Source organism: Salarias fasciatus, chromosome 22 (assembly GCF_902148845.1).
Source record: "Salarias fasciatus chromosome 22, fSalaFa1.1, whole genome shotgun sequence".
Lineage (NCBI taxonomy): Eukaryota > Metazoa > Chordata > Actinopteri > Blenniiformes > Blenniidae > Salarias > Salarias fasciatus.
Genome location: NC_043765.1, coordinates 1,245 through 62,192, shown reverse-complemented (window position 1 = coordinate 62,192; position 60,948 = coordinate 1,245). Strand labels below are relative to the sequence as shown.

The following is a 60,948-nucleotide window of genomic DNA, read 5'->3' as shown; positions in this document are numbered from 1 at the left end:
CCTCCCCCTCCTCCAGCTGTTCCCCCCCCCCTCCAGCTGTTCCTCCCCCTCCTCCAGCTGTTCCTCCTCTCCTCCAGTTGTTCCTCCCCCCTCCAGCTGTTCCTCCTCTCCTCCAGCTGTTCCTCCCCCTGTCCAACTGTTCCTCCTCTCCTCCAGCTGTTCCTCCTCTCCTCCAGCTGTTCCTCCTCTCCTCCAGCTGTTCCTCCCCCTCCTCCAGCTGTTCCTCCCCCTCCTCCAGCTGTTCCTCCTCTCCTCCAGCTGTTCCTCCTCTCCTCCAGCTGTTCCTTCCCCTCCTCCAGCTGTTCCTCCTCTCCTCCAGCTGTTCCTCCCCCCGTCCAGCTGTTCCTCCCCTCCTCCAGCTGTTCCTCCTCTCCTCCAGCTGTTCCTCCCCCCCTCCAGCTGTTCCCCCCAGCTGTTCCTTCCCCCTCCAGCTGTTCCTCCTCCTCCTACAGCTGTTCCTCCCTCCTCCAGCTGTTCCTCCCCCTCCTCCAGCTGTTCCTCCCCCCCTCCAGCTGTTCCTCCCCCTCCTCCAGCTGTTCCTCCTCTCCTCCAGTTGTTCCTCCCCCCTCCAGCTGTTCTTCCTCTCCTCCAGCTGTTCCTCCCCCTGTCCAACTGTTCCTCCTCTCCTCCAGCTGTTCCTCCTCTCCTCCAGCTGTTCCTCCTCTCCTCCAGCTGTTCCTCCTCTCCTCCAGCTGTTCCTCCCCCTCCTCCAGCTGTTCCTCCCCTCCTCAGCTGTTCCTCCCCCCGTCCAGCTGTTCCTCCTCTCCTCCAGCTGTTCCTCCCCCCCTCCAGCTGTTCCTCCTCTCCTCCAGTTGTTCCTCCCCCCCTCCAGCTGTTCCTCCTCTCCTCCAGCTGTTCCTCCTCTCCTCCAGCTGTTCCTCCTCCTCTTCCAGCTGTTCCTCCTCTCCTCCAGCTGTTCCTCCCCCCTCCAGCTGTTCCTCCCCCTCCTCCAGCTGTTCCTCCTCTCCTCCAGCTGTTCCTCCTCTCCTCCAGCTGTTCCTCCTCTCCTCCAGCTGTTCCTCCCCCCGTCCAGCTGTTCCTCCTCTCCTCCAGCTGTTCCTCCCCCCTCCAGCTGTTCCTCCTCTCCTCCAGTTGTTCCTCCCCCCCCTCCAGCTGTTCCTCCTCTCCTCCAGCTGTTCCTCCCCCCCTCCAGCTGTTCCTCCTCTCCTCCAGCTGTTCCTCCTCTCCTCCAGCTGTTCCTCCCCCCCTCCAGCTGTTCCTCCTCTCCTCCAGCTGTTCCTCCCCCCCTCCAGCTGTTCCTCCTCTCCTCCAGCTGTTCCTCCCCCCTCCAGCTGTTCCTCCTCTCCTCCAGCTGTTCCTCCCCCCTCCAGCTGTTCCTCCTCTCCTCCAGCTGTTCCTCCTCTCCTCCAGCTGTTCCTCCCCCCTCCAGCTGTTCCTCCTCTCCTCCAGCTGTTCCTCCTCTCCTCCAGCTGTTCCTCCCCCCTCCAGCTGTTCCTCCTCTCCTCCAGCTGTTCCTCCCTCCTCCAGCTGTTCCTCCTCTCCTCCAGCTGTTCCTCCCCCCGTCCAGCAGGGGGCTCCACGGCTCCTCCACGGCTCCTGCGGACCGGAAGTCGGAGTGTTTACGTCTCCGTCCCGGGCTGCAGAGAGCGGAGAAGCCGCAGAATGTGCGCCGTGCAGCTGCTGCGGGCGTCGGTCCATGAGCGGATGGGCGCCGCCGCCGCAGACCTCCTGCTGCGGCTGGAGGAAGGAGGAGAAGCGGCGGAGCTCCCGGCGCTGAGAGCGCTGCTCCCCGAGCGGCTGGCGGCGGCTGCGGAGGAGATCGTCGCTCTGCTGGAGGAGACCGTGGCGGAGTACGAGGAGCGGCTGGAGCGCTCCGAGCGGGAGCTGCGGGGCCAGAGGAGGCTGCTGGACGCCGTGCTCCAGCCCCGAGTGCTGCTGAGCAGAGCAGGTCAGTCCCCGCCCGCTCAGCTCGGCGCAGCCGGGACGCGCCGGTCAGCGGCGAGCGCTCGCCGTCATGTCGGTGCGTTTGTGTGCGGACCGGCTCCTGCCGGAGTGCGGAGCAGTGTTGCCAACTCCCCAGTGAGAAAACTCGCTATTGGCTGTCCTAAAAGTCGCTAGAAGTCGCTATATGACGTCATCGCCTAATTTGCATAATTTGGCAATTTGCATGTAATTGTAATGGACGCTGTAGGAGAGAGGAACAACGTCGTGGGAGAAGCAAAAATGAGCTAAAAACAGCCTAAATATGTTTAGAACTGCAAATTAACTGACAAAAATGTGACAGTGGAGAAACATTTACATGTCCATCCGGCTCTGTGGCCCAGGACGGGAGCAGCGGCGGATCTGCGCACGCTCGATTCATTTGAAGCGTGGAGGCGGAGCGGGGGGGGGGGGCTCCGACTGCAGCAGGGAGCGCGTGACACTGACCGCTTGTGAGTGCTTTGAGACGGGGGAAGGGCTCACGCAGCACCCGCTGCTCAGCAACGACACGTCCTGTCACGTCTCCAGAGCGCCAGAAAAAGTCGCTAAATTTGTCGCTAGTCGCTTTTTAAAAAAAAAGTCGCTGGAGGAGTCTGAAAAGTCGCTAAATATAGCGACAAAGTCGCTAAGTTGGCAACACTGGTGCGGAGTTAAGCCTGACAGTGAATCCTCCCTTCTCTGAAGAAACTGATGAATCCTCAGAACATTCTTCCTTCCTGGCATTTCTCTGGTCCAGTCCGGGATGATGGTCGGGTTTCTGTCAGGATCCTGACGTGAGGAGCCGGGTCGGGTCGGGTCGGGTCGGGGCGGGGCGGGGCGGGTCGGGTCGGGGCGGGTCGGGGCGGGGCGGGGCGGGTCGGGTCGGGGCGGGGCGGGTTCTGGTATCCAGACTCAGCAGATCGCACCATCATTAATGTCATTCTTTAATTTGCACTGCAGTCAGTGGAAGAACCTCCTTCAGTCTGGTCTTTATTAGTTTTGGCGCCGCTGAGGCCCAGTGGGAAGACCTTTCACACAACAGGATCTTCTCGTTTTGAAGAAATACTGCCGCACTCAGAAAGGAGGATCACAGAAAGCAGCTCGCAAGCGAGACCTGAACAATCCCACAATGCAACAGCGTGACGACAGCTGCAAAAAGAAACGGACTTCCCCGCACACACCAGCAGCTGCTTCCAGCCTCGAGCTTCTTCTGGAGAGATTCTCATTGGTGGGGACACCTGTCACTCAAACATGGCCGACCAGCGGAGAAGCTCCGCCCACTGCGGGACGTTTGCGTCAAAACGATTCAATCAAAAAACAGGCTTCAAAACTTTTTTCACTTTGATCGGAAAAAAAGGTGTTTGAATGTCAAAACAAAGTCGAAACACTCCGAACATCTTTTTTTTTGCTTTGATTGAAAACATTTTTTTTGATTGAAGTTACATCTTAATAATAAAGAAACAAATGTCCTACTAGGGGTGAGCCCAATACTCGTTTTAAACGAGTACTCGTTACGGATAATGCATTTTTTCCGAATCCGAGTATAACCCGAGCTTTGTCCGTCATGATTCGTCCTCGTGCTGATGGGAGATCCTCATTGGTCCTTCATTCTGCTCCTGCTCCACTGAGACTGAGAGAGAACCAATCAGTGCTGCTAAATTAAAAATTACGCATTTTATTTCTTTGTAGCTGCATTGTGCCAGAAGAAAACCTTTTAAGGTCGAAACGTCGCGCGATTGTGCACGCTCGGTTTTTTTTTCCCGGGGAGGGGGTTAAGTTTCGTTTTCCCTCGCGGTTTTGTTTCTCCTTTTTTTTCTCTTCTTTTTCATAATAATGTGGGCTGGTGCTCCAGCGGGAGGCTGATCTGTGGGAGACAGATGATAACTGGACCAGGTCCACTACGATCGGGCTGCAGCCGGACAGGACCAGGAAGCTCAGCAGGGGGGATCACAGATTTTCCGGGACACCGGGGAGATTCCGGTGGGGACCGTGGGGGGAGGCAGTCCCAAACCAGGAAGACCTGTTCCTTTCCTTGGACTCCAGCTGGAGTCCAGACAGCATTTCTAGAGAAGCTGTTATGTAAATTCATTCATACAACTAAAAATATTCATGTTCTGACTCAATAAAATACTTGTTCTGTAAATAGTTCCTTCACTATTGTGACCAAAAATATTCAAATCTTTATTCTGAGGCTGTTGTGTGAATAAATAATCATTTATATAACTTTAAAAATGTTCATGTTCTGACTAAAATAAAAAAAACAACTTGTAAATTGTATCATTGAGACAGTTCTGTAAATAGCTTTCAAATGAACAATAAATACAGCAACTTCTGAGCAATCCATATCAATTTCAGACTTAAGAGTGTGCCAATTTCTGCCCCACCCCATTTCCGGTTAAACCACGCCCACTTCCGGTTCAGACCACGCCCCCTCCGAGTACAGATACGAATACAGATAGTTTGGATGGGTGAACAGATAGTGGTGTACTCGCTCGTCCCTATGTCCTACCCATAATATGGCTCAAATCCAAAAATAGGACTTCAATCAAAAAATGTATTTTCAACCAAAAAGAAAATTTCTAAGAAAAAACGTGTTTATATGCCGTTTTTTGGGGTATCCAATTCTTTTTTGGGGTTTGAACAAGTTTTTTCTTTGATTGGAAACGGGTTTTTTTAATTTTTTTTATTGAAGTGAAGTTTTTTCTGATTGAAAACTTGTTTTGCGATTGGAGAACTTTTTTTTGATTGAAAAATAAAGACACAAATTCCCTCCATACCCGTCTCCCCCTGTCTGCATGTCAAAGTGTCCTTGAGCAGGACACTGAAAGCTGCACTGTCCTCAGTCTGGTACGTTGCTTCGGACAAAAGCTCTGCTGAACTGAAGGCCTCCACACACCACAGGATGATCGGCCGAGTTTTGCCCCGATCTTCTCCTCCCGATCGAAGCCGACAGGGTCCGATCGTCGGGAGTATGCTAATGAGTTCGGTCCGATCCTCCTCCGGTGTGCGGGGGTTCCCAGAGATGTTTCCGGTCGGAGCCTCTCGGGAGGCGTCGGAAGGGGAGATGGTAGATCATGAACATGTTTAATATTTCCGGTCGCAGATCCTGTGGTGTGTGGAGCTCCGAGAGGCGCCGATCAGCTCCGAGTAGAGCTGTCCACACCTCCAAATAAAGCTCTCTGATTGGCTGAACAGCTCCGTCTCACCAAGGTGCTGCTGCTTAAAAAAATCCCCTCTCAGCTGTCAGAGCTGGATGAATGTATGTCTGTGAAATATATTCACTATATGTCAGTGAAACAGAAGAGCCGGAGCTCTGAACTCAGCTGTACAGGAAGTGAAGGTTCATCCTGTCGCTGCTGGATGAACCGTTTCCTCCATTCAGACCCAAACTCCGATCTAATATCTGCATCTCCGCCAGTCCTGCAACAATCCCAATGTTTTGATTAGGGATGTGCGATACCACTTTTTTTCAGACCGATACCGAGTACTTCATCTTCAGTACTCACCGATACCGATACTCGCAAACCGATCCTTTATATACATAAAATTTAAAATAATGCAATGACAGATTATTTTTGAAAATGAATGTTATTTCTAATAAAAGGCAGCCCAGCCACGATGTTTAAGTCCAAAATAATAGTCTGAAAAATAAAACAAACAGCTCTGAGTTCACACTTATTTAAATGAAATTAAGTGCAAGATAAAACAGTTTCTCTGAATTTTAAGTTTTTTTTAAATGAACTGAATTACAAGACGTAAACTAACAACTCTAAGTTCTACACTTTTTAAAATGAACTTATTTTAACGGTTTTCAAATGAAATTAAGTGCAAGATAAAACAGTTTTCCACTTTACATAAACTAAGGTTTTTAAATGTACTAATTTTAATGATTTTTTTATGAACTAAAGTCAAAGATAGAAGTTTAAAGAGCTGCTGCTGTTCTCTGTGCTGCTCTCGGATCTCTGCTCTTCAGTTTCTCGGTCTTCTGCAGAGTTTGCCGTCGAGTTGCTGCAGGAGTTTTCTTTTTTCCAGCTCAACAGCGTCAGACTCTCCACAAGCTTCCCTGAGGTGTTTCAACAAATTACTAGTGGGAAATGAACAACATCGCGCTCCTCCTTTAGCAATTTTAGCATAGCAGAGTTAGCATTCTGCAAAGCTCGGCTCGTTTTCACTGATATAACAGAATTTCCACACCGGCGGTTCTGGTGAGACGAGCAGCCGTTCTGGATTCATCCTGTTGTCTCTGCTCTGGATGAGACTCATGGAGAGTCAACCCGCTCAGTGTAGCCCTGCGCCTGTCAGCGACTCCCAGAGAGGAGCTTCTTCCTCTGTCATGTTTGTCGGCAGCTTGCATCCCATTCGGCTGCACTACCGCCACCTGCTGGTGAGGAGGGCTCACTACGTGTGGGGGTTTCTTGCCGTGAGTATCGGCGGCTGGTATCGGGAGCCTTCACGAGTACCCGATACTTTGAAATAAGGCCAGTATCGGCCCGATACCGATACCTGGTATCGGTACTCGCACATCCCTAGTTTTAATTCATCTCCGTTATTAAACATCACGGAAGAATGGGGAAGAAAAAATAATAATAAAAGAAAAAAAACCTTTGGGCTGACTCCTGCCTTCAGAGAGCGGACTGTCATGAAACTGACCTCATCAGAGCTCAACGAGTTTTTATTCTGGTGTGAACTATCCAGTCTGTGGACATAAAGAATGATTACAGATATTTGGTGATTTAAAAAAGTAGCTTTTATTTGACCCGGTCTGCTGATAACTTTATTCTACTGCTGCACTCGGGACTCAAAAGTAAAAAAAAAACAAACAAAAAACACACAAACAGATTAATAAGCTGAATTATTGAATGTGGAGGGTAAATTATAAGAAAATGATCTGAAACGGTTTCCCTCTTCTGTACGGCAACATTTACATTTTCTGACAAGGTGCTGACAGTCCGTGGTGGTGGTGGGGGTGGGGGGGTGGGGGGTGGGGGGGGGGGTGGGGGGGTGGGGGGGGGGCACTGAAGGAGCGATACCGATGTGAATGAATGAACTGAGGGAATGAATGAATGTTATTGAAAGTGGAGATGAATGTAAAAACAGCAATGAAGGGAAACAGCACACAGTCACGTTGGAGTGAAGAGCCGATTCTCAGCTGAAGGGTCTTCTGGTGTGTGTTCTGCTCCAGAGCGACACACACACTGGAGGACGGGGTGCGATCTGTCCTCTGGTGTCTCGCAGTGTGTGGTGTCTGAATCGGGGAAGATTGAAAAAGTCCTGTAGTGCGTGGCGGGCTTAAAGCGTAGAATCCTGGTCTGGTCTCCCAGAACCATCAGGACTCTGTTTTACCAGGACTGAACATCCGCTCGATGGCGCCCCCTGCTGGTCCTGGGGATTTGTTGCGCCTGTTCTCTTGTCTCAGTTCTCTGAGTGGTCTCCGGTTTGGAGACGTTCTTTCTCTTAATTCAAAAAGAAAATACTTCTCCTTCTTCCTCTGTGGTGTTTAAAGGACCTATGTCATGCAGATATAGAAGACAACATACGGTAAACATAAGCACTGAATGAAAACAGAGGAAATAAACGACCTTATTAAACACCACCTGAGTCCTCGCTCTGTGCCGCTGCTGTAGCTCATGCAGGCCAGAGATGGAGGACAGTCTGCAGGCCAGACTGTGTGTAATGCGCTGTCTGATGAAGCAGGGCCACAGCGTGGTTGAAAAACCCTCTTCCTGCTGCACAGCTACAGGAAAACGCCATCAGACGTCCACTGTCAACAGCAAGCGTCATCTGTACAGAAATGGAGAAGAATGATGAACAAGACGTCATGGAGATACGTCACTGTCAGTGGTCAGAGATGGTAACAGCTGATGGCAAGGGGCTCTGTAGTGCACCACCACCACCCTTTTTTTCCAAAATAACTAACTTTTACAATATATTTTCACAGACAGACACGACTTTATTCAGTACAACAGAAACACACCACACACAGCTGGTTTGGTTGAGTGGGGATGCTCTCCTCTGGCCACAGGTCTGTTATAGAAACAGATAACAGCAGTAGAGACTTATAACCTGTGGAATGAAGTGAAATGAAATGACAAAGAGAGCGGAGTCGAGGCTGCTGTATAAGATAAGGCTGGGACGGACGCCGTCAGCAGAGAGCTGCAGCAGCAGGAACTTCTGCTCTCTGTGGTCAAACCTCTGGTTTGAGGCTCCTAGCTGTTCCTCTACGACCGGCAGCACCTTGCCCTCACTGTCAGCTGACTTTTTAATGCATCTGATACTATGATGATGATAAGACACGCACTAAAACACGTTAGCTGAGAGCTAACGCTGTTAGCTGTTGGGCTAATCAATGACAGCATCCGTCTAATATCATATCTGAAAGACGTTCACTGAAACAGCCAGAAAGAGAACAGACGGTTGTCGTCATGCTGCAAATGAAACTTAAATGTTCGGATACGGTTATCAGGATCTACACATGAAAGAGTCTGTCTCAGTACAGTCGCTAGGGTTCAGTAGCACTTAGGCTAACATGCTAACTCTCTACTTACCTTCGTGTTTTTCTATGAAGTTTTCGTGGAAAAACCTGTATCCTTTCTTCATCTTTGACTTTTTGTCACTGACTTCTCTTCCACCATCCTCTCCACATCAGCGAAGGAAATGCTGGAGAAATGTTGGAGAAATGGACTGAAAACAGGATCCATCTCGGAGAAAGTGAATGGACTTGGCGGTGGACCGGAAGAAAAGTTGCTCACTGATTGCGTATTTCCGGTTTTTGTGAAAAAGGTCTATAAAAAGGTCTAATCACATTTTCCACTGAGGAGACCCCCCCCCCCCCCCCCCCCCCATCCCCCCCCCCCCCCCCCCCTCCCCCCCCCCGACCGCAGGCCCTCTGCTATCAGCGTTGCTGGTTTTTTGTATCTTACGGATTATGGAGATAAACTTTGACCATCGTCTGAAAGCAACAATCAAGCAAGAGCAAGAGTCTGGAGGGTCTGGAGGGTCTGAAGAGTCTGGAGGGTCTGGAGGGTCTGGAGGGTCTGAAGAGTCTGGAGGGTCTGGAGGGTCTGAAGAGTCTGGAGGGTCTGGAGGGTCTGGAGGGTCTGAAGAGTCTGGAGGGTCTGGAGGGTCTGGAGGGTCTGAAGAGTCTGGAGGGTCTGGAGGGTCTGAAGGGTCTGAAAAGTCTGGAGGGTCTGGAGGGTCTGAAGAGTCTGGAGGGTTTGGAGGGTCTGGAGGGTCTGAAGAGTCTGGAGGGTCTGAAGGGTCTGGAGGGTCTGGAGGGTCTGAAGGGTCTGAAGGGTCTGGAGGGTCTGGAGGGTCTGAAGGGTCTGGAGGGTCTGGAGGGTCTGGAGGGTCTGAAGAGTCTGGAGGGTCTGAAGGGTCTGGAGGGTCTGGAGGGTCTGAAGAGTCTGGAGGGTCTGGAGGGTCTGAAGAGTCTGGAGGGTCTGGAGGGTCTGAAGAGTCTGGAGGGTCTGGAGGGTCTGGAGGGTCTGAAGAGTCTGGAGGGTCTGGAGGGTCTGAAGGGTCTGAAGAGTCTGGAGGGTCTGGAGGGTCTGAAGGGTCTGAAAAGTCTGGAGGGTCTGGAGGGTCTGAAGAGTCTGGAGGGTCTGAAGGGTCTGGAGGGTCTGGAGGGTCTGAAGGGTCTGGAGGGTCTGGAGGGTCTGGAGGGTCTGAAGGGTCTGGAGGGTCTGGAGGGTCTGGAGGGTCTGAAGAGTCTGGAGGGTCTGAAGGGTCTGGAGGGTCTGGAGGGTCTGAAGGGTCAGGAGGGTCTGGAGGGTCTGGAGGGTCTGGAGGGTCTGCGCTTGGTGAGTTTCTAACAGGAAAAGACGTTTTCATGTGTATTTGCGTGTAGAGAAGCTAAAGCTAAAGAGCTAAAGCTAACCCTTGGAGACGCTAACGAAGCTCTGATTGGTTGAAGTAGCTGTCAGTCAAAGTCCACAGGGGGAGAGGCGGGATTTTCAGTGAAACTGAGCGTTTTCTCTTCCAGGTTTCAGAATTAACCTCAGAAAATCCTTTGTTTAACACAAAATGACTTTTTCTTACCGCCAAAGATAAACTATTACCATGTTAGAGCCATTTCTAGGGTTTGGACGAGCTAAAAATGCAGGATACAGGTCCTTTAAGGGCAGCTTGCGCCCCATTCAGGGTTTCCCCCAGAAAACTTGCGAGGCCTGGTGGTTGGACTGCTCCAGAAGCCCACTGTGTTTTTTTAAAGCTCGTGTCCGGAGTTTTGACAGAGAGAGGTTTTTTTAATCCAACGTTCTGGAGGCTCCGCCCTCCCTCTGCTTTCATGAGCGACCAAGCCACGCCCCTTTAATTGTGCACGCTATTATCTGTGGGGTGAAAATGAGAGCCTCCAGTCCTGCAGCATCCTCCATGTTGAGCTGTTTCCGGTGGATGTTCAGCAGACGGTGGATATATCTGCTGCAGAGCTAACTCTCCCCTGCTGGGCGAGCGACGTGCTCTCTGGCTGCTCCACACGCTGACTGACAGCAGGACAAGGCGGAAGCTCGAAGCCTATTGGCTGAAGCTGACCGGCGCTTTTTTGGATGACATGGGGGTCTATGAGACGAAGGCGGGGCTCATAAATACATCTTTATATTGCTTTATGCTGATATTATAGTAAGGTATGGAACCAGACTGACACGTTGAAGCTCTGTTTCCCCCCACAGGGATTCTGAAAAACAGTTATTGAGGTAAAGATGTTGCATAGTTCTGCTTTAAATACAGAGTCTTACAAAAAAGGCACAATCTTAAAATAAATTAACAAAAGATACAATTAAAATAAATAATATCAATTGTTTTCTCTCAAAGCTGGTGTCCGGAGTTTCCGTTCGTTTCCAACGTATGAATCATTTTTTAACAGAGCTTCAACGTGTCAGTCTGGTTCATACCTTACTATAACATCAGCATAAAGCAGTAAAAAGACGTATTTATGAGCCCCGCCTTCGTCTCAGAGACCCCCATGTTATCCGAAAAAGCGCCGGTCAGCTTCAGCCAATAGGCATCCTGTCCACTGGGTCCTGTCCACTAGCTCCTGTCCACTAGCTCCTGTCCACTAGCTCCTGTCCACTGGGTCCTGTCCACTAGCTCCTGTCCACTAGCTCCTGTCCACTAGCTCCTGTCCACTAGCTCCTGTCCACTGGGTCCTGTCCACTGGGTCCTGTCCACTAGCTCCTGTCCACTAGCTCCTGTCCACTAGCTCCTGTCCACTAGCTCCTGTCCACTAGCTCCTGTCCACTGGGTCCTGTCCACTAGCTCCTGTCCACTGCTCTGTCTTTTTCCTGGTGGTGCTCTGTTTTCGTGACACATGGAGCGGATTACTGGTCGGCGTTGGCGACCCAGATCAGTCAGATCTGGAATGTGATCCACTCAGTGAAGCGGATCCTCTCAGTGTTCATATGAACCATTTTCGATCCGCTTCAGCCTGAAATCCGCTGATCAGGAGGTTTTTCGCTCAGCACCATGGACAGCGACGTGGACTCTCCTGAACCGGGTCAGAGAAAGGCTGGAACGTGGAGCAGACTGAACCAGCAGGTCAGGGACATTCAGCCATGATGGACTCACAGTCTGAAGAATGATGAAGATGATGATGATGATGAGCCGGACGGGACGCTCAAGGCCGGATTAACCATTAGGGCAACTGGGCAACTGCCCAGGGGCCCTCCGGGGGCCCTCCGGGGGCCCTCCAGGGGCCCTCCAGGGGCCCTCCAGGGGCCCTCCGGGGGCCCAGGGCAGGAGCATGACCAGAGCAGAGGCGGAGCTACGGGGGGGGGGTTATGAAAACCCTCGGCCCTCTTCTGGTGAAATCCACTGCTGATTTTGGTTTATTTGTTTGTTAGTTTGTTTGTTTAAATCGGAGGCGGAGTGAGCAGCAGCTGCTTCTCTCCAGCCAGAGGTGCCCCGAGCTGAAGGGGGCCCCGAGGGACGGCTGACATCAGACCATTTCAATGACAAATTAAAGGCGCTACGCTAGACGCCGCAACGACAGCGTGTGGAAAACCCCCCTCATGGGGCCCTTTCCGAGTTGCTGGTAGGAGGGCCCGACAGACGGCGGGTATCAGCGACACAGCTTGAAATCCCCGGATAATTTACGACACGTCTGGAACCTACCTAAAGGGGCCCCACGACTACCGGCCTGCATCAACGTGACGCTTTACATGCAGTCAATATTCGGCGTTCAATAGCACGACGCCATGACTGCATTTACACTTCATGCCACGAGGGGCGCTGTTTGCATGTTCAACCTTATTTTACACAGACACCACAGAAGAAGAAGGGCTGCAGGCTCTCTGCATGTTGTGAGAAAAAGCAGCAGGACGTGATGACGTGTTCAGTGAGGCGATGCAGCGTTTTTTCAGTAAAGAGAAGAAGTGAACCTGTTCCTCCTGGACCCGGGCTGAACCCAGAAAAACTGCTTATAAACAATAACGGTCCACATGTCACGGGCTGTATGTCTGCACTTATGAGTGTTTCCCATACATCTGTTAACTCGTGATTAGATTATTATCATTATTATTATTATCATTATTATTATTATTGTTGTTGTTATTATTTACTGCAAAACTGCACTTAAGAAACACGGACATGTAAAAATAATTGTCTCTCTTAGAATTCTGAACTCGTCCTTTTTCTTGCTGTGAGACTTTATGTTGGTCATGAAGACACTTTGAGCATTTTCAGGCAAACTGCTGATTATTTCAGATTTTATCTTTTCTTTTTGTCCATGAACTGTGACTGCAATGAAATAAAGTAAAGTAAAAGTTTTGACCTGCTTTCAGTATCACTGTCCCTGTTATTCAGCCTCCTTTATATGTTTGTTTACCCAAATTCAAGATTTTCACAGGTACAGTATTTGAAGTGTTCAGAGTGGCTGCTTTGTTTGAGTCAAACAGTGTGTTGCTTTCTGTGCAGCCGGAGGCTCATGGACCAGCTGAGACCAGGGGACTTGCTCCTGCTCTGACACTAAATGTGTGTTTTGGGGGCAATAAGTGCTTTAGGATGTTGTAGGCGTCAGAGTTTTATCTTAGAGGGGGACTTTGAGAGAACTTGCCCAGGGGCACGGCGGGGTCTGAATCTGGCTCTGGGGACGCTGCACAAGCAGGCCGGACCGCCGGCGTCCAGGACCAGCTCAGCCTGTCCTGTGATGTCATCGTGACAGTGGTATCATCACGACGGTGATGTCATAATTACAGTGATGTCATCATGACTGTCCAGACAGGAAGAACGTGGACTGTAGGAGGGCTGGATGCCCCCCGACAGAGGAAGCTCATTTCAGGGACCTGGTCCTTTGGTTCTGGTCTCGTCTCAGTCAGATGTTCTTCAATCTGCTTTACTTTCAGAGGAGAAGATGTGATCAAGATGTGATCCAAACCCCAGGTGGCCGATGAGCGTTACTACACTGCCTCAAGCGCCATAATACTATAATATTATCTTATATACGAGGGGCAGAGGTGGGAGGTTGGAGCCTGACCACGGCATCTCCAGGCCATGTGTTTGCTCTGACCATGTCTCACTGTAACAGGGTCAGTTATGCAGCTGTACATGTGTATGTATTTAGAATATGTATATTTGTTTTTATTAATAATTACACAAAATCTGGATCTGGTTCTTGTTTGTTTGTTTGGTTGTTTTTGTTTTAGTGAATGCCTGACTGTTTATCCCGCTTCGTCAGCAAGTGGAACTTTTGTTTGGGCGCCATAATACGTGCAACACAGCCCTTTATAAGAAGCGTTCTGGCGCCAATTCTCTCCGTTCCGTCTGATTTCTGTGGGAGAGGGAGGCATCTTTTGAGTCCAGAGAAATTTCTGTTGTAAACTTACTTTGAGACATTCATTTTGTCATTAATTGATCTGTTTAGGGGCAGGTATTGTGGCGACTGCTGACAGGAGGATTTTTTTTGTTTCTGCTGTGTGTCAGAAATAAATGGAGACTGCCTCCAAAAAGATAAACGCCTGATTCGTCATGACAACAACGCAGAGACAGATCCACAGCGGTCACATCACACCAGGTGGATCTAATCAGCCCTGCTCCTCAGCTTGTCTGTGGTACATGGTCAGAGCAAAAACATGGCATGGAGATGACTTGATCAGGCTCCAACCTCCCACCTCCGACGAGGGGGGACCCCAAAGTCCCCGGACTGTGGTTGAAAAAAAAAACCAAGACTGATTTCAGACTTGTGGCCGTTATATGTGGCTATAGCATAGCCGTAAGCATCACTGTGAAAAATGTCACCTCCCAAAGACACACAGGCAGCTCACAGCCAGTGTTTGTTACTACAGCCCCCCCCCCTTCCAAAAATCCCAGAATGCTCCGGCGCCTCTGAACCAGGAGCAGAACCAGGCTGGGTGGACATGTCCAGGAGCTGAAAGGCAGCTGGAGGACGATGGAGGCTGTCTGGAAGATCCTCCCTGCTGCGGCGCTGCGGGAGGCGGTCAGGCTGAAGCGGCGGCGCTGTGGGAGGGGGGGGCTGTTTTACCCACAGGGCTCTGCGGTAAAACAGCTCCTGGTGAGAAACGGCATGGCCCTGCTGCTCCGTCCGCCGTGTCCTCTCCATTCAGCCCCGTCAGACTTCTGTCTCTTCCCAAGAATGAACAGGACCTGAAGGGGCGGAGCTTTGATGACGTGGAAGAGGTGCAAAAAAAATGGAAGAAGCTCCTGAAGGGACCGTTCGGCAGCAGCATGCTGACTGTTCTGAGCAGTGGAAACCCGGCTGCAGCGCCGGATTCCAGCCGAAGGAGAGGACTGGGAAGGCGACAGTTTGGATTAAATGTGAAAATAAAAAAATAAAAAGTTAGAACCACAGTCCGGCTTCTTTTGGGCCCCCCCTCGTATTATAATATATTGTTTACTGAGATGCTGTTTTAAGACTGTATATTTCAGGAATATGTACTGTATGCACTGAAGGCAATACAGGACAGATATACATTAGTTATATAACTTGTCTGATGTGTGAGTTGGATGTTTGTAAAGGCTTTGTCAGTTTTTTATTTTTTTAATGGATGTGGGACTTCATTTGTCTCATACTGAAATGTGAAGACGTGGACTTGATCAGTTGTTGGGACTTCTAGATGCTCCTTTTGAGCAGTTTAAATATGATCTGATGAGTGGACGACTGCTGCTGCTGCTCAAATAAAGACATTAAAGACAGACTGACTCTCTGCTCTGCTCCCAGACCTGCAGCTGCCGGGGGAGGACAGGAGCCGTCCGGACCAGAACCCGGAGCAGGACCAGAACCCGGAGCAGGACCAGAACCCGGAGCAGGACCAGAACCCGGATCAGGACCAGAACCTGGAGCAGGACCAGTCTGCACCTCCTCTCATCAAGGAGGAGCCCCAGGAGGCCCAGATCAGCGCCTCCTCCTTCAGTCCTGCTGAAGTGAAGACTGAAGAGCCTCAGCTTCCTGACTCAGCAGGGGGAGGGGGCGGGGCTTCGGCAGGGGGAGGGGCCTCAGGTCTGGAGCGGGACTGGGACGGGCGCGGCGACCCGGAGCAGCAGGGAGTGGGCTGCTCCTTCTGCGGGAAGCGTCTGGGCGGCGGCGGAGAGCTGACCCGCCACATGTGGCTGCACACCGGCGAGCGGCTGCTGCGCTGCGTGGTGTGTCACCGCCGCTTCCCCGGCGAGCGCCGGCTGCTGGATCACAGCTGCCTCCGCCCCGCCTCGCCGCCGCGCCCCGCCTCCGGCCGCCTCCGCCCGGCCTCGCCGCCGCGCCCCGCCTTCGGCTGCCCGCTGTGCCGCCGCGGCTTCGGCAGCCGGGAGGAGCTGAGCGCGCACAGCCGCGGCCCACGTCTCGTGCTCGGTGTGCGACGCCGCCTTCGCCGACGCCGACGCGCTGATGCTGCACATGAGGAGTCACGGCGCGCAGACGCGCTTCAGCTGCTCCGTCTGCGGGAAAGACTTCGCCTGGAGGCGGCTCCTCGCCCGGCACATGGAGGTCCACGGCGGGGACCGGGTCCAGCGGGCCCGCCCCGCACGGCGCCGCACAGTCCTCCGCCGGAACAACGCCGACTGGCCTGCAGGACCGGGACCAGGACCGGGACCGGGACCGGGACCGTACTGCCAGCCGGACAGTGAGGACAGTGGGGACAGTGAGGACAGCGACTTCTGGAAGGACCGGCGGACGCCTCCGGGCTCTCCGGGCGGCGCCGGAGCAGCAGAGGAGCCGCTGGAGGCCCCGGGGGGACGGCCCGTCCTCGGCCCCGTCCGTCTGACGGGGGACCGCCGTGGACCGGAGGCGGGACCGTTGGACTCCTCGGAGACGGACGTCAGTGATGAGGACTGGACTCGGCCGGCGGGCTGGAACCAGGTGGACGGCGCGGACGGCGGGGACGGCGGGGACAGTTGGGACAGTGTGGACAGTGACTTCTGGAGGGACAGGTCTTCGTGGGGCGCTCCACAGCGAGTCTCTCCAGAAGCCTACCGGTCCTGTTTACCGTCTTAAACCGTTTCCTGAGAGAACTTCACACGACCGAGGCTCTGTGACCTCTGACCTCTGACCTCTGACCTCATCCTGGTTTCACTTTGAAAAATGTTAATGATTGAATTAAAGCTTCGGAAACAGAGTCTCCGTCTTCATGACCCTCAGTCCGCCAGACCTGCTCGGTCCGGTCCGGTCCAGTACCGTCCTGCAGACCAAACCGTCCCACCGAGTCCAGGCTAAGCTTCGGTTCTGGCTGTAAATCTGTGGTCCTGTGGCACCCTGGGGACCTGGGTCAGGGAGGACCCGGGTCTTCGTCTGTTACAGTGGTGTGTTTTCTGGTACCTGTTTCCCAGCGGCCAAAAAACCCATTAAAACCCGCTGGTACCGGCTCCTGGTACCGGCTCCTGGTACCGGCTCCTGGTACCGGCTCCTGGTACCGGCTCCTCAGGGCAGCGGGACAGGGTCTACCTGGCAGTCCCACCTGGGTTCTAATCCGCTCGCCTCTGCTGGGCTTCAGTGTGAAAACCAGACCCGGGTGACCCGTCGACGCCGTGATTTACTGATGACGTCTCCGGAGCACGGCTTCGTTAGCACGCTAGCTGTTTCTGCTCCATTGCTCTGATGATGTCATCAACGTGGGACACGACATCCGACTGAGGTCCGATTAAGCACTGCGGCATGCGGGGTGGGGATCTCGGTGGGGACCTCGGGGTGGGGATCTCGGGGTGAGGATCTCGGTGTGAGGATCTCGGTGGGGATCGCGGTGGGGATCTCGGTGGGGATCTCGGTGGGGATCTCGGTGGGGATCTCGGTGGGGACCTCGGGGTGAGGATCTCGGGGTGAGGATCTCGGTGGGGACCTCGGGGTGAGGATCTCGGGGTGAGGATCTCGGTGGGGATCTCGGTGGGGATCTCGGTGGGGATCTCGGTGGGGATCTCGGGGTGAGGATCTCGGTGAGGATCTCGGTGGGGATCTCGGGGTGAGGATCTCGGGGTGAGGATCTCGGTGGGGATCTCGGGGTGAGGATCTCGGGGTGAGGATCTCGGGGTGAGGATCTCGGTGTGAGGATCTCGGTGGGGATCTCGGTGGGGATCTCGGTGGGGATCTCGGGGTGAGGATCTCGGGGTGAGGATCTCGGGGTGGGGATCTCGGGGTGAGGATCTCGGTGTGAGGATCTCGGTGGGGATCTCGGTGGGGATCTCGGGGTGAGGATCTCGGTGAGGATCTCGGTGGGGATCTCGGGGTGAGGATCTCGGTGTGAGGATCTCGGTGGGGATCTCGGGGTGAGGATCTCGGGGTGGGGATCTCGGGGTGAGGATCTCGGGGTGGGGATCTCGGTGGGGATCTCGGGGTGAGGATCTCGGGGTGGGGATCTGAGGATCTCGGTGGGGATCTCGGTGGGGATCTTGGGGTGAGGATCTCGGGGTGGGGATCTCGGGGTGGGGATCTCGGTGAGGATCTCGGGGTGAGGATCTCGGGGTGGGGATCTCGGGGTGGGGATCTCGGGGTGAGGATCTCGGGGTGGGGATCTCGGGGTGGGGATCTCGGGGTGAGGATCTCGGGGTGGGGATCTCGGGGTGGGGATCGCGGTGAGGATCTCGGGGTGAGGATCTCGGGGTGAGGATCTCGGTGGGGATCTCGGTGGGGATCTCGGGGTGAGGATCTCGGGGTGGGGATCTCGGGGTGGGGATCTCGGTGAGGATCTCGGGGTGAGGATCTCAGTGGGGATCTCGGTGGGGATCTCGGGGTGAGGATCTCGGTGGGGATCTCGGGGTGGGGATCTCGGGGTGGGGATCTCGGTGAGGATCTCGGGGTGAGGATCTCGGGGTGGGGATCTCGGGGTGAGGATCTCGGGGTGGGGATCTCGGGGTGAGGATCTCGGGGTGGGGATCTCGGTGGGGATCTCGGGGTGAGGATCTCGGGGTGGGGATCTGAGGATCTCGGTGGGGATCTCGGTGGGGATCTTGGGGTGAGGATCTCGGGGTGAGGATCTCGGGGTGGGGATCTCGGGGTGGGGATCTCGGGGTGAGGATCTCGGGGTGGGGATCTCGGGGTGGGGATCTCGGGGTGAGGATCTCGGGGTGGGGATCTCGGGGTGGGGATCTCGGTGAGGATCTCGGGGTGAGGATCTCGGGGTGAGGATCTCGGTGGGGATCTCGGTGGGGATCTCGGGGTGAGGATCTCGGGGTGGGGATCTCGGGGTGGGGATCTCGGTGGGGATCTCGGGGTGGGGATCTCGGGGTGGGGATCTCGGGGTGAGGATCTCGGGGTGGGGATCTCGGGGTGGGGATCTCAGTGAGGATCTCGGGGTGAGGATCTCAGTGGGGATCTCGGTGGGGATCTCGGGGTGAGGATCTCGGTGGGGATCTCGGGGTGGGGATCTCGGGGTGGGGATCTCGGTGAGGATCTCGGGGTGAGGATCTCGGGGTGGGGATCTCGGGGTGAGGATCTCGGGGTGGGGATCTCGGTGGGGATCTCGGGGTGAGGATCTCGGGGTGAGGATCTCGGGGTGGGGATCTGAGGATCTCGGTGGGGATCGCGGTGGGGATCTTGGGGTGAGGATCTCGGGGTGGGGATCTCGGGGTGGGGATCTCGGGGTGAGGATCTCGGGGTGGGGATCTCGGGGTGGGGATCTCGGTGAGGATCTCGGGGTGAGGATCTCGGGGTGAGGATCTCGGGGTGGGGATCTCAATGCTCCAGAGCCTCCGCCCGTCATGCCGAAGCGGCCGGCAGCAGGACGAAGCAGGAAGTCCTCAGTCCAGGCAGAACCCGGGCTTCGTTCAGTAGAACCTGGATTGTGATGCACCTGAAGCTCTGAGCAGCAGGAAGAGGAGGCGGAGGAGAGTCTGGTTCTGTACGAAAGAAAATCCGGTTCTGAACCCGGTTCAGCAAAGGTGAGTCTTTCCTCCAGAGGGGGCGCCGCTTTACGGCCCGGTGGAGGAGGTCACTGCCGCTGACCAACATCCAGCCCCCGCAGACCCTTCTGGAGCAGGTCCTACGTCTGTCACCCAAACAGGACCAGGACCCATAAGGACCGGACCCGGGTCTACAGAGACTCCAGGCCTTCAGGCACCAGGAGCTGAATGATCTCAGGAAACTCTGGAAAAGGGAAAGGAGACCGATGGGGAGCGGTTTCCTGGACTCTCTTTTCCCTTCAGTTCATCTTTTCCTCTCTGAAGAGCTGGAAGAGACGTCTGAGGCGAGGCGAAATGTTCCGAGGGATTTCTTTTCTATGAAATATCGGAAATGTTCGGGGCAGTGGAGACGATAAAGACATGGTCGGTGTTTTCACCTCTGCTGCCAGAAGAACGGACTCGGACTGGACAGCAGACGAAGGCCCCTCCCCTCCTACAGGTGAGACCCCCCCCCCCCCCCCCCCAGGCCCTCTGACAGGGAGGCTGAAGCAAAATCCTCCCGTACAAAAAGATGAGGAAGGAGAAACTGGGAGAATTGCAAAACAAATTAGAGGAAAAAAAACCTAAGAAAAACGATTAACAGGATTTATTGGAGGAAATCACAAAAAACCAGAAATGAAATAATTATTTTGACTATGCATGAAACCAAGAAAAATCAGGTTCTGAAACAGATTCTCCGAAGGAGGATCTCAATATATCAAAGTTCTGGAAACTTAAAAAGAAAACCAAGTGAAGGATCCAGAGACGAGAACAATCAGAGTAACGTTGGTGAAGCGTTTCCAGAGGCCCTTTACTCTCAAAAGATCTTTTTCAGGTGCAGTCCAGCCGAATAGAGTAGATCAGGGATGGACAACTGGCGGCCCGCACCCTCACTCCGTACGGCCCTTGAATTAATTTTTTAAATGATAAAATGTGTCTTTTGCTGCACGGATTCAGTTGTAATGACAGACTTTGGCCACCAGGTGGCAGCCTGCATGGAGACGCCCTTCTCTCCACCAGCGAGGAAGAGACAGACTGCCATGGTGAAGAGCAGAGATGGGATACTTGGACTCGAGACTCGGACTCGACTCGGACTCGAGTCACGATTTTATGACTTTTTGACTCGACTTGATAAAATCAAAAAAAGACTTGGACTTGCTTGGACTCTAAGCTCAGTGACTCTAGACTTGGACTTGACTCGAACCCTTTGACTCGACGAGTCACGTCAAGTCATAATAGTCATTTTAAAAGTGCGATGTATGAATCATTTTTATTTTTTATCGCTTCATTTCATGGGATCGCAGTGGCGAGGTGCGCCTGCGGCGGGAGCGCTTGTTTCGTGTCGCCTGGACCACGTGCAACGGGCGGAGTTCGTTCACTTCCGCATTGACAGGAGCGCTCGTTTTCGACACCCGCGCATTCCAGGCGCATTCCAAACAACACAACAGGTCGGCCACGATTGTTTTTAATAAACTGGTTTCAACACTGCCCGCCTGGAATGCACGCATAGGCGTCAGTTTAGGGGGAGACTTTTGCCAGGGGTGTTTTTTCTCCACCACACACAAATCCTTCACGTGAAGCCATTTTAACCCCGGTTATTTTCAGTAGTATATAATGGAGGTGGAGTGTTTCTGCGCGTGCGAGGAGAGAGCGGGCGCGCAAGGGGAAGGGAGTGGCGCATGCGCAGTGCAATACCGGCGGCGGCTGTACAAACGGTGGCCTAGCGAACCAGGGGATTACGGAGAAAAACGGGAGTCCGGAGAGAGGAGCAGGAGGAGTTGAAGGAGCTGAGCTATCGTCGAGACGAGCGATTTTCTTAACGCTGTTTCTGTTTTGCGAAAGCCACCGGTGATCCTGAAAGAGGGAGTGAACAATCACCTTATGGCAGGATCGGGGGGGACTTGGGGTGAGGATAGTATGGATGAGAGCGATAGTGAGGGTGTTAAATCACAAAGGAAGCGAGTGTTGAGTCAAGGAAGTGACTGAGATGACAGGCAAGGGAGGGAGAGAGTTGTGCGGAGGAGAACGGATCAGGAAGGTCTTAAGGTGCTTATCAAGTTTAAGGAAGGGCATGATATTAGGACTGTAGGGCCAGTGGTGTTAACAAAGTTTTTGCGCGATAAAGTTGGAGAGGTGGTGAGAGCGAGAGTCCACACGGATGGTGACTTGATGATTGTGTGTAAGGATGAGATCCAGCAAGGAAAAGCATTAAGGCTGAGCAGTGTGTGTAAGAAAGAAGTTTTAGCTGTCAGTAAAAGAATGAGAGTAGGAGAAGTCTGTAAGGGGGTGATTTATGGAATCCCTTTGAATGAGGATTTGGAAAAGATGAAGGGGAACATGCGTGGTGGACGGGTGATTGGATTGAAACGTCTTAAAACTTGGAGACAAGGGGAAAAGGTGGATAGTTTATCAGTATTGGTAGAATTTCAAGAAGAGGTGCTCCCTAAGTTTGTCACTGTGGGTTATTTAAACTATAGTGTGAGACTGTATGTGCCGCCACCTTTACGCTGCTTTAAATGCCAGAAGTATGGACACATTGCTGCCTACTGTAAAGGAAATCTAACGTGTGGGCGCTGTGGAGGAGAACATGACTACGGCACATGTGGAACAGGAGTGCGGGAGCAGTGTGTGAATTGTGGAGGTGCACACAGTGTGGGCCACAGAGATTGTGAGGCTAGAAAGAGGGCAGCTGAAATTCAGCAGATCAGAGCAGAAGGGAAGTTATCTTATGCTGAGGCAGCAAAGCAAGTGAGAGTTGAGCCTAAGCTGAATCATGGACCAGGAGTTGTGCAGAGTCTGGCAATAGATGGAGACTCACTGATTGTCAAGAAAAAGGATTTTTTATACTTCATGGTTGAAATTATTAACTGTACTTTCCAAGCAAAGCATAGATCAGAGAAAACTGCCATTGTTGTTAAGAGTGCTGCAAGATACCTGGGAATTAGAGATATTACATGGGAGACAGTGTATGAGGAACTTCAGCTCAGAGAAATGACAGAGAAATCGTCAGCACAGTCGGCACAGTCATCACAGTCATCGCAGCGATCGGCGTCATCTTCTAAAGCAAGGACCTAAATCATTTATTTCTTACAGTGGAATGCGAGGAGCCTGTTGGCTAATGGCCAGGAGTTTAAAAGATTTGTTTTTGAAAGAGAAGTTAAACCGGATATTATATGTATAGTTGAGACTTGGTTGCTACCACATTTAAACTTTGTTCTAAATGGTTATGTTTGTGAAAGAAGAGATAGACCTGGTGGGAGTGGTGGTGGGTGTGCAACATTCATTAAAGAAGGAATTCCCTATAGAGTTTTGGGGAAGGGTGATGAACTGGAATATGTTGTTATTGAAGTATGGGGTGTTAATGGTAGTTTAGTTGTTGTAAATTTTTACAACCCTTGTCATAGGCTGGAGACGGCTGCGTTAGAAAGGATAGAAGGACAAGATGATAGGAAAATAATCTGGTTGGGTGATTTTAATGCACACAGTTTTCTTTGGGGAGGAAGTAAAATTGATCACAATGGAACAGTTGTAGAAGAGTTTATTGATAAAAAAGGATTGGTGTGGTTAAATGATGGGTCACCTACACGTATAGGGGTTACAGGGCAATCGGTGTTGGATTTGACCTTGGTTTCTCAAGCTCTGGCAGATCAAGTGAGTTGGGAAGTTTTAAGTGATACAACAATTGGAAGTGATCATTATCCTATTGTTTGCAGACTTGGTAACAGGAGCTGTGATGCGTCTAGGGTCTTTTATGAACGGTGGAATTTTAATAAAGCAGACTGGACATTGTTTAGATTTTTAAGTGAGAGACAAATGAGCCAGATTGATATCGTAGATGATGTAGATGTGCTTAGTGAAAAGGTTACTGTTGCTATAGCAGAAGCTGCAAAATCCTCTATAGGGCAGAGTAAGACAGGAGGTAAGAAGCGGAAGCTGGTTCCTTGGTGGACAGAAGAATGTTCTCAAGCTGTAAAGTCAAGAAATAAGGCCTTCAAGAAGTTTAGAGAGTGTTTTAATATGTCTGAGTTTATTGCGTATAAAAGAGAACAGGCAAAAGTGAGGAAAGTGGTGAGAAAGACTAAAAAGAGCTATTGGCAAAATTATTGTAACACGATAGGGAGACAAACATGTATAAATGAAGTTTGGGGAGTTGTTAAAAGAATGAGTGGGGTGCAGAAGTCTTGGAGCTACCCAGGTCTTGAGAATGATGGGAATGTTGCAGTGAAAGATGTAGAGAAGGCAACGCTAATGGCTAGGACTTTTGCTAAAGTACACAGTAGTTTTAATCTGACAAATGATGAGAGAACAAAGAGAGAGGAGACGAAGAAACAGTATCAGCATCTCTTGGAAAATGTAGAAGACTCAAATAGTAGCCTGAACATGTTGTTTTCTTTGAGGGAGCTTAAAAAGGCCATAAACAAAGCAAAAATTACAGCCCCAGGGAAAGACAGAATAAGTTACGCAATGTTGAAACATCTTAGCGACGATGCGCTTAATATATTATTGATATTATTTAATAAAGTGTGGGAGTGTGGTAGAGTTCCAAAATGTTGGAAAATGGCTGCGGTTATTCCAGTTAGAAAGCCAGGGAAAGACCCAACGATAGCATCAAATTACAGGCCAATCGCATTAACGTCACACCTTGGTAAGATAATGGAGAGGATGGTTGTGGAAAGAATGAGTTTTTATGTTGAATCACGCAATCTAGTTTCCCCGTTTCAGAGTGGGTTCAGGAAGGGCAGGTCAACAATGGATCCTGTTATAAAATTAGAGAGTGACATAAGAAAGGTACACGGATGTAAGGAAGTAGTTGCAGCGGTTTTTTTCGATGTAGAAAAAGCGTATGATATGCTTTGGAAAGAAGGTGTGCTAATTAAAATTCGAAGGAATGGAATAGATGGAAAGATGTATAAATGGATTAAAAACTTTCTCAGCGATAGAGAGATTCAAATTAGAATTAATAGTAGCTTCTCAGAATGTCTGACAGTAGAAAATGGAGTGCCTCAAGGCAGTGTTATATCTCCTATCCTTTTTTCAATAATGATAAATGACATATTTGAAGGACTGGATTATTCTATTGGAAAATCATTATTTGCAGATGATGGGGCCATCTGGAAAAGAGGAAAGAATGTCTCATCTATTGTGAATGGGTTACAAAAAGCTGTTGATGCTGTTGAGGTGTGGGCGGGTAAATGGGGATTCAGGTTTTCTGTGGAAAAAACTAAAGTTATGTTTTTCTCATTTAGGAAAATTCAGGAAAGTGTCAAATTTCAACTGTATGGTAAAGATCTAGAAAGAGTTAATTGTGTGCGGTTTCTAGGTATGCAATTTGACTCCAAGTTGACTTGGCAAAACCATATTGGGAAGCTGATTAATAAATGCAAGAAGGCTATAAACATCATTAGGTGTTTAAGTAGTAAGGAATGGGGGGCAGATATGATTTCAATGAAAAGGTTATATGCTGGATTAATTAGATCTGTCATTGATTATGGCTGTATAGCTTATGGGTCTGCAGCAAAATCTGAACTACAGAAGCTAGATGTGATTCAAAGTACAGCACTTAGACTTTGTTCGGGAGCACTGAGATCATCTCCAGTGTGTGCGCTTCAGGTGGAAGTTGGGGAAATGCCGTTTGAGTTGAGGCGTCTGCAGCTGACATTGGCATATTATGTGAATTTAAAAGGACATAAGGATGATCATCCAACTAAGAGTGTACTTGTACCAACATGGGAGAACTCGAAAATTAAGAGAGAGACTTTTGGTATAGGGGTGCTAGGAAAAGCAGTAAAAGCTGGTATTGCAAATCTCGAGTTAAGTCCATCGATCATGTGTCAGCCGCACCCACCATGGTTGTTACCAGCTCCAGACGTTGATACTTCATTACACGAGGAAGTTAAGAGTTTTAAGGGAGACAGTGGCCAATTGGCAATGAGATATATAAATAATTATTATGGATATTTACAGATATTCACTGATGGATCAAAAGATCCAGAGTCGGGGGCTGTTGCTGCGGCATGTGTAATACCAGAGTTTGATGTGAGGGTGTCTGCAAGAGTGTCTGACTTTGTCTCTGTATATACGTCTGAGCTGGTAGCAATTATTATGGCACTACAATGGGTGGAGCAGGTTAAACCACTCAGAGCAATAATCTGCACAGATTCGTTGTCAGCATTAGAAAACTTTAAATCAGGTAATGTCAATGAACGAAGTGAACTTGTTGGTGAAATATTGGTTCTTCTCCAGTCTATTCAAAATTTAGGAACTCACGTCAGATTTGTTTGGGTTCCAGCTCATGTGGGCCTGGATGGGAATGAGCTGGCGGATAAGTGTGCAAAGTGGGCTTTAAGAGGAAGTACTGTCTCCATCCATTGTAACTGTCTAAATCGGAGGTCAAGTCGATAATTAAAAAACACATGAGGAATTTGTGGCAGGACAGATGGGATGAAGAGTCCAAAGGGAGGGCTTATTATAATTTGAATCCAAAGGTTGGTTTGGGACGTCAGAGAATAAGGTTGAGGAAAGAAGAAGTAGTATTCACAAGATTGAGAATAGGACACACTGGTCTGAACAAACACTGCAGTTAATGGGGAAACACAACTCTGGAGAATGTGATGAGTGTCATGATGCAGAACCTATGAAAGAGAGAGAAGAGTTTTTAAAAGTAAGGTTGAGGGCGAGAAGGTGATCTTCAGAGTGAAGGAAATTTTAGACAAGTCATCTGACCATGCAGTTGTTAAGTATTTATTTGAATATCTTAGGAGGACGGGGTTAATGAATAGAATCTAGGTTTTATTTATTTATTTATTTATTTATTTATTTCCCCCTGTAGCTTGCATGCTACAGTTTTTTTCACTGTTAGTTTTGTGAGCCATAACTGTGAGAGTTCATTCACTCATTTATCAGGAGGGTGGCGGTAATGCGCTGATATAGCCGCGTCTGCCGTATAACAGCTAAAGAAGAAGAAGAAGAAGAAGTACTATATAACATTCCGATGCTCCTGAACGCACCGTCCGCTAACATCAGAGACGCAAACAGACGTTCAGAGGATTAAAAAAACAAAACAAAAAAGTGCGGCTGTTCTAAATGTGCGTCTGTTCCAGTGGAAGCTCCACACAGAGCAGCTCTGTCTTCTGCAGCTCCTGTGGTGAGTTTGAAAACTTGGTTGCTCGTTTAACCCTGTGATTATCCCAGGTTATAGACTTTATGCAAGAGGCGGTAGTCTCTTTTGAAATGTGGATATGTCCTGAAGAACTTTACTGTCAACATGCTAACAGCAACATTTTGAGGCTGTTTGGCCTCATTCTAGTCTCAGCTAATGTTCATCATCAACATACTTTTCGTCCCCGGGGGACCTGCTGCTTTTGATTAAAAAGAAATGCGAGTTTTATTGAAAGATGTGAATAGGGATGAATTTGGATGAATTTCATATTTTATTTTTGAACTGTAATGAAGAAGAATGCATCAAAGATGCTTTATTTCATTAAGGAAACACAATTTATTTTAAGATAGGTTTCATGTGCACACTTTAGTGCAGACTTTTTTTTTAAATCTGCCCCTTGGTTCACATCTCACTGGACATTTAACACTGAACATAGAAAACAGAGCTGAACAGACTCAGACACTGTCTTTTGTCCCCAACAGAACTGCAGCTGTGAGGACTGGAAGTCCTACAGGTCCAAATTTGTAGGCTAAAAGGTAACATCATCATTTTTAAAAGTGCCCAAAAACATTGTCCTGCCGTTCTGAAGTGCCAGTGAAGACATTACATTTGTCCCTCTTGTCCTCCTCCCAGCTGGTCTCTATGGACATGGCAGACAGTCACACTGCTGAGCCTCTCCTGGGACATCCTGGAGCAGAGCCTCGTTTTCAGATGCCACAGAGAACTGAGGCTGCTCTCCGCTTCACAAGAGAACACTGGACCACCAGCAGAAGCCGGGCCAGGGTCTGACCAGGGTCTCCACTGGGACCTCCAGCACCAGGGTCTGACCAGGGTCTCCACTGGGACCTCCAGCACCAGGGTCTGACCAGGGTCTCCACTGGGACCTCCAGCACCAGGGTCTGACCAGGGTCTCCACTGGGACCTCCAGCAAGAACCAGGGTCTCCTGATCAAATAAGTACACTTTGCACTTCCATTGTAACTAGTAATCTGTAACCTGGGAGATAACCGGACTATTATTTTATTGTTTCTTTCTTTCTTTCTTTCTTTGTGCAGACGTCACCTCTTCAGTCACCAGTTCTGTCAGCTTTGTTCATTTCTGTTGAACTCTGCTCCTGGACAAATAAAATAATGGAAAACACTCCTGAGACTGATGGTTCTCTGTGTCTAACACACCTTGGATGTTCAGTAATGTTTGTTGTTGTGTCGATGGTGCAGTTAGTATTTTAATATATTTCTTTAATGTTGGCAGAGCATCTTTACCAGGGCAGAGACATGTCAGTGTGTGTAGATCTGGTTCATTAGCTTGATCAGTCTAAAGCTATCTGAGGACGTCTGATGGTGATTCTGTGGATTAACAGACCGCCTCCTCTGATGTCGGTTGCTTTTCTTTTTGAAATGTTGAAATGTTGATTTGTGATTAGGTCTTTCCTCAGATTTTATAAATGAAAGAAGGAAACAGAATGACTGGCCGTACGCAGGTTGTAAAGGAGGCAGTGAACGCAGCACAGCAGAATTAAAACTTCCATGAAACAGCAGAGAGCAGGAGAGGAAGAGGTCATACCATAACCTGGAATATCCACTCATGGCAGAGTTTTGCTCCAATAATTAAAGCTAATAATAATAATAATAATGATGATAATAAATGTTTCCAGCCTCCCAGCAACAAAGGTCAGACAATAAGGCTTCATGTTGTTCTTCCTCTGCTGATTCACCAGGTTTTGTGACAAAGTTGACAGAGTCATCAGACAGACTGATCATTGGTGTTTCTGTTGTGGGCTGCCTGACTGTGTTTTTGTAATTTTTGCATTTACTCCTGGAGTTGCTTTGTGTAAAATGTTCGATTTGAGTGGAAATGGATAGTTAGGCTTGAAGCCAAGATTGGTCCAGTCACAGATATAATGTTCTGGTAACAGCCTGTGTTCTGATGTAACTCCAACTGTCCTCCAGTGACCTGAGGTTTATTCTTTTATTCTGGAAATGCTTTGACCTTATTCCTATTTGTGATGAATAGAGTTAAGTGGTTTGTTTCTGTGTTGTCCCTGAGCTGTAAATCCTGTTGACAAGTAGCTTATGTATCTGACATGTAGCTGATTTCAACATGAAGTTCAGCATTGTTGGGTTTGTAACTCATAAAAGTTTGAGGCCAGAGGATTTTATTAAAAACATGACAATCACCTACAATGTGAAATAATTCTCTAAGCATCTCAATCAATCAATCAATCAATTTATTTTTGTATAGCCCAGTATCACAACAACAGTTGCCTCAAAGGGCTTCAAGGCAGTCATACCAAAAGTAAAATCAGTTATAGTCATCATCTCAAGCACTTCTCTACAGCAGTGGTGACTGGTCATTGGGGGCAGGTGGAGCACAGCACCTTTATGTTGTGTTTGACAGATATGGTGAAAACACCCAATCTACAAGCTCGCTTCTCAAAGAGTATCGATATCTCAGTCCAAAATTTCCTTAACAGTGCCTCCCCAGTTTTTTTTTTTTTTTTATGACTTGTTTAGGACTCGAGGAAAAAAGTTTAGGACTTGGACTCGACTCGGGACTCGACTGTCTTGACTTGGGACTCGACTCGGGACTCGACTGTCTTGACTTGGGACTCGACTCAGGACTTGACTGTCAGGACTCGGGACTCGACTCGGGACTCGAGTGCAAAGACTTGAGACTCGACTTTGACTTGCAAAACAAGGACTTGGTCCCACCTCTGGTGAAGAGCGAGGGAGAAGAAAACGAGCCGGGAAAAACGGGAAGCAGACCTGGTCCGCTCAGAGACCTGGTCCGCTCAGAGACCTGGTCCGCTCAGAGACCTGGTCCGCTCAGAGACCTGGTCCGCTCAGAGACCTGGTCTGCAATGAAGGATTTTAACTGAAGTCGCCGCCATTATATAATATGATGCGCTGCCGTTCGCCTTTGAGATGAGTTGATTTGTATTTTTCGTGTATGAATGTTAAAATGTAAAAAAAAAGAAAAAAAAAAGTGTAGTTTCACAAAATTCACAAAATAATTTCTGTAATTTAATGAATGTTGTGTTTTTCAGCGGCTCCCTGCCGTCTGAAAAGGGTTGATTTGTATGTTTTATTCATAAGAGCCCTTTGCACTAAAAAAAACCAAAAAACAGTAAGTGGTTATTTTTTATTGGCTTCAAACTTTTTGTTTTCTCATTTTAAAGAAGATTACAGCTTTTATACTTGCATTTGAGCGTGAAAATGTGACGTCACTGTACTGTGTGTTGGGCCAGTGAACATATAAAAACGTGTAAAAAGGCAGTTTTATCGCGTCTGGTTCGGTTTGGGTCTGACGCGGCCCTCTGGTGCTGCTGGTTCAAGTCCCCGTCCCTGGACTAGATTCTTTGCATTATTCATATACAAAGAGAAGGTGGCAGCAGGGGTCAGCAGGGGTCAGCAGGGGTCAGCAGGACGCAGGATCGGCTTCGGCTCAGTGAACCGGAGTTTCTTGCGTGATTGAGGCTTCCGTGAAACCATGAAACAGCGTGAGCGTCCCGGGTTCCAGCCGGCGGCGGCTGATCGGAGCTTTCCTCTGGGAAGAGGCACCGGGCTGTGCCCGTTCACCACGGAACCCTTGGATCCACATGTGAGACCAAACAGAGACGTGACGGGGACCGGCGTCCCCGGGAGACGGCAGGAAGTGGCGTGCTGTGCGGAGCAGACCCAAACTGATGCAGTCATTCCCGTCCTTCACTCCGTCATCAGGAAATAAAATGAATATCAGTGAAACTCAACCGCCAGAACAGGACGAGAACCAGCAGAGCACATCAGAACCAGAACCACCTCGACTGGAAGACACAATCTCTCAAACATTCAGGGGTCCTGAAACCAGAAGACGTCCTCCAGCCGGAGACACGTCCAGAGGACGGAGCCGGGTGGACGCTCGGTCCAGAGGGAAAACGTCTCCTGCGGCTCTGACAGGACGCTGGACGTTTTAAAAACTAAATCTTCTCAAGGTGTTGGACTGTTTGTCTCTCTGGACCTTCTGATGGAAGCAGATCCTGCAGAATCGGTTTCGCTGGTAAAGAGTTTATAGAGAGAAGATGCAGAGCTGCCGGTTAAATAACCAGAGACGGACTGAGTCCTCCACAGGAAACAGCTGATTCACATCATTCGCCTGTTCCTGCTGCTGCAGGAAGAACCGAGCGGAGAGCCTCTTCAGGCCCAAATACAGGACTGATGAGTCCTGCTGCTCGGGTTCTGGAACAAACCATAAACATTATCCATCTTAAAGCTGATATGAAATCATCACTTTATTCATTCTGATTCATTTTGAGCTCTCAGTTATTTATTTTCTCTGTTTAAGGTTTTTTTTTTGGGTTAAAATAGTACAAGTTGCAGCTTTTATCCTTCCCAGAGGAGGCTGACTTCAGAGGAGGCTAAACCTGACCGGAAGACCGGAGCACGCTCAGACTGGATCTGATGAGACGCTGATGCTGGACGCTGTTGCAGAACTAAACATCAATAAACCAGGAGTTTATAGCTCGAGCAGTTTATAGTAGTTTGTAGAGATGCAGATGGTTTTAATGAGACAGATGTTGCATCCCAGGCTTTACTGTTTATGGTATTTATCATGTTAAAACTCAGTATGAATCAAAATAAAAAATCTAAATAAAATATGAGTATAATATGGAAACAGCAATATTGTGACAATTAAAAGATAATAGCAATAATCATCATAAGCAATATAACATTTAAATACAACAATGTTAATTATAATAATGTGATAATAACATAGAACAATGTAATATAATAATGATGATCAGAATCATACAGTCATATCTAAAACATTAATTCAATATGCATCCTGAAACCAATTCTCTCAATAAAACCCTAAACCACATCCATACCCCCCCCCCCCACCCAGCGCCTCACAGACATCAACACATGGATGAATCTCAACTTTCTCAAACGAAACAGTGACAAAACAGACGTCATCATCATCATCGGTCCTCACAACATCACCAGATCCGCACAACAGTTCACCTTCAACTTTGAGAACTCCACGCTCTCTCCATCCCCGCTGATCCGCCACCTCGGGGTTCTCCTGGACCCGCTCTGTCATTCCAGAACCACATCAAACACAGACCCGGACCGCATTCCTCCACCTCAGGAACAGAGCTGGACTCCGCCCATCACTCTCTGACTCCGCCCATCACTCTCTGACTCCACCCATCACTCTCTGACTCCGCCCATCACTCTCTGACTCCACCCATCACTCTCTGACTCCACCCATCACTCTCTGACTCCGCCCATCACTCTCTGGCTCCGCCCATCACTCTCTGACTCCGCCCATCACTCTCTGACTCCGCCCATCACTATCTGGCTCCGCCCATCACTCTCTGACTCCGCCCATCACTCTCTGACTCCGCCCATCACTCTCTGGCTCCGCCCATCACTCTCTGACTCCGCCCATCACTCTCTGACTCCGCCCATCACTATCTGGCTCCGCCCATCACTCTCTGGCTCCGCCCATCACTCTCCTTCTCTGCTGCTGAAACTTTAATCCAGGCTTTCATCACTTCCAGAATCCAGGCCTGCAGCAGCGTTCTCTCCGGTTCTCCATCCAGACCCTCAATAAACTCCAGTACATTCAGAACCCCGCTGCCCGCCTCCTCACCCACACCCGCTCCGTCAACACATCCCCCGGTCCTCCACCAGCTCCACCAGCTCCACCGGCTCCACCAGCTCCCCGTCCCCCAGCGCTCCACTTCAAACTCCTCCTGGTCACCTTCAGAGCTCTCCATCACCTGGCCCTCCACCCCCCACAGACCTGCTCCACCCTCCATCACCTGGCCCTCCACCCCCCACAGACCTGCTCCACCCTCCATCACCTGGCCCTCCACCCCTCACAGACCTGCTCCACCCTCCATCACCTGGCCCTCCACCCCGCACAGACCTGCTCCACTCTCCATCACCTGGCCCTCCCTCCCTCACAGACCTGCTCCACCCTCCATCACCTGGCCCTCCACCCCTCACAGACCTGCTCCACTCTCCATCACCTGGCCCTCCCTCCCTCACAGACCTGCTCCACCCTCCATCACCTGGCCCTCCACCCCCACAGACCTGCTCCACCCTCCATCACCTGGCCCTCCACCCCCCACAGACCTGCTCCACCCTCACACTCCATCTCCTCACCTCCACCCTGCTGTCCCTGCCAGGTGGGACCAGGCTCTGAACCTGGGGAGACAGAGCCTCCTCCATCGCCCCCCCACCTGTCTGAGACTGCTCCGACCCCCACCTTCAAGAAAGAACTCAAAACCCCCCTGTTCAGAACTGCTTTTAATGTTTAATGTTTTATTTTCTTTCCTGCTGTTGATTTTATGGTGTTGGTTTTAACTTAATTTGCTGTATTGTGAAGCGACTTTGAGTACCTTGAAAAGCGCTATACAAATAAAATTTATTATTATTATTATTATAAGCAGCCTGAACAGTCATCTGGTTCTCTTTGTGTGTGTGTGTGTGTGTGTGTGTGTGTGTGTGTGTGTGTTTGTGTGTGTGTGTGTGTGTGTGTGTGTGTGTGTGTGTGTGTGTGTGTGTGTGTGTGTGTGTGTGTCCATGTCTGATGTTTATAATAAACTGGAATAGAAGGTGAAAACTGATGGATTTATGATCACCTGATGGTGAAGCTTGTTGTTCTTCAATGTGCTGCGGAAGCCAGGTCCCCACCCAAGATGGCCACCAGCAGGCACGGCGCGCCACAGCAGGTGAACGAGGCGTCTGCGTGTGTGGCCCCCCTCCAGCTGTTCCTCCCCCCCCTCCAGCTGTTCCTCCCCCCCCTCCAGCTGTTCCTCCCCCCCCTCCAGCTGTTCCTCCCCCTACTCCAGCTGTTCCTCCCCCCCTCCAGCTGTTCCTTCCCCTCCAGCTGTTCCTCCTCTCCTCCAGCTGTTCCTCCCCCCGTCCAGCTGTTCCTCCCCCTCCTCCAGCTGTTCCTCCCCCCCTCCAGCTGTTCCTTCCCCCTCCAGCTGTTCCTCCTCTCCTCCAGCTGTTCCTCCCCCCGTCCAGCAGGGGGCTCCAGCTGTTCCTCCCCCTCCTCCAGCTGTTCTTCCCCCCCTCCAGCTGTTCCTCCCCCTCCTCCAGCTGTTCCTTCCCCCCCTCCAGCTGTTCCTCTCCCCTTCCAGCTGTTCCTCCCCCCTCCAGCAGGGGACTCCAGCTGCCCCCGTCCAGCTGTTCCTCCTCTCCTCCAGCTGTTCCTCCTCTCCTCCAGCTGTTCTTCCCCCCGTCCAGCTGTTCCTCCTCTCCTCCAGTTGTTCCTCCCCTCCTCCAGCTGTTCCTCCTCTCCTCCAGCTGTTCCTCCCCCCTCCAGCTGTTCCTCCCCCCCTCCCGCTGTTCCTCCTCTCCTCCAGTTGTTCCTCCCCCTCCTCCAGCTGTTCCTCCTCTCCTCCAGCTGTTCCTCCTCTCCTCCAGCTGTTCCTCCCCCCTCCAGCTGTTCCTCCTCTCCTCCAGCTGTTCCTCCCCCTCCTCCAGCTGTTCCTCCCCCTCCAGCTGTTCCTTCCCCTCCTCCAGCTGTTTCCTTCCCCTCCTCCAGCTGTTCCTCCCCCCCTCCAGCTGTTCCTCCCCCCTCCAGCAGGGGGCTCCAGCTGCCCCCCCCGTCCAGCTGTTCCTCCTCTCCTCCAGCTGTTCCTCCCCCCCTCCAGCTGTTCCTCCTCTCCTCCAGTTGTTCCTCCCCCCCTCCAGCTGTTCCTCCTCTCCTCCAGCTGTTCCTCCTCTCCTCCAGCTGTTCCTCCTCCTCTTCCAGCTGTTCCTCCTCTCCTCCAGCTGTTCCTCCCCCGTCCAGCTGTTCCTCCTCTCCTCCAGCTGTTCCTCCCCCCTCCAGCTGTTCCTCCCCCCCTCCAGCTGTTCCTCCTCTCCTCCAGCTGTTCCTCCCCCCCTCCAGCTGTTCCTCCTCTCCTCCAGCTGTTCCTCCCCCCTCCAGCTGTTCCTCCCCCCCTCCAGCTGTTCCTCCTCTCCTCCAGCTGTTCCTCCCCCCTCCAGCTGTTCCTCCCCCCTCCAGCTGTTCCTCCTCTCCTCCAGCTGTTCCTCCTCTCCTCCAGCTGTTCCTCCCCCTCCTCCAGCTGTTCCTCCTCTCCTCCAGCTGTTCCTCCTCTCCTCCAGCTGTTCCTCCCCCCTCCAGCTGTTCCTCCTCTCCTCCAGCTGTTTCCTCCCCCCTCCAGCTGTTCCTCCTCTCCTCCAGCTGTTCCTCCCCCCTCCAACTGTTCCTCCCCCTCCTCCAGCTGTTCCTCCCCCTGTCCAACTGTTCCTCCTCTCCTCCAGCTGTTCCTCCTCTCCTCCAGCTGTTCCTCCCCCCGTCCAGCTGTTCCTCCCCTCCTCCAGCTGTTCCTCCTCTCCTCCAGCTGTTCCTCCCCCCTCCAGCTGTTCCCCCCAGCTGTTCCTTCCCCCTCCACTGTTCCTCCTCCTCCTACAGCTGTTCCTCCTCCTCCAGCTGTTCCTCCCCCTCCTCCAGCTGTTCCTCCCCCCTCCAGCTGTTCCTCCCCTCTTCCAGCTGTTCCTCCCGCCGTCCAGCAGGGGGCTCCAGTTGTTCCTCCCCTCCTCCAGCTGTTCCTCCCCCTCCTCCAGCTGTTCCTCCCCCCCTCCAGTTGTTCCTCCCCCCTCCAGCTGTTCTTCCTCTCCTCCAGCTGTTCCTCCCCTGTCCAACTGTTCCTCCTCTCCTCCAGCTGTTCCTCCTCTCCTCCAGCTGTTCCTCCCCTCCTCCAGCTGTTCCTCCCCTCCTCCAGCTGTTCCTCCCCTCCTCCAGCTGTTCCTCCCCTCCTCCAGCTGTTCCATCCCCTCCTCCAGCTGTTCCTCCCCTCCTCCAGCTGTTCCATCCCTCCTCCAGCTGTTCCTCCTCTCCTCCAGCTGTTCCTCCTCTCCTCCAGCTGTTCCTCCCCTCCTCCAGCTGTTCCTCCCCTCCTCCAGCTGTTCCTCCCCTCCTCCAGCTGTTCCATCCCCTCCTCAGCTGTTCCTCCTCTCCTCCAGCTGTTCCTCCTCTCCTCCAGCTGTTCCTCCTCTCCTCCAGCTGTTCCTCCCCCCTCCAGCTGTTCCTCCTCTCCTCCAGCTGTTCCTCCCCCTCCTCCAGCTGTTCCTCCTCTCCTCCAGCTGTTCCTCCCCCCCTCCAGCTGTTCCTCCTCTCCTCCAGCTGTTCCTCCCCCTCCTCCAGCTGTTCCTCCTCTCCTCCAGCTGTTCCTCCCCCCTCCAGCTGTTCCTCCCCCTCCTCCAGCTGTCCCTCCCCCCTCCTGCTGTTCCTCCTCTCCTCCAGCTGTTCCTCCCCCCCTCCAGCTGTTCCCCCTCCCCTCCAGCTGTTCCTCCTCTCCTCCAGCTGTTCCTCCTCTCCTCCAGCTGTTCCTCCTCTCCTCCAGCTTTCCTCCCCCCTCCAGCTGTTCCTCCTCTCCTCCAGCTGTTCCTCCCCCCCTCCAGCTGTTCCTTCCCCCTCCAGCTGTTCCTCCTCTCCTCCAGCTGTTCCTCCTCTCCTCCAGCTGTTCCTCCTCTCCTCCAGTTGTTCCTCCCCCCGTCCGGCTGTTCCTCCCCTCCAGCTGTTCCTCCTCTCCTCCAGCTGTTCCTCCTCTCCTCCAGCTGTTCCTTCCCCCTCCAGCTGTTCCTCCTCCCCTCCAGCTGTTCCTCCTCTCCTCCAGCTGTTCCTCCTCTCCTCCAGCTGTTCCTCCTCTCCTCCAGCTGTTCCTCCCCCGTCCAGCTGTTCCTCCTCTCCTCCAGCTGTTCCTCCTCTCCTCCAGCTGTTCCTCCCCTCCTCCAGCTGTTCCTCCTCTCCTCCAGCTGTTCCTTCCCCCTCCTCCAGCTGTTCCTCCTCTCCTCCAGCTGTTCCTCCCCCCGTCCAGCAGGGGGCTCCACGGCTCCTCCACGGCTCCTCCGGACCGGAAGTCGGAGTGTTTACGTCTCCGTCCCGGGCTGCAGAGAGCGGAGAAGCCGCAGAATGTGCGCCGTGCAGCTGCTGCGGGCGTCGGTCCATGAGCGGATGGGCGCCGCCGCCGCAGACCTCCTGCTGCGGCTGGAGGAAGGAGGAGAAGCGGCGGAAGCTCCCGGCGCTGAGAGCGCTGCTCCCCGAGCGGCTGGCGGCGGCTGCGGAGGAGATCGTCGCTCTGCTGGAGGAGACCGTGGCGGAGTACGAGGAGCGGCTGGAGCGCTCCGAGCGGGAGCTGCGGGGCCAGAGGAGGCTGCTGGACGCCGTGCTCCAGCCCCGAGTGCTGCTGAGCAGAGCAGGTCAGTCCCCGCCCGCTCAGCTCGGCGCAGCCGGGACGCGCCGGTCAGCGGCGAGCGCTCGCCGTCGTGTCGGTGCGTTTGTGTGCGGACCGGCTCCTGCCGGAGTGCGGAGTTAAGCCTGACAGTGAATCCTCGAAGGTTTAGTCGCCACTTATGTGCGAAAAACAGACTCAGTGTTGTGTCAGAAAAAGAAACCCTGCATTGAAATCCGTTCTGTAAATAAGGCAGCATTATTTAGCAGCTCAGAGCAGCGATCACAGCCTTGATGGAGCACTATTTAGCAGCTCAGGACCGTCCAGCAGGCCGGCTGAAAGCTGGCTTGTTAAGCTTCACAACTTCCTGTGGCCGTAACCACGGCAACACTACAGTTAAGCATGCTAACCTGAAGAAGAACCTGCTGAGAGGCCGCCCTGCCTCCTCTTCTCCGAGAGAGAGAGAGACACACACACACACCACACACACACACACACACACACCACACACACACACACACACATTAATGGTTCTGTCCTGATTCTCTGCTCTCCTCTGCAGACCTTCAGCCGCTGGTGGCGATCAAGCAGGAGGACAGGAGCAGTCTGGACCAGAACCCGGAGCAGGACCAGAACCCAGAGGAGGACCAGAACCCGGATCAGGACCAGAACCTGGAGCAGGACCAGTCTGCACCTCCTCTCATCAAGGAGGAGCCCCAGGAGGCCCAGATCAGCGCCTCCTCCTTCAGTCCTGCTGAAGTGAAGACTGAAGAGCCTCAGCTTCCTGACTCAGCAGGGGGAGGGGGCGGGGCTTCGGCAGGGGGAGGGGCCTCAGGTCTGGAGCGGGACTGGGACGGGCGCGGCGACCCGGAGCAGCAGGGAGTGGGGCTGCTCCTTCTGCGTGAAGCGTCTGGGCGGCGGCGGAGAGCTGACCCGCCACATGTGGCTGCACACCGGCGAGCGGCTGCTGCGCTGCGTGTGTGTCACCGCCGCTTCCCCGCGAGCGCACGGCTGCTGGATCACAGCTGCCTTCCGCCCGGCCTCGCCGCCGCGCCCCGCCTCCGGCCGCCTCCGCCCGGCCTCGCCGCCGCGCCCCGCCTCTGGCCGCCTCCGCCCGGCCTCGCCGCCGCGCCCCGCCTCCGGCGGCCTCCGCCCGGCCTCGCCGCCGCGCCCCGCCTTCGGCTGCCCGCTGTGCCGCCGCGGCTTCGGCAGCCGGGAGGAGCTGAGCGCGCACGCCGCGGCCCACGTCTCGTGCTCGGTGTGCGACGCCGCCTTCGCCGACGCCGACGCGCTGATGCTGCACATGAGGAGTCACGGCGCGCAGACGCGCTTCAGCTGCTCCGTCTGCGGGAAAGACTTCGCCTGGAGGCGGCTCCTCGCCCGGCACATGGAGGGTCCACCGCGGCGCCAAGCTCCACCGCTACAGCATCTGCCGCCGCACGCACGCTGTGCCGCCGCCCGCACCCGGCTGGGCCAGCGCCGCTGCGTCCACCGGCCCGGCCCCGCCCACGAGCACCCGGCCGAGGAGCCGGCGGTCCCGCCGCCCCGCCCGCCGCCGATCCCCGCCGCGGCCCCGGACGCCGGAACCAGAACCGAACGGCGAGTCTCCGGCGCCGCAGAGCGACGACAGCGTGGACAGCGACTTCTGGAAGGACGACAGGAAACGGCGGACGGATCCCGGCGCCGGCGACGCCTCGCCGCCCGGCGCCGCTCCGGAGGCCGACCCGCCGGCAGAGGTGGAGGTCAGTGTGGACGGATCCGGCGGCGGCGGCGCGGTGCGGAAGCGGTTCGCCTGCTCGCAGTGCGGGAAGAGCTTCCAGTACGGATACCTGCTGCGGAGACACCTGCGGACGCACAGCGGCGAGAAGCCGTTCTGCTGCGCCGTCTGCCGCAAGGCCTTCGCCCAGAAGGAGAACCTGGCCTACCACATGGGCCTGCACACCGGACACAAGCGCTTCAGCTGCCCCGCCTGCCGGCGCCGCTTCAACTGGCTGTCCGGCGTCAAGAGACACGTCTGCGTCCCCGAGGGGGACGGGGACGGGGACCCGGGACCCGGGCCCGGGCCCAGCAGCACCTCTGAGCTGCGGTGACAGCAGGGCCTGCCAGGACACACACACACACACACACACACACACACACACACACACACACACACACACACACACACACACACACACACACACACACACACTCAGTCTTGTATTTCTATCCTTGTGGGGACCTTCCATTGACTCCCATTCATGTCTAGCCCCTAACCCTGACCCTTACCCTAACCCTAACCCACACCACAACAAAGCCTAACCCTAAAGAAATGTTTTTGCACTTTTACTTTTTTCAGTAACAACAACATGGTCAAGAAAACACTGTTTCTCCTACTTAGGACCGGAAAAAGGTCCCACAAGGCACGTCGTTCCACGTTTTGCTATCCTTGTGGGGACATTTGGCCCCGACAAGGATAGAAATACAAGAACACACACACACACACACACACACACACACTGGTCTGGTCACTCGGCTGTTTGTTGCGTTGTGGTCCACATGAAGGTCAAAGGTCCACGTGTTGTTTCTTGTTCAGACAGAAGAAATAAACTGCTGCTGTCCCTCTGTCCCGCTGTCCCTCTGTCCACAGCATCTCTGAACAGTGGGACGGCGTGGTCTCCGTGGGGACCGGGGGTTTTCCAGTGCCTCCGCCTCCCAGCAGGGGGCAGCACTGACATTAAAACTCTTTCTATTACTTTTTGTGAAATTTTGTTTTATTTCTAAAATAATACATGTCCTCGTGTCCTCGTGTCCTCGTGTCCCAGCGTGCTTTTAAACTCTTTGTTTAGTTTGTACGGATACAGCAGGAACAGAGAGAATAAATAAAGACATGCAGGAGGGGGGCGGGTCCCTCAGTCGATCGAGCCCCGCCCCTGCAGCGAGCGGGTCGACCGTCTTCACCTGCTAACGATCGGCTTTTTTTTTTAAGACTCCTCCCCCTCCGCCTGCAGACCCGGGTCGAGCCGCCGGCTGGCGAGCCGCCTGCTGGCGAGCCGCAACGCTGCGTTTTCCCTGATGGTGTCCCACGTTGATGACATCATCAGCGCGACGGAGCAAAACGAAAGTAAACAATGCAGCGGAGCACAGCTGGAGACGAAGCTCCTCTTCCTGGACCAGGGGAGCTCTCTGGTCCCGCTGTGTCCAGAAGCAACAGCTAGCGCGCTAACGTAGCCGCAGCTGCGTGGCCGTCGTGATGTCACTTCCTGGATGTGTCCCTCCCCGCTGAAAGCCGTACAAAGTGACCCGGCAAATTCCAGGGTCAGTAAGCAGGGTCGAACAACCCGGTAAAACCCTTCCCACTGCCATGAGGAGCCGATAGCGGGTTTAAACGGGTTTTTTGGCCGGTGGGAAAGGGGGTCTGAAGTGAGCGTCGTCCTTCCCCTTTAACCCCGATGCACACTGGATTGGTCCGGCTCCGGTCCGGCTCCGGTCCGGCTCCGGTCCGCTCCGGTCCAGCTCTGGTCCAGCTCCGGTCCGGCTCCGGCTGCTCCGGTCACAGAGCTGTTTTGAGCCATTTTGGAGTCATGTGACTTCTCAGCAGTGACGAAGAACAAAACGGTTCATTCTCCTAAAGCTATAATGACTACTTCACTGTTTGGTTCTGTTTTCTAACCAGAAGAAGTAAAAAAATAGAATATTGAGGCAAAAACACGACACAGATTTTATTTTGAAGTCACTTATTTTGGAACACGTATCGCGTTTCCTTCCTGCACCCGACTTGCTTCTGTCTGGATTGAGTCGGTAGGGCTGCGGCGTGCGGACAAATAGGATCCTGGCGGAAAGAGACCGGAGCTCCGCAGAGGCTCTGGAGCCGGACCGCAGCCGGACCGCAGCCGGACCCCAGCCGGACTGCAGCCGGACCGGAGCCGGACCGGAGCCGGACCGGAGTCGGACCGCGGCCGGTGTGCATGAGGGATTAGACGTCCATGTCCTCCATCTGTGCAGAGTGCCCTGCTGAGTCCTTCTGTCCAGACGTCCTCCGTAAGGACCGTCCAGTCTGTGGGCTTCACTTCTGAACCCGTCCCCGTGACGTCCTCCTTACAGGCAGCAGGCATCATTTTGAAGAGACACCTGTCCTCTGTCCTCTGTCCTCTGTCCTCTGATCAACACAGACAGAGGGAGCCTTACAACTGAAGATGTCCTCCAGAAGTCCAGCGCTGTCGTCCCAGAGAGGCTGCGGTTCGTCACATGATCAGAAACATGGCTGTGACTGGCGTTAGTGTCCACGTTGTCCCAGGATCCTGTTGTAGTCCGGTCCTGTCAGACTGTCCAGCAGGGCTCTGTCCACAGGGCTCTGTCCAGCCAGATTCTGTCCAGCAGGCTCTGTCCAGCCAGATTCTGTCCAGCCAGGGCTCTGTCCAGCAGGGCTCTGTCCAGCGCTCAGAGCTGTGGCATGTTTTACTTGACAATCTCCGCCACGCTGTTGAAGTGTGGGACAGTAATCCGTCTTCCTGTTCAGATTCCACATCCAGCGAGGTTTTTCTGAAGACATGCATCCAGTTAGAGACGGCTGTGGACGGCGTGTCCTCACAGGCGTCCATCATTCTCATCATTTCTGAAGATAACCTGATTTTAACTCGTGTGTCAACAGTGGTGTTGTTGTGGGGAAACGGAACAGGTCTTTATTTCCTGGTTTAAATCCGTCTTCAACCCTTTCAGAAGACATAGTGTCTGTCCCCTCTGTCCCTGAGCGTCTGGCTGGACTACCTCTCTGTCCGTGAGGTCAAGGTTCCGTCAGTTTGTCCTGGTAGGAACAGAACCGTCTGCGAGCGCCGAGGAAAAACCTGCAGGCTCCTTCCAATGAAGACGTTCTGTCGACCGGGTTTCAGTGTGTCCGACGGTGAAGAGTCTCCGGTGTCTCCCTGGTGTCTCCCCGGTGTCTCCCTGGTGTCTTCCTGTGTCTCCCTGGTGTCTCCCCGGTGTCTCCCTGGTGTCTCCCCGGTGTCTCCCCGGTGTCTCCCTTGTGTCTTCCCGGTGTCTCCCCGGTGTCTCCCCGGTGTCTCCCCGTGTCTCCCCGGTGTCTCCCTGGTGTCTTCCCGGTGTCTCCCCGGTGTCTCCCTGGTGTCTCCCTGGTGTCTCCCCGGTGTCTCCCTGGTGTCTTCCTGGTGTCTCCCTGGTGTCTCCCCGGTGTCTCCCTGGTGTCTCCCCGGTGTCTCCCCGGTGTCTCCCTTGTGTCTTCCCGGTGTCTCCCCGGTGTCTCGCCGGTGTCTCCCTGGTGTCTTCCTGGTGTCTCCTTGGTGTCTCCCCGGTGTCTCCCAGACTGGACGGAGACAGGCCCGTACATTAATTGAATGGATCTTTGGTAGTCCCACGCTGTGGACCTGGACTCTGATCCTGGCGGGTGGAGGCAGGAATCAGGAGGCATTCTGGGTATGTCTCCAGCTGCAGTCTAAACTTACTACATGCCGCTCACATCTGAAAGTGGGTCATTCCAGTCTCTTCAAATTGCCTGAAGGAAGTGAAAGACTGGCTGAAATGGAATTTTCTGAACCTAAATGAGAACAAAACTGAAGTAATTGTGTTGGTGAACCTGTTCCTGCCTTTGACCTCGGAGTTCCTCACAGTTCTTGTGTAAAGAACCTCGGCGTCATCATCGACAGTTCTTTAAACTAGAGAAGCAAATCAGTGCTGTGGTGAAAGCGAGCTTCTTCCAGCTGCGACCTGATCGCCAAAGTGAAATCCTACTTGCCCTCTGACCAGTTGGAAAAATTAATTCACACATTCATTACGGCACGTCTGGATTATTGTAATTCCCTATATTATGGTCTGGACGCTTCATCCATTCGTGGCCTACAGCTGGTACAGAATGCCGCTGCTCGCCTCCTCACAGGGAGAAGGCGCTTTGATCATGTTACTCCTGCGCTCCAGTCACTTCATTGGCTCCCTGTGTCTTTTAGAATTCAATTCAAAATTCTCTTGCTTGTATTTAAATCTTTGAATGGTCTGGCCCCCGAATATTTGTCTAAAATGTTGTGTTTGTACGCTCCTGTAAGAGCCCTGCGGTCATGTGACCAGCTGCTCTTAACCTGTCCCCGATCGAGACTGAAAACCAGAGGCGACAGGGCGTTTGCGGTCGCTGGACCTAAACTCTGGAATGAGCTCCCTCTGGACATTCCTTCTGCTTCATCTGGTGAGTGTTTTAAGTCTTTGTTAAAATCACATTTATTTGCTCTGGCGTTCAACACAAGCTGAGCTGGACATTTCTGCAAGTTATTGTTTTTAAACTTTTGTATTTTTCTATTGTTTTTTTTTTTTTTCTTTTTATGGTGTTATCAACATGTGCAGCACTTTGGGCAGAGTTTTCTGTATTTAATGTGCTATAGAAATAAACCTTGACCTTGACCTTGACCTTATTGGTGCTCTTTCTGGACGTTGTCCTTAATTTCATTATAATTTTTTTGTCCCAGCATGTTTTTAACAGTGTGGTAGAAAATATCTCTTAAAACCAGGGAACCGGGTCTGGTCCAGCCTGTGGACCAACCCGGGTCTGGTTTTAACATCTATCAGCAACAAGGGACGTGAAAGAAACCCAGTCACCAATTAATACGGAAACCAGTTCTTCCAAAACACCGGCTCCTCTCCGGGTTCTACACACTAGAGATGGACGGCTCATTTTTCCATCTGCAGCCGCTTCTTAAACTCTCCCTCCGCCCGCTCTCCGCCCGCACCAAAGAGTTTTTTATCATTTCAAAACCGAACCCGCCGCCATCCGCAGAATAGTGTTTTGGCTGTTAAAATGTTGCTTTTTTTTATTTGAGTGCTTCAACCGCAACCCGCCCGAATGTCATTAAAATCTGAATTTTTCGACACGTCCTCCGCTCGATCTCCGCGGGAACAACCGCAATCCGCGCGTCTCTACGGCTCACTGCTCCTCCTCTGGCTGGCTGCTGCGTTCAGGTGACTGGAGCGAGCGGCAGAAAACTGAAACTCGGTCGTTCACATGAAGGCAGCGTGACAGCTGGACTCGGAGACACTCAGGAGACACTCAGGAGACACTCAGGAGACACTCAGGAGACACTCAGGAGACACGTGAGGGACGCATGGACAATTTGCAAAAAGGAACGGCTCTCAGACAGCTGTGGACCGGCTCTTGTCGTTCACTTCAAAGAGCTGTTCCAACGAACGGCTCGTTCATTGAACGTCACACCCAATGACGTCACACCACTATTCCGTACTTCCGCGGTCGAGCTTCCGGTTTGCCGTTGCTAGGATACGTTACCGTCGTTGCTAGGAACCACAAACCGGCCCGCAGCTCGGCGGTGAAGGTGAGTATTCCTCCAGACTGAAATCACGTTACGTTACGTTACGTTACGTTACGTTAGCCGCGCGTGCAGCATGGAGGTCGTGCATGTGTACACGCGGCTGCGGCGCGAGCTGGGCCGCCACTGTTTATTCTCCGACCGGAACGCGGAGCTGCTGGCGGACGTTCCGCCCGAGCCCGACCGGGGACTGCGGTTCCTCCAGCGGGGCCGCCGGGACCAGGGCCCGCAGGCCTGCCGCGGCATGTCGGAGCATCAGGTGAGTCCGGCACCGGGACCGGGACCGGCCGGATCCGGTCTGCACACACGGCACCGTTTCAGAGGACCACCTCTGGACCAGGACCAGGCTCAGGGCGGGTCCAGATCAGGGGTCTTGTGGGTTCAGGTCAACACGGAGCGCTTCGAGTCGGAAAGCCGCGGGATAAACCACGTGGAGGGGGGCTGGCCCAAAGACCTGAACCCCGGGGACCTGGAGCAGACCCTGCGCTTCCGGAAGAAGGTGGAGAAGGACGAGAGCTACGTCAACAGCATCCTGCAGCTGGGCCGCGTGAGACCACGTCACACCACGTCACACCACGTCACACCACGTCACACCACATGGAACCACATCAGACCAGGTCACACCACGTCACACCACCTGGAACCACATCAGACCAGGTGGCCCCCCAGCCGGTTTCTCAGGGTTCTCAGGGCTGTCCTGGTTGTGCAGGTGATGGAACACTCCATCCGGCAGAACAACACCCTGGACCTGGACCGGGACCTGGACAGCTCCGAGGACGAGGAGGACCGTCCGGAAACCCCTCTGCCAAGACCGTCAACGTCTTCAGGTACGGCGCCGTCGGCAACCGGTCCAGAACCGCCCGCTGACAGGCTGTCCTCCTGTCCCCCCGTCCCCCCCCACAGTAGAGATGCGCGGATTGCGGTTGCACCGCGGAGATCGGGCGGAGGACGTGTGGAAAAGTGAAGATTTTAATGACATTCGGGCGGGTTGCGGTTGAAGCACTCAAATAAAAAAAGCAACGTTTGAACAGCCAGGACGCTGCTCTGCGGATGGCGGCGGGTTCGCTTTTGAAAATTGCTAAAAACTCTTTGGTGCGGGCGGAGAGCGGGCGGAGAGCGGGCGGAGAGCGGGCGGAGGGAGAGTTTAAGAAGCGGCTGCAGATGGAAAACTGAGCTCCACGCTTCTCTACCCCACAGAGACCCAAAACCAGGTGAAGCGCACCGTCAGCAGCCTGTCCTGGCACCGGACGGGGGCCGCAGGTTGGCCACCGCCTACTGCTGCCTGCAGTTCCAGAGCGGCCTGGACCTGAACCTGGACTCCTACATCTGGGACGTGGGTGAGTGGGACGGCCCGGCGGGTCCAGGTGGACCCGGCGGATCCACCTGGACCCGGCCGGTTCCACCTGGACCCGGTCCGCTCTGACAGTCTGTTTCTCAGAGAACCCGAACCGGCCCGAGACGACCCTGAAGCCGTCCTCCCACCTGGTCTCTCTGGACTACAACCCTAAAGACCCCCACACGCTGGTGGGGGGCTGCCACAGCGGACAGATCGGTGGGTTCCAGGTCCGGGTCCGGTCCGGGTCCGGGCACTCCCCTCGACATGCCGGTACGTCTAACGTCTGTCCACCACAGCCTTCTGGGACACCCGGAGAGGGGGACAGCCGGTGGAACTGTCCTCGGTGGAGCAGAGTCACCGAGCCCGGTCTACAAGGTGATCTGGCTGCAGTCCAAGACCGGGACGGACGCCTTCTCCGCCTCCACAGATGGACAGGTGAGGCGGGGGACAGGTGAGACGGGGGACAGGTGAGGTGGGGGACAGGTGAGGTGGGGGACAGGTGAGGCGGTGGACAGTGAGGCGGGGGACAGTGAGACGGGGGACAGGTGAGGTGGGGGACAGGTGAGGTGGGGGACAGGTAGGTGGGGGACAGGTGAGACGGGGGACAGGTGAGACGGGGGACAGGTGAGGCGGGGGACAGGTGAGACGGGGGACAGGTGAGGCGGGGGACAGGTGAGGCGGGGGACAGGTGAGACGGGGGACAGGTGAGGTGGGAGACAGGTGGACGGTGGACAGGTGAGGCGGGGGACAGGTGAGGCGGTGGACAGGTGATGGGGGGACAGGTGAGGCGGTGGACAGGTGAGGCGGGGACAGGTGAGGCGGTGGACAGGTGAGGCGGGGGACAGGTGAGGCGGGGGACAGGTGAGGCGGGGGACAGGTGAGGCGGTGGACAGGTGAGGCGGGGGACAGGTGAGACGGGGGACAGGTGAGGCGGGGGACAGGTGAGACGGGGACAGGTGAGGCGGGGGACAGGTGAAGGCGGGGGACAGGTGAGGCGGTGGACAGGTGAGGCGGGGGACAGGTGAGGTGGGGGACAGGTGAGGTGGGGGACAGGTGAGGCGGTGGACAGGTGAGGCGGTGGACAGGTGAGGCGGTGGACAGGTGAGGTGGGGGACAGATGAGGCGGGGGACAGGTGAGGCGGGGACAGGTGAGCGGTGGACAGGTGAGGCGGTGGACAGGTGAGGCGGGGGACAGTTGAGGCGGGGAAGGTGAGGCGGGGGACAGGTGAGGCGGGGGACAGGTGAGGCGGGGACAGGTGAGGTGGGGGACAGGTGAGACGGTGGACAGGTGAGGCGGGGGGACAGGTGAGGCGGGGACAGTGAGACGGGGGACAGGTGAGGCGGGGGACAGGTGAGTGGGGGCAGGTGAGGCGGGGACAGGTGGACGGGGGACAGGTGAGGCGGGGCAGGTGAGACGGGGGACAGGTGAGGCGGGGGACAGGTGAGGCGGGACAGGTGATGCGGTGGACAGGTGAGGTGGACAGGTGAGGTGGACAAGTCAGGTGGACAGGTGAGACGGGACAGGTGAGACGGTGGACAGGTGAGCTGGACAGGTGAGGTGGACAGGTGAGGCGGGGGCAGGTAGACGGGGGACAGGTGAGCTGGACAGGTTGAGACGGGACAGGTGAGACGGGGGACAGGTAGACGGTGGACAGGTGAGCTGGACAGGTAGGCGGTGGACAGGTGAGACGGGGGACAGGTGAGGCGGGGACAGCTGCTCTGAGGGACAGGTGGTGCTTGACGTGTCCTCAGGTCCTGTGGTGGGACGTGCGGCGTCTGTCCGAGCCGACGGAGCGCCTGGTTCTGGACCTGACTCGGGAGGGGGACCTGGACCGGGCCCTGGGGTCCGTCTCTCTGGAGTTTGAGACCACGATGGTGAGGACCTCTGCGGAACCGGCTCGCGACCGACGTCGTCCCCTCGTGGTCCTTGGCGGTCCTCAGCACGTCCCTGTCCCCGTGTCTCTCAGCCCACCAAGTTCATGGTGGGCACAGAACAGGTCTGGTGGTCTCCTGCAACCGCAAGGCCAAGACCGCCTCCGAGAAGCTGGTGAGCGCCTTCCAGGCCCAGCTGGGCCCGGTCTGCGCCCTGCAGCGGAACCCCTTCTTCCCCAAGAACTTCCTGACCGCCGGGGACTGGACGGCCCGCATCTGGTCCGAGGGATCAGGGAGTCCCCCATCATGTGGACCGGTGAGAACCTGAACCAGGATCCTCGTGTTCTCCTGACATCCGGTGGTCGGTTCCTGTCCAACTCTGTCCTCCACTGTGAGCCTGGTCCTGGTTCTGCAGTGTGTCCTTTAGCCTGGTCCTGGTTCTGCAGGTGTCCTTTAGCCCGGTTCTGGTTCTGCAGGTGTCCTTTAGCCCGGTTCTGGTTCTGCAGGTGTCCTTTAGCCTGGTTCTGGTCCCGGTCCTGGTTCTGCCGGTGTCCTTTAGCCCGGTCCTGGTTCCAGCTGGTTTTGTTCGGGACCCTCTTTCTCAGCTCTGGTTCCTCTGGAGTGACTTCCTGCCAAACCTCAGCAACACAACGTGTTTCGTTCACAGACACACTCAGTGTGTTTTACAAAAGCAAAATGTCGATCACAGCTGACGCACGTCGGTTTGTTCATCAAAAAAATGATCCACAAATTAAAAAATACAGAACTGCTCTTCATTAAAATATCTGTCAACATTCATTATTTTTTTCAGAGTACAAACAGTTCTGCAGGTTGGAGGAAGCTCTGGCTCCCCGCCGTCTCCTGACTTCAGGCAGTCATTTAGCAGCTTCCTGATTCACACCTGCAGGACTTGGGACTTATTCACAGCAGCCAGTGTGTGACGGCTCGGTGAAGCTGACCCCCCAACCCCCCACCCCCCAGCCCCCCAGCCCCCCAGCCCCCCCAGCCCCCCAACCCCCAACCCCCCAGCTCCCCAACCCCCCAGCCCCCAGCCCCAGAACCCCCCAACCCCCCCAGCCCCCAACGCCCCCCCCAGCCCCCCAGCCCCCCCACCCCCCAGCCCCCCAACGCCCCAGCCCCCCACCCCCAGCCCCCCAACGCCCAGCCCCCCAGCCCCCCCACCCCCCAGCCCCCAACGCCCCAGCCCCCCAACCCCCCGCCCCCCAGCCCCCCCAACCGGTTTCAGAGATCTGACTTCATTTACAGACGATCACATGACCCGAGTTTGTGGACGTCTGTGGTCCCCGACGTTTGTGACGTGCTCATGTATTTAACATCTCAGGATGTTTGGTGAACAAAGTTTTTATTGAGCATTTCACATGGTACAAAACAGTGCGTAGAATTTACACAGAGCTCAATATTTGAGTGAAATAAAAAGAAAAAGGAGAAACCACACAAAACAGAACCTTCAACGAACCGTGCGGAGACAAATACAAAATTCAAATTTATAACATATTCAGATAATCTATGATTAAAGAGTGAAGGTGGGATTATTAAAAAGATGGAAACCTTCATCAGACTATCAGACTTGAAAATCAACAATGTCTGTGTTGAACACCTGCGCTTTGATGCATTTTGTCAGTCCTCACGTCGTGCTTTCTGTGACAGCTCTGCACGTCAAAACGCTGTCAGGAGAGACAGACAACCAGTCTTGCAGCTGGTGACAGCTGTGTCTCAGATGAGACACGCTGACGAGGACAGAGCTGCTCAGTGCAGCGTGAAGCCGTCCACAAGACGTTGGTGCCCGACAAGCTGGTGCACGGCGCAACATCTCCGCTCTCACTGCAAAGACAGTGAGGACTGTGTCCAGTGTGTCTCACAAAACGCTGCTCTTCACAATAAGGAAGACAAGGGGAGAGCCACTCGTTTGTCCGGCCATCTCTGTCCTGATGGTTCCGGTACGCCTCAGCTCGACGCTGCTGTCGCCGACGGACCTGGCCTTCCTGACTCTCCCTGCCTCAGACCAATCCTGGAGCTTTCTCAGTGTCCATCAGAACTGAAAACAGGGTTAGATGCTGTGTGCAGGGACAGGTACTCACAACGACAGCACTGGAGAGGTCACGTGGATCGATACTGACCTGCAAACCAAACACAATTTTGCTTGAGTGAATTTCCTCCAGTACGGTTCTCCAAGGAAAGACATTCACTCTGAGGCCACGGCTGCTTTCCGGGGAGGCTCTGCAGAGGACGGTCCGGGGCTCGACGCTCTCACTGCAGGGGAGCTCCCTGTGCGTGGGAGCACTGTGACGACGTGGCCAGGGGAGTCAAAGCAGTGTCTGAGCAGGACAGACAGGAAAAGAGGGAAAGAAGGAAAGCACATGTTGTTGTACACAGTAAACTGAGCAGTGTTGAAAATTGGCCCTATTCAAGCCATTAATCAGTGTGCTGCTCCTGCCGGGTGGTTTGGACCCTGTTACTCGCCACTTGTGGCTATATTGTAATTGAGAATTCGGTTTATTATAGCAACATATGTTCAATGTAGCTGAAGAGGTTTATGTCTTGTGAGAGATTGATTACTTACGCTGGGTGTCTTCAGCAACAAGATGCTTCCACAGGCAGTGTTCAGTTAATCCAGCCTCGATCCCACAAATCCACTCCGGACAACATGAGGTGAAAAATATAAACTTTCCATTTATTTTGGTTCCAAAACATAATTCCAACAGCCAGGAACAGTGGCTGGCTCATACACTAATTGTATCTTTGCAGAACGCAGCAGGTAAGAAAAACTGGATGCTCCATCTCACTCTCTAGCACCGACAGACAAACCCGGAAACAAAAAAAAACCTCTCTGCATAAAAAATGTTAAAGAGAACTACGCATTTCTGTCGGTATTTAACACACAGTATGAATTCTCAAATCAACATATAAACATTGAAAATCAAATGAATGGATTTGCCAAACTGCTTCTTAATAAACTGCCCCCACAGTAGCTATTTAAATATTCCATAGTTTGGTTATCAGTGTGTTAAATTTTTCACATAAAGTTAATTTTTTAAATCAAAAGTCTTTTGTCAGTCTTTTCTTTTTTTGTCTAATGTTTATTGGATTTCAAACACAGTCACCTTCATCTGTATCCTCTTCGGTTCCTTTATTCTCTGTCAGTTAAGTATGTTGATCACACACTGACCTCATGGCCGACAGCAGTGTGCCCGATCTGGTCCTCCAGAGCTGCTATCCAGCATGTTTTAGAGGTTTCTCTCTTCCAGCACACTCGATTCAAACGATCAGCTCATCATCAAGCTCTGTAGAAGCCTGATAACGATGCTGATCATTTGAATCAGCTGTGCTGGAAGAGAGAAACCTCTAAAACATGCTGGATAGCAGCTCTGGAGGACCAGATCAGGCACCGGCCTACAGGCTGTGGAATATTCACTTTTCTGCCAGTAGGTGGCAGCCTAAAGAAAATGTAAACCAAGCATACTCAACATAACACTGAAAACAGGAACTTAAAGGAACACTCCGAAGATTTTGGACCTACGCCCTGTCCCGATCGTTTACAGAGTGAGATCAGCTCATAAATACCTTTTTGTGTCCGTTGGTCCAGCAGCTGGCTAACAGCTGTTAGCATCGTAGTTAGCTTAGCTCAACTACGGCAGGTGAAGAGGAGACAGAGCCAGACTGAGAAAGTGGACAAAATCCTCCTTCCAGTGGTCCAGGGGACGGCGTGTTAGCACGCAAAGTAAATCCGAATGGTTATAAAACATTTTAAAAGATGTTTTCTTTTCAATCCCTTAAAATAGTGTTTTGATACACAGACCTGCACGAGCACAGCGCTCTGCGGAAGGATATACCGGCGCACAGCGGCTGAGTCTGTGCTTCTACTGCTGTGCTCCGGTGTATCCTTCCAGAGCTCTGTGCAGGTCTGTGTGGATCAAAACATCATTTAACAGATTGAAAAGAAAACACGTCTCCTGGAAGGAGGATTTGTCCACTTTCTCAGTCTGGCTCTGTTTCCTCTTCACCTGCCGTAGTTGAGCTAAGCTAACTACGATGCTAACAGCTGGGAGCCAGCGGCTGGACGAACGGACACAACAAAGGTATTTATGAGCTGATCTCACTCTGTAAATGATCGGGACAGGGCGTGGGTCCAAAATCTTCGGAGTATTCCTTTAATCTATAAAACCAAACGTCTGTCCTGAGACAGTTACAGTGCTAACAATGAGCATGCTGACACACACTTTGGTTCTGTTGAAGACCGGGTGGCTTCTGGCTGCTGTGATCTGCTCATGGTGTCTGGCAGAAATAACGCCAGTAGAGTTTGTTTCTTATTTACAAAAACGTAAATGTCCACACTCATAACGATGAATGGGAACATAGAATCCAACTTATTTTCCATCTGGAGTTCACCAACATCAACAAAAAGCAACGTCTTCCTAACTTCCCACGATCAAAAACAATTCACCTCTCATAAAAGCCACACCTGTGTCAATTAGTGTGACCTTCAAACAAGCAGGTGTTGAGGTCACAGCATCACTCCCTGGTTGCTGACTGAAATGGCGAAATGGCTCGAACAGAATACACTTTCCAAGTGTTCACACACACACAGCCTTAAACAACAGGAAGAAAAGAATATCATTCACACGTTCATCTTTCTTTAACACTCGCAACATGCAGCTCATCCTGACTGCCAGTGAACTGGCAGACACCAACAAAAAATCTCATTGTCACACTAACAAAGGGAACTGAGGCTGAAATGATACACACACCACCAATACAGCCAAACCAAACAGTGCACAACACAACCACATATTCTCAAAACACAAACTATTTAACTGCAGCATAATTTCTATATTTTGTAAAACACGTGAGCTGCCGGTAGCACTGCTTCCCTTAAACAACAGGAAGAAAAGAATAACCAAACATAGCGCCCCCTACAGAAAACCTACAGAATACGGTGTCCTGGAAAGGACAAACTGCTGGGTATGTTAGGTTTAACAGAACAACATGCGGTGCTACATTGCCACCTACTGGATGTATTCAGTTTACTTCCTTACATTTACATCAATCACTTCACCGGTAAAGACAGTTTTTCATGCAGAAACAAAATGAGGGATTGACCTTTCATTCCTTGTTGCATTGGAAACTTCTGACAACTCCACTTTGTCGCTGATAGAATAAAAGTTAATTATTACAACACTCTGTAAAAAGCGCAGAATGCTGGTGCGGTGAAAGCCATGGCTGAAGACGGCGGTGTTGACGTGTATGGCGCCGACCACAGACGTCCACAACTCGGGTCATGTGATCGTCTGTAAATGAAGTCAGATCTCTGAAACCGCAGCAGCACAAATGAATATCTTAACGGAAAAAATCAGCACAAAGCATCGTAAAAGTAGGTTGTGCCTTTGGGACGAATGAAGTTTCAAAACAACACAAAAAGCCACCGGTGTAGTTTTTTTTTTTTTTTTTTTTTGGGGGGGGGGGGGGGGGTTTAGTGATGCCATCCCTGAGCAAAACTATAACTTGGAATATCTCCGAAACGAAAGCAGCACAAACCAAAACTTCTACTGTACAAATCTGCACAAACGAAGCTCGAACCAGCAGAGAGTTTGTCTGGATTCGTTCTGGGGCTGGGGGGCTGGGGGGCTGGGGGCTGGGGGGCTGGGGGCTCAGCTTCACTGAGCTGTGTGTAAATTGCAGGCCACAACAGGAGGTGGCGCTGTGCGCGTTCACGTTTACAATGTTCACCGTGTAGGATCACGTACTGTGCTAAACAGGAGGAAATATGGACCGAAACAGAAACGAGGGACATACGGAGACCAGCTGGACCCGGTTCAGACCCGGTTCAGACCCGGTTCAGACCCGGTTCAGACCTGGTTCAGACCCGGTTCAGACCCGGTTCAGACCCGGTTCAGACCCGGTTGGGCTCACTTACCGGTCCTGTTGTGGAAAGGCCAGGAAGTGAAATGTCCATCAGAGCATCGCAGCAGCACGGCGCTGCAGGCTGTCAGGACACCAACTTCAGTCTGGACTTCAGTGAAGGCATTTCGTCTTGAAGAAGACAGAAACACTACAGCCAGACACACAAACACTACAGCCAGACACACAAACACTACAGCCAGACAGAAACACTACAGCCAGACACAGAAACACTACAGCCAGACACAGAAACACTACAGCCAGACACACAAACACTACAGCCAGACACACAAACACTACAGCCAGACACAGAAACACTACAGCCAGACACACAAACACTACAGCCAGACACAGAAACACTACAGCCAGACACACAAACACTACAGCCAGACACAGAAACACTACAGCCAGACACACAAACACTACAGCCAGACACAGAAACACTACAGCCAGACACACAAACACTACAGCCAGACACAGAAACACTACAGCCAGACACAGAAACACTACAGCCAGACACACAAACACTACAGCCAGACACAGAAACACTACAGCCAGACACAGAAACACTACAGCCAGACACACAAACACTACAGCCAGACACAGAAACACTACAGCCAGACACAGAAACACTACAGCCAGACACAGAAACACTGCAGGAAGACACACAAACACTACAGCCAGACACACAAACACTACACTACAGCCAGACACAGAAACACTACAGCCAGACACACAAACACTACAGCCAGACACAGAAACACTACAGCCAGACACACAAACACTACAGCCAGACACACAAACACTACAGCCAGACACAGAAACACTACAGCAGACACAGAAACACTACAGCCAGACACACAAACACTACAGCCAGACACAGAAACACTACAGCCAGACACAGAAACACTACAGCCAGACACACAAACACTACAGCCAGACACAGAAACACTACAGCCAGACACAGAAACACTACAGCCAGACACAGAAACACTGCAGGAAGACACACAAACACTACAGCCAGACACACAAACACTACACTACAGCCAGACACAGAAACACTACAGCCAGACACACAAACACGACAGCCAGACACACAAACACTACAGCCAGACACAGAAACACTACAGCCAGACACAGAAACACTACAGCCAGACACACAACACTACAGCCAGACACACAAACACTACAGCCAGACACACAAACACTACACTACAGCCAGACACAGAAACACTAAAGCCAGACACAGAAACACTACAGCCAGACACACAAACACTACAGCCAGACACACAAACACTACAGCCAGACACACAAACACTACACTACAGCCAGACACACAAACACTACAGCCAGACACACAAACACTACACTACAGCCAGACACACAAACACTACAGCCAGACACACAAACACTACAGCCAGACACAGAAACACTACAGCCAGACACAGAAACACTACAGCCAGACACAGAAACACTACACTACAGCCAGACACAGAAACACTACAGCCAGACACACAAACACTACAGCCAGACACACAAACACTACAGCCAGACACACAAACACTACAGCCAGACACAGAAACACTACAGCCAGACACACAAACACTACACTACAGCCAGACACAGAAACACTACAGCCAGACACACAAACACTACACTACAGCCAGACACACAAACACTACAGCCAGACACACAAACACTACACTACAGCCAGACACAGAAACACTACAGCCAGACACAGAAACACTACAGCCAGACACACAAACACTACAGCCAGACACACAAACACTACAGCCAGACACACAAACACTACAGCCAGACACACAAACACTACACTACAGCCAGACACAGAAACACTACAGCCAGACACACAAACACTACAGCCAGACACACAAACACTACAGCCAGACACACAAACACTACACTACAGCCAGACACACAAACACTACACTACAGCCAGACACAGAAACACTACAGCCAGACACAGAAACACTACAGCCAGACACACAAACACTACACTACAGCCAGACACACAAACACTACAGCCAGACACAGAAACACTACAGCCAGACACACAAACACTACAGCCAGACACAGAAACACTACAGCCAGACACAGAAACACTAAAGCCAGACACACAAACACTACAGCCAGACACAGAAACACTACAGCCAGACACAGAAACACTACAGCCAGACACACAAACACTACAGCCAGACACAGAAACACTACAGCCAGACACAGAAACACTACAGCCAGACACAGAAACACTGCAGGAAGACACACAAACACTACAGCCAGACACACAAACACTACACTACAGCCAGACACAGAAACACTACAGCCAGACACACAAACACGACAGCCAGACACACAAACACTACAGCCAGACACAGAAACACTACAGCCAGACACAGAAACACTACAGCCAGACACACAAACACTACAGCCAGACACACAAACACTACAGCCAGACACACAAACACTACAGCCAGACACACAAACACTACACTACAGCCAGACACACAAACACTACAGCCAGACACAGAAACACTACAGCCAGACACACAAACACTACAGCCAGACACACAAACACTACAGCCAGACACACAAACACTACACTACAGCCAGACACACAAACACTACAGCCAGACACACAAACACTACACTACAGCCAGACACACAAACACTACAGCCAGACACACAAACACTACAGCCAGACACAGAAACACTACAGCCAGACACAGAAACACTACAGCCAGACACAGAAACACTACACTACAGCCAGACACAGAAACACTACAGCCAGACACACAAACACTACAGCCAGACACACAAACACTACAGCCAGACACACAAACACTACAGCCAGACACACAAACACTACAGCCAGACACAGAAACACTACAGCCAGACACAGAAACACTACAGCCAGACACAGAAACACTACACTACAGCCAGACACACAAACACTACAGCCAGACACAGAAACACTACAGCCAGACACACAAACACTACACTACAGCCAGACACAGAAACACTACAGCCAGACACACAAACACTACACTACAGCCAGACACACAAACACTACAGCCAGACACACAAACACTACACTACAGCCAGACACACAAACACTACAGCCAGACACACAAACACTACAGCCAGACACACAAACACTACAGCCAGACACACAAACACTACAGCCAGACACACAAACACTACACTACAGCCAGACACAGAAACACTACAGCCAGACACACAAACACTACAGCCAGACACACAAACACTACAGCCAGACACACAAACACTACACTACAGCCAGACACACAAACACTACACTACAGCCAGACACAGAAACACTACAGCCAGACACAGAAACACTACAGCCAGACACACAAACACTACACTACAGCCAGACACACAAACACTACAGCCAGACACACAAACACTACACTACAGCCAGACACAGAAACACTACAGCCAGACACACAAACACTACAGCCAGACACAGAAACACTACACTACAGCCAGACACAGAAACACTACACTACAGCCAGACACAGAAACACTACAGCCAGACACACAAACACTACAGCCAGACACAGAAACACTACAGCCAGACACACAAACACTACAGCCAGACACAGAAACACTACAGCCAGACACACAAACACTACAGCCAGACACAGAAACACTACAGCCAGACACACAAACACTACACTACAGCCAGACACAGAAACACTACAGCCAGACACACAAACACTACAGCCAGACACACAAACACTACAGCCAGACACAGAAACACTACAGCCAGACACACAAACACTACAGCCAGACACACAAACACTACAGCCAGACACACAAACACTACAGCCAGACACACAAACACTACAGCCAGACACAGAAACACTACAGCCAGACACACAAACACTACAGCCAGACACACAAACACTACACTACAGCCAGACACAGAAACACTACAGCCAGACACAGAAACACTACAGCCAGACACACAAACACTACAGCCAGACACACAACACCACACTACAGCCAGACACAGAAACACTACAGCCAGACACACAAACACTACACTACAGCCAGACACAGAAACACTACAGCCAGACACACAACACTACAGCCAGACACAGAAACACTACAGCCAGACACACAAACACTACAGCCAGACACACAAACACTACACTACAGCCAGACACAGAAACACTACAGCCAGACACAGAAACACTACAGCCAGACACACAAACACTACACTACAGCCAGACACAGAAACACTACAGCCAGACACACAAACACTACAGCCAGACACACAAACACTACAGCCAGACACACAAACACTACACTACAGCCAGACACAGAAACACTACAGCCAGACACAGAAACACTACAGCCAGACACAGAAACACTACAGCCAGACACACAAACACCACACTACAGCCAGACACAGAAACACTACAGCCAGACACACAAACACTACAGCCAGACACAGAAACACTACAGCCAGACACAGAAACACTACAGCCAGACACACAAACACTACAGCCAGACACACAAACACTACAGCCAGACACAGAAACACTACAGCCAGACACAGAAACACTACAGCCAGACACACAAACACTACAGCCAGACACAGAAACACTACAGCCAGACACAGAAAAACTACAGCCAGACACACAAACACTACACTACAGCCAGACACACAAACACTACAGCCAGACACAGAAACACTACAGCCAGACACACAACACTACACTACAGCCAGACACAGAAACACTACAGCCAGACACACAAACACTACAGCCAGACACACAAACACTACAGCCAGACACAGAAACACTACAGCCAGACACACAAACACTACAGCCAGACACAGAAACACTACAGCCAGACACAGAAACACTACAGCCAGACACACAAACACTACAGCCAGACACAGAAACACTACAGCCAGACACACAAACACTACAGCCAGACACACAAACACTACACTACAGCCAGACACAGAAACACTACAGCCAGACACACAAACACTACAGCCAGACACAGAACACTACAGCCAGACACACAAACACTACAGCCAGACACACAAACACTACACTACAGCCAGACACAGAAACACTACAGCCAGACACAGAAACACTACAGCCAGACACAGAAACACTACAGCCAGACACACAAACACTACAGCCAGACACAGAAACGCTACAGCCAGACACACAAACACTACAGCCAGACACACAAACACTACAGCCAGACACAGAAACACTACAGCCAGACACACAAACACGACACTACAGCCAGACACAGAAACACTACAGCCAGACACAGAAACACTACAGCCAGACACACAAACACTACAACCAGACACACAACACTACAGCCAGACACAGAAACACTACAGCCAGACACACAAACACTACAGCCAGACACAGAAACACTACAGCCAGACACACAAACACTACAGCCAGACACAGAAACACTACAGCCAGACACAGAAACACTACACTACAGCCAGACACACAAACACTACAGCCAGACACAGAAACACTACAGCCAGACACACCAACACTACAGCCAGACACAGAAACACTACAGCCAGACACACAAACACTACAGCCAGACACAGAAACACTACAGCCAGACACACAAACACTACACTTCAGCCAGACACAGAAACACTACAGCCAGACACAGAAACACTACAGCCAGATACACAAACACTACAGCCAGACACACAAACACTACAGCCAGACACAGAAACACTACAGCCAGACACAGAAACACTACAGCCAGACACAGAAACACTACAGCCAGACACAGAAACACTACAGCCAGACACACAAACACTACAGCCAGACACACAAACACTACACTACAGCCAGACACAGAAACACTACAGCCAGACACACAAACACTACAGCCAGACACACAAACACTACAGCCAGACAGACTCACATCTTTGTGAGGCTGCAACATTCTGTGACTTGGTTGTGTGGACCCGGTGGACTGCAAGGTGCTCATTGTTTTCCTTCATTTTATTTGCAGTGGTATTTGTTTATGCACAATCTAATCCTACTTTAAATAGTTGCAGTGATATTTGTTTGCACAAAGACTTCTGCACCTTATTTGAACTGTAGCTGTAACTTGAACAGTGTCGCTGCTACACAGGAAGGTTGGTAACAAACAGAAAAGACTTTGAAACAAGAAATGGTCTGACTTCACTGCTGGGTAAATGGTTCAGTCCCTCAGAGGATTTCCCATTAAAAAGAAGTCTCATAAACAGCTCCGGAGCTACAGTATTTATTTTCAGAGTCTCATTAACTCATTACAGTAGAGGCTGTTTTTGTCACCATGTGAGCAGGAACAGCTGAGGAGGTTTACCTGTCCTCGGGGGTTTTGCACAAAACCAGGATAAGAGATTAAGCCGGCAAACTGTTGTTATCCTGTGGCGATCTTGATCCTGGACGAAGTTATCCTCAAGTCGGTTGCACAAAAGCTGGCTAAGTTGATCCCGGACCAGTCACCATGGTGATCTATCCTCTGCAGCTCGCTGCTCTACAGCAGGCTAACGACCAGGATCAGACTAAACTGCTGTCAGCAATGTGAGAAGTGGGCGTGGCTTACAGCATTTCCTTGATTTTTCCACACATTACATCATTTAATCCTTCTGCAGCCAAACCTTACTACTGTAGTCGCTGCATCTGCAGGGTCTGGTTGACTTTAGGATTATGTTGTTGCTCAGATTATATGAAGACCAACATAACTTTCAGCACAGACGTTTCAGAATCTTTTCTTTATTAATACAAGTCCTACAATAAAAGGTTCATAATTATTGTAAGACAAAGGAAAAAAAAAACCTGAAAGAAACTGGTACTAAACCACACTGATGTAAAAAATAAAGAAGAAATAAAATAAAACAACCCTGAAGCTACACAATGAGTAAAATGAGAAACAAAGGAAAAATAAATGTCTCACACCACTGAAATGGACACAGTTTAACAGACAGCATCATGTTGTCTGAACTGTCTCCTGAAAATAGGAAGATCGTCCTGTTTCAGGACTCCAGCTTCAGGAGTGAACGGTCCCACATCATTCTGACTCCACTCTTTTAACGGCTAAAATCAGACAAATTCATTCTCAGAAGAAACAGATTCATCACTTCATTTGATAAATGCTGTTTGGGTTACACTGAAGCAACTGACCAGACTGCAGAGTATTTTCATGTCTGGTTTTCAGCTGCTGCAGGTTCTGTTCTGGCCGACAGGTTTGTTCTTCATGACAGACGAGGATGAAACAGAACACAGCAGGAGAACAGCTGATTCAATTAGATAACACGGACACAGAGTTGAAATTTTCTTAAATAAATATCCTAAATATTGGCAAAATGCTGTTTCCCCGTGTATTTCCTGTATTTTATTATTATTTTTGTATGATCATAATCATGGGTCATATGCAGAATGAGGCCATTTTTAGTGGATGATCTGAGCGTCACTGTTTCACTTTAAAGGACCTGTATCCTGCTTTTAGCTCGTCCAAACCCTGGAAATGGTATTAGCATGGTAATAGTTCATTTTTGGCGCTAAGGAAAAGTCATTTTCTGTGAAATAAAACATTTTCTGAAGCTAATTCTGAAACCCAGAATACAAAACGCTCCGTTTCACTGAAGTCCCGCCTCTCCCCCTGTGGACTTTGACTGACAGCTATTTCAAACCAATCAGAGCTTCACAACAAATACGCTAGCTAGCTTTAGCTCTTTAGCTCTAGCTTCTCTACACGCAAAAACATCTTTTCCTGTTAGAAACTCAGCAAGCGCAGACCCTCCAGACCCTTCAGACCCTTCAGACCCTCCAGACCCTTCAGACCCTTCAGACTCTTCAGACCCTCCAGACCCTTCAGACCCTTCAGACTCTTCAGACCCTCCAGACCCTTCAGACCCTCCAGACTCT

General features: G+C 52.0%; 2 protein-coding genes across 2 annotated transcripts; both read left to right on the top strand.

Annotated features, from left to right (window-relative positions):
* The first annotated feature begins 1,623 nt into the window (after positions 1–1,623).
* Positions 1,624–38,750, top strand: LOC115409702 (zinc finger protein 467-like). Its single transcript, XM_030120975.1, has 4 exons — positions 1,624–1,909; positions 15,329–15,637; positions 15,690–15,847; positions 37,957–38,750. The coding sequence occupies exons 1-4, from the start codon at positions 1,624–1,626 to the stop codon at positions 38,650–38,652; spliced, it is 1,449 nt and encodes a 482-aa protein (XP_029976835.1). The 3' UTR covers positions 38,653–38,750.
* A 5,186-nt stretch (positions 38,751–43,936) lies between these two features.
* On the top strand, positions 43,937–47,384 carry LOC115409248 (dynein intermediate chain 2, axonemal-like; the record flags this gene model as incomplete). The annotated part of the gene is given in 12 exon segments (XM_030120337.1): positions 43,937–44,119; positions 44,246–44,407; positions 44,570–44,654; positions 44,657–44,687; positions 45,058–45,197; positions 45,299–45,412; positions 45,493–45,555; positions 45,558–45,631; positions 46,949–47,071; positions 47,164–47,188; positions 47,191–47,352; positions 47,355–47,384. Coding segments are annotated over 12 exon segments (1,192 nt in total), but the record flags the coding sequence as incomplete, so codon positions are not given.
* Positions 47,385–60,948: the final 13,564 nt, after the last annotated feature.

Excerpts from the sequence above, each read along its gene's own strand:
- LOC115409702 (XM_030120975.1), top strand. The coding sequence starts at position 1,624 with ATGTGCGCCGTGCAGCTGCTGCGGGCGTCGGTCCATGAGCGGATGGGC. Across the intron at positions 15,638-15,689 it reads GCCGCGCCCCGCCTTCGGCT|CCGCGGCCCACGTCTCGTGC; the intron begins GCCCGCTGTGCC and ends GAGCGCGCACAG. Across the intron at positions 15,848-37,956 it reads TCCTCGCCCGGCACATGGAG|GTCCACCGCGGCGCCAAGCT; the intron begins GTCCACGGCGGG and ends GGCACATGGAGG.